The sequence below is a fragment of the Netta rufina genome (genome assembly GCF_964035555.1).
Source record: "Netta rufina genome assembly, chromosome: 10".
Taxonomy (NCBI): domain Eukaryota; kingdom Metazoa; phylum Chordata; class Aves; order Anseriformes; family Anatidae; genus Netta; species Netta rufina.
Genome location: NC_140133.1, coordinates 1,177,292 through 1,241,399, shown reverse-complemented (window position 1 = coordinate 1,241,399; position 64,108 = coordinate 1,177,292). Strand labels below are relative to the sequence as shown.

At 38.6% G+C, this 64,108-nt stretch overlaps 2 protein-coding genes and 1 pseudogene across 3 annotated transcripts; 1 reads left to right on the top strand and 2 right to left on the bottom strand.

The window, feature by feature from the left end:
• Nucleotides 1-4,858: 4,858 nt before the first annotated feature.
• On the bottom strand, nt 4,859-6,987 carry HESX1 (HESX homeobox 1; the record flags this gene model as incomplete). Its single annotated transcript, XM_084292511.1, has 4 exons — nt 4,859-4,957; nt 6,040-6,141; nt 6,452-6,657; nt 6,774-6,987. 4 exons carry the CDS (start codon nt 6,985-6,987, stop codon nt 4,859-4,861), a joined length of 621 nt encoding a protein of 206 aa, XP_084148637.1.
• An 11,407-nt stretch (nt 6,988-18,394) lies between these two features.
• Nucleotides 18,395-49,638, top strand: APPL1 (adaptor protein, phosphotyrosine interacting with PH domain and leucine zipper 1). Its single transcript, XM_084292840.1, has 22 exons — nt 18,395-18,525; nt 22,836-22,934; nt 24,894-24,953; nt 26,216-26,287; nt 27,127-27,214; nt 28,636-28,677; nt 29,171-29,229; nt 29,702-29,848; nt 31,187-31,269; nt 31,373-31,531; nt 32,845-33,033; nt 33,351-33,393; nt 35,835-35,891; nt 36,803-36,894; nt 37,440-37,622; nt 39,855-39,904; nt 40,279-40,453; nt 40,565-40,601; nt 42,027-42,173; nt 42,408-42,458; nt 43,580-43,669; nt 44,314-49,638. The coding sequence occupies exons 1-22, from the start codon at nt 18,472-18,474 to the stop codon at nt 44,461-44,463; spliced, it is 2,127 nt and encodes a 708-aa protein (XP_084148966.1). The 5' UTR covers nt 18,395-18,471; the 3' UTR covers nt 44,464-49,638.
• A 926-nt stretch (nt 49,639-50,564) lies between these two features.
• Nucleotides 50,565-60,403, bottom strand: LOC311213057 (dynein axonemal heavy chain 12-like; annotated as a pseudogene). The gene is made up of 3 exons: nt 58,306-60,403; nt 51,641-51,781; nt 50,565-50,764 (listed from the first exon to the last, which is right to left on the bottom strand). The product of its transcript is annotated as a dynein axonemal heavy chain 12-like (transcript).
• Between the last annotated feature and the right edge of the window lie 3,705 nt (nt 60,404-64,108).

Sequence of the window (64,108 nt, the reverse complement as noted above, 5' to 3'; positions counted from 1 at the left end):
TCAAGCATCGCTCATTTGAGGGAAGTAGAGAGTAATTTCTTTCCTCTGCACTTCCACATAGCCTTTATTTGTTTTGTTTGTTTTCCTCCCTTTTTTCCCTTTCCCCTCTCCTTTTTTTTTTTTTTTCCCTTTAGTTAAATTGTTTAGTTAACAATAATAATAATTAAGGAAAGATTATTATTTCCCCCTTAGTTAAATTATCCTTATCTCAACCCATGAATTGTTCTTCACTTTACTTCTTCCCCTCCTCATCTAAGGAGGGGGAGTGAGAGAGCGGTTGTGGTGTTTAGCTGCCTAGCATGGTAAAACCACCACAACTGCCAAGCAGCACTTCACCGTGCAAGGGGTACCGCACACCTGAGTTTACCAGATTCACTGGTGTACTGCCAAGCAGCACTTCCCTGTGCAAGGGCTTACCGTACACCAAATTTCCCGAGACTCTTCCTTTCTCTCCCTTATCTCACATTTTGTCGGTCTCCGGCTACGCCCCTCACGGAGCTACAGAACCGCAGATCAGGACTGCACACTCACTTTGTACAGAAGTACATCTCAATCACACATCACACAGAGTCTCACCCGACCCCCAAGGCAATGCTTAGTATTTCTTACCTTGGTCTGTGCACAGAGTTACCGGATCAGTTCTTAAACCGGAGTGCCTACCTTCTTCCTTTAGCCACTACTTCACGGATCCTGCCTCTTTAATCAGTCTTGGGCCCTCTGTCAGCTCTCCACAGATCCACCACCATCGATGCCCAGGACCACTGAAATCAGCGGGGCATGCCTTCCTGCTGCTGCAGCAGTGGGGCTCCCTGGTAGGTGACCGGATCCCGGACAAGCCTCCAAATTGTGAGAAACACTCCATAGCCAATAACTTAGGCTCAGGCAAGGATCTCAGTGAAGTAGTAATTTATTCTCGATTGCAATCGCAGGCACCCCACAAGCAGGAGAGTGCGCCTACTAGTTCCAAAACACAGTTTATATACCTTTTGATGACAGGACCCTCTCCTGTTTCCCCACTGAGTGGGTAATCCAGGTTCACAATCTATCTGATGCTTCACAGACAATGCATGGCCTTCAGTTGCCAGCCTGTTAAATTTCAAATTTCTTTTGACTGTTTGAAGTGGTAATGTTTCTTCACTTACCTGACTTGACACCATGATTTTCACCTAATTGTTCTAAGGAGTCTGGTTGTCTGCATTGTACAAGGTCACCTGCTAAATTTTCTTATCACTGCAAGCATATCTCAGTACCAGATTCCTTACTTTAAAACAATGTAACTCTGCAAAAACAACATTTTTATTCCCACAGAATGAGCACTGGAGCCCACGCAAGGCAACACAGATGGGAGAAAAGGAGGCTGTGGCTTCACAAATATGAAGGTCAGAATAGGAACCAAGATGACTGATACTTTTCTGATCACAGTTCTGAAAGGTAGGTAAACAGAAACACTGCAAGACAAAGTATGCAGAACTGGGATGGGATGAGATTTCAGTATGCACAGTGATTTCTTCTGACAGTTCCACCCGTTATTCTTAGTTGCCTAGGCACAGCCAGTCCAAGTAGCAGTATTACATGCACTACTAAGGCAGCCCAGAAAGCTTCATGTTATCAGGAGTTACAAGCTTAGAAAATCCTATGAAGTACAGACTAATATTTTAAGATGGAAAAGAAATTCAAATGTATTTGAGAAAGTCATTGCCACAATTTAAACCCAAACTTGTCAAAATAGGCATAAATGTGAAGTTAAAGGTTCTCTTTTAACTATTTACTTTGGGATTAATGATCTAAGCCAAGATTAATTACATAATGCAATCATGTTATTCAACTTTGTGCCCCTCACAGGACTATGCACAACTCTCAGTACCTTCCTTACACAAACCATCCTTCTAGTAACATTTGCTAATTGAAAGCTTGAAAGCTGGACACCAGAGCTGGTGTTATTATTTTACTCCTTCTCTTAAATTGTTTGTCTGACTTCCGACACCTGAGACAAGTTCCATTATAAAAGACATTAGGTGTATTTAGGTATTTGCTAGATAATAGAGTAAGGTTCTTAGGCATCAATCTGGACAGATTATTCTAATCTGTTGTTGTTGGAAACCTTGTTTCCAGCAGTAAAGTTAACAATAGTTTCAAATTACCAGCACTAAAGTTAAGCTATGGGTAATATGTTTTGAGGTGTGAAGAAAAACAAAATAGGAACTCATGCATTCATGATATTGTCTTTACCTCAAATAAGATCTGTATCTGAATTGAGCTTTCCTTTCTCTAAAACTATTCCTAATGGATTTGGCTCCATTTAAATTGCTTTATTTGTGATTGTATCCTGCATTCAAAAATATTTATGAGAACAACAGAAATTCACTTAACAATATTTATTGTAATTGTCACTTCCTAAATCTAACAAAGCATCAATAATTAATATTTCAATGTTGGGTAAAAAGCTTGGTGCTTCCACATTAAAATAAGCTTTCCAGAAGCAAAGTCAAGCAATTCAAGATTTTAGGACTTCTACAAAAATGAAGGCAATAAACCCATGAAGTTACAGACACAAAATGGCAAATACCTGTAATGTAGCTCTAAAATAATGCAGCTTTTAAATAATACTTTTAAGGAAATATAGAATTGGATTTTATTGAAAGTCTTACATCTCAACCTATCATCTAAAATATTGACTAAGGACTGATGTTGGATCATCCTTTCCTTTTGCTTTTTCTATGAAACTACATAAGATTAAGTTTTTAACATCAGTCCTTTTCTTAAGCTTACCTCTTATTCTGTAGGACAGCATTTTCTACAGGGAACAACAATTTGCTTTTCATTCATGAAATGAGATGTATGATGTATCTGGTAAAATCCTAAACCAACTGTACTTTGCAATAACTTGCAAACATTCAGCAAAGCTACATTAAGGCATCCATTATTACAACTGAAATGTAAAATACAGATTTCTAAGAACGTAAGCTAAAAGAAAAGCAGAGCACACATCAGAAAGAATCAAGAATGGTCTGGAAGTAGTAAAGACAGGTCTAAAATTTTAACCCTACCTCTAGAGATTATAGTGCATTGAAAGTAACATGCCAGAAGAAAAAAAAAAAAAAAAAAAAAGTAATTCTGTTGTCATTTTATTCTTATTAAACATGAAAGTACTACTAGCCTAACTGCATTCAGACAACTATGACAGTAGAAGGATTTATACAATTTCTTCTGCACCTCCTCCCTCCCTTTTCTTCTCCCCCCCCCCCCCCCCCACTATTTACATTTAACCTGTATTAACAATGACAAACTGACTTTCATTTCCTCATAAGTGACTCCAAAGAAACCAAACGTCAGAGGCCTGGTGGTGAGCGCATGTAGATTGAAGACAGGCTCAAGTTCTTCCTCCAGTGAATATCAAAGTACTTCCTTGAAAAAACTGTTTCCTCATGAAATTTGGAAATCAACAGCAGAATGTATTATAGCTCAGTGGCTAGGCATTCCTTCAAGGCAGGAGAGTCAAACATCTAAACTTAGAATGAGATACAAAGAGGATTTCAAAGTCATAAGCATTCTTCACATAATTTCTGCTCCCTACTTTTCAGAGGTTTGCTCTTTTTGTTTTTCAATCTTGCATATTAAAAACCTTTTCTTTGCGGCAGATAAAATGATTCAGCTCATTTTTTTTCACTATTGGAAATATAGTTTTGGTTCAAAATAAAAATTATTTTTCATGTCAGCCAAGTGGGAAAACCCAATTAATGAAATCTTATGCCTAAATTCTTTAAGATTCACCAGTTGTTGTGGGTTGAAATTTTAATTAAAGTCAGTGCTTCTACTGACCATCTGCCATCATTTTGTGTTAAGAAAATGAGTTTATGCACATACAGCTGGACCCATGTACAATGTGCCTCTAGTAAGTAATGTGGACCAGTTTCACTGAAGGACACCAGCACTTCAAGCATGTGGTGCTTTAAGCTCTGCTGTACAAGCAACAGCATAGACCTGTACTTACCTCTGGCCATGATGTAGAAAAACAGAGTTTATTTAAATAGTTTAAGGCCATCCTTATGCATACTGACTTCTGGCTGAAAATCAAGTATGAGGATAATTAATTTTCATAGAGTGTCTGATAAAAAAAATATTCAACAACCTAAAATTAATGGCAATGATCTGGATAGCTGATCTGGTCCCAACTGATTTGATCCTATGAAATGCTGCATTCTGTCACTACAAGATAATGATGGCAACTCTGGAACTGCAACGCTCACACTGAAAACGAAGGAGATAGCTGAGTTGAAGCATTAAACAAGCAAATATAAATGAATTGAAATATATAAAAGAATATTAAAATTTTAAGCTTTTTTTCAGTGAAACAATGGTTCAAACTGAAAACAGTCAGCTGAATGCTAGTCCTTCCATCTTCATGGAGAACTTTTTTTTATTTTAGAAAATACGTTCTTTTTATAGCTATTTAAATTCTATTGCAATGCACAATTTCATATATCAAGCACTTTTTTTTGCATATTGAGTATTTTACACTTCAAAATTATGTAGCTTTAGGTCTCTATCAGTTAAGCCTGCAGTAATTCACACAAGCTGAAAATCTTGTGCAACCCAGAGTTTGTGTTTTTTAACTGTAAAAAAATATATACACTTTTCTGAAAGTATTTATTAAAATATATAGAAAAATTGACTTTCTCCACAAAAAGTAAGTTATAATAATACTTCGAGTATTTACAGTTTGACTGAAAATCATTGTAACATTTCAAATCTAGTGATAAAATCATATAATTAGTATATCATTACTTAGTACAAATTATGACAATAACTAGTAATTCTTCATGTTCTATTGTAGTAGTATAGTGGCAAACCATCCTTTCTACTCTAGCAGGCTGGAAGTGAAAGTATTTTTCACCATTAGAAACTGTGATTCTCGGTGTGATCTCTTCAGCTTTGCACGACGGTTCTGAAACCAGATCTAAAATTGAAACAAAAGTCATGGTTTTCAGAAATACAGCACTGTAACCAGAGCAAGCTTTGAAATTTAAAAATATTCACACAACTCTACAGTATTTTGTGAAATGACAGTAGTTTGGAAGCTTAATAAAAAGTTAAAATCTGAAGACAGTGACCAGCACTAATTAAGACTAAGAAAATAATGCCCTCAGTTTTGCTGGAAAATGAGAACCAGCTTCACTAATACAAAAATTAGTATCAACTTCAGTGACACTGAATGGAAGTTCCTGAGCAGCTGCAATTCACATACAAGTCTGAAAGTGTAACTTCTTCAACTGCTTAATTAATAGCAGCACCAAACTCCCCATCAAGCCCAATAAGAACTCAAATCAAAACCATAATAAATATCAAGGCGAGGCCTGAATTCTAATTTTTATGGTATGCTTATCACATTTGATTAGCTGGAAATGAATAATTAAAACCCTGAGTAGATTTTGCTTTTGGCCAGATACATGGCATAGGCTCAAATGCTGGTTTAACACAGTTGTACTCTCCTGACACTCAAAATGCTAATCTACTAATTCATTCCAAGAAATTACTTCAATAGTTGTTTCAAATTTGTTTTTTAAGTATGTTGACATGCATAATTTTAAAACCAGGGAGCAGGTGATCAAGTTCCACAAACAACTAGAGATTAACAAAGCAGAAATCACAGAAATATTAGTGATAAATGTCTCATTGATGCTATGGAAAAAGGGTTGGGGTTGCAGAATGAATTCAATGGCTGTCATTTCTCAAATCACTCAATGCATACTGTTATGTATAAATGCACACTGTTTTAAATTGATATTAAAATTATTGTTACTACCATCATCTGTCTATTTATATCACCAGACAGTATACACGTATCACAAAACAGTACACATATTATATATGTCACCAGACAGTATACATGGATGGAAATTTTTTTCTGAAAGAAAACAATTTAATTTAATTTAAATAATTAATAATTAAATAATAATATAAACATTATAATAAATAATTAAATAATTAAACAATTTAATTTAATTTAAATAATTAACTTTAAAGAAACAATTTAATTACCTGGATCCTGTCTTCATCTAAGTCTAATTTGCGAGCTAGTTCTTCTCTAATATCAATGCCGGGGTAGGAGTTCATTTTAAAAACATTTTCCAAGACTTCAATCTGAGGAGATTAAAATAAACTTTTTGAGTAATCATCGCTATTGTTACCGGAGTTAAAATAAATAAATAAATAGAAACAGCTTAACTTGTTTAATAGAAGACTTCCAAGCAATGCTTGGACAATTCTGCTTTCATGAACAAACATCAACCAGATGAAGCTAGTAACATTATTGTGAATTTACACTAGTTCTTAATTACACTTCTATATGGAGAGATACACAATACCAAATTAGTCAGCTGTTTTAGGTTTCTACCAACAATTTACTAAACTGCATTGTTAGTCCTTTATTAAATAGTAAGAAAATCCCTACCTGGTTTCTACTGAAAGCGGTTCTTGGTCTTCTACCCCTGTACCAGCTCAATTCTCGTTTGAAAGATAGCCTTTCAGTGACTGAAAAATATTTTTCACATTTCAAAACTTTTTCCTCTTGCATTGGATCACTGTTAGCATGAAATAATGAATTTTCATAGGAAACAACAGGGATTTGCAGATGGGAATTACTGTCATCACCTAAAACTAGAAAAAGCAAGCAAACGAACTTCTATTTACTGGTTTTCAGTAGAAACATGACAATATATACTTTTTTAAAAGAGTAAAAGCTTGAGAAGTTAGAAAACAGACTGCTGGCTTACCCAAGTTGGTGCATGCATCCATCCATGGTCTGTGAGGTTTCACTGCAGGAATGCCATCTTTCTTCTGCTCCAATCCCAAAATACTTTCAATGGAAAAGGAACACTGTGTGGTTTTATTTTCTACAAAACTAGATGCTTTCTGAAGATTCTGAGACGCTGATGTATTAGCAGCACACAGCGATGTACTTGCCATGATTTCACCTTCAGCTAGCATAGCACGTATACTGTACTTGCATTTCTCCCAAAGTCCTCCTTATAGCTAACAAGGGGGTTGGATTTGCAACGTCATTAATTAAAATCTTTTATTAGAAAGTTTTAGCATGTCAATGAAAACTCTCCCACCAAGAAGCACGAGGAGTTAATTGTTTATTTGTTTGCAAGTAATTAGCAACTAATGGTGACACTAGGGGGGGCACCAAGAGGGACAAAAAGCGTTATCTCTCCTAACCAGAACATCAACTTAACTTCCTCAAAAGAAGCTATGCACAAATATAGTACTTCTCCTTTATTTGAAATCATTAATGTATAAAATCATTTTTTTTTTAACTTTATACTCTAATGGACTCCACTTACCTAAACATAGCAGCTCGATAGGAAACCAGTGAAGTAATAAGTAATCTCATTTAAGTGAATTTCCTTCCAAGGAAATTTAAAAATAATCTCTTAATGCTATTAGGATAATCCCAATGAAAATGCCTCTGTTTTTTCATATGCATATGTAATGGTTAACATGGTCAATAAAACAACAATAGATTTTGGCATAAGGCACTGTGCAGTGGGTTGGCAATGTTGTCAAATCTCAGTGTAATTGCCTTCCAAGTGCCTGGATTAGTTAGAAGGAACAGTTGCACCAACTATTTTAAATAATTAATGCATTCATTTTTCTTATTAAAATAATTTTGTTGCAGCTTTTTTGAAAAATACCATATGTGAAATTTCCTGATCACACTTTAAAACATGTGAACAAAGCTTGAAGTAATACAAACCGCACGCTCAAATTTACTGGTCTCAAAATACCCTTCTAGTGCTAGGTATTCCTCCTTTCCTGTAAGTGGGTTTATAACCAATAGAAATTTATTTTACAGAGCATGCATTTAAAAAGGCCCAAACTCATGAGTAATAGAGAGAAAGGAAGTAAAGCTTTTGTTTTGAAGTTCAAAGTTTAAAAAGAGTATTATGATTTCACTTATTATAAAGTATCAGATATAACATCTTTATATTTAAACTCATCTGTAAGCCCCAAAGCAATTGCATATGGTCACAACCACCTTTTCATTCAGGGTAACCTCTTTACAAATGCTTCCTTTTCTTATTTTAGATAAAGCTATTTGATAAATGCAAGCATTATTTTAATTTCAGAACACAAATTTTACCAATCTTAAATAAAACTTTGGAAAACATGACTTAGGACTATGCACTTTCAGAGGAAAAATCTGTCCCTTTTTTCCTTGTTTCACCATTTTCTCATAAGAGTTTATTCTGTGTGATCAGTCACATTCTTATGACTAACAATTAACATTATGCAAATAAACAGCATCTCCACTTCGATTGTCTGTACATTTGTAAACCGTCCAAGCTCAACCTTTAGGAATGACAGAAGCTGGAAAACAGCCAGGGAAATAGCACGCTATGGAAATGACGGCGCAGTATTGAGGAAGATTCTAGTAAGAGCTATGCAATGATACAGAATTTTATATCAAAACAATGTTGAGCTGAAGAATGTTGACTAAGTGCTGTGCAATGAAACCGTTGTCAAACCAAACTGAAAAAGTGGCAAATCAAGAAGTGATCTTACCAAGAAACCTTATCAACATATACACGTATTTTGAAGTGGCATCAGAATAAATGCAGTGACCACCTGCTAGCTAAGTCCTAAGCAGCATTTAACAGCCTCAGCAAACACAACGTATAGATGCAGAAGAAAAGGCACAAAAATCAGTATAAGAAACAGCTGTTCATTGGCCACTGACATACCTTGTGATGATATCAATGTAGAGGAAGAGTAACAAGTCCCATGGGACTGCATAGGGCACATCAGTAAGGCTCCCTTTACACATGATCAGCACTCCCATCAACTTATTGAGCAAAGAGCAAACTCTGATGGTTTGTCTGCTAAGAAAGCTGGCTTAGAAGTCCAATTAAAGATCTATGACAGAATGTCAAAATTTAGAATTCCGAAAACATACTGACAGTTCTTTAAGTAGATGTCCCGTACTTGAACTCATATGCAGACTTGGGGCAAAAAGAATACGTAGTTTGTGTTAATCAGATGGGTAAGGCAGTGTTGTGTCTAAAGAAATGCTTACCTGATAAAATTTTCCCTCAGATTCTCCTTAACACTTGAACGTTCCTTTCTTAAGGAAACCCAGTGTCAATTTTCAGAAAGCTGCAGAGCAGATAAAATACCTTTTCCTAACTGGAAGAGTCAAGAGCGCCTTGGCACTTTCATGCGTTATGAACCTTTTCTGGTTTTCCGCAAGAGCCTCTAACATATTTGGTAGCCTCTGTAAAAGTCTCTTCTGACCAGAAAGTTCCATTATTTCACAGTGGAATATTTGGTGAACTAGAGGTCAGTGGGAAGTGACGGCCTTACAGCCCTTTATGTTTCAGTATAGTTTGTCCCAACAAGGCAACCTATGATCTTAGCTAAGCAACAGGTCTCCTTTTCTTGACTGCAGACACTTGAGTATTCAAACTGCACATCAGGCCCAGACGTTACTGAAGAGATAAAGCAAAGCCTCTTGCACACCAGTGATCGGTAGATGAATCTTCTGCCTCTACAGGTTCTACATTCTACATGGAATATCAGCTTTACAAGTAAAAAAGGGAAAAAAAAAAAAAAAAAAAAAGGGAAAAAAAAAAAAAAAAGAAAACATTACATCTCCACCTCCTTCATTTGGAGCTGCTTACCAATTTATCCGTCCTGAAGAGGTTTCATGTACGATCACTAATAGACAGTCTCTAGAATTCAGAAACTAATGTGGACTTTAATAATACAAGAAACCTCCTAATGAATATAAACAGCTGGTTTCCAAATACAGACCACTATTTGTTTTTTAAGTGCAAAAAACCACCACCAACAAAACACAGCACAAGCACTGATACAAAAACATTTCAGAAAATATTTATTTCACCTGAACAAATAGGAATGAAATTAACCTGGGCCACACAATTAATACTCAGATTACCACATCCATCAAGTCCTAAACTGGTAACTACCTTCCTAAGTGATCTCTTCAGGAAACTACCAAGAACTATCAATAAAGACAGGCATAGGTGTTGATAAGAGAAATATTTATGAGGCACGTATCTCCACAAAATTAACCATTAAGTTAATTGACTAGGTTAATTGACATTTTGGTTTCTCCGAGACTGTCAAGGATTAAGAAAACCTTTACAGCTAGTTTGCTTGCAGTTGAACGCTCTCATTTTTTAATGACGTTTATTTATTTAAGGACTTGTCAAGGAAAAGAGATCCTAGTAGCACTCAAAAAGAACGTTCATAAAATAAGCCAAAAAACATGTAATGCATTTGCTCAGAAGTCAGAAACTGACCAAATACTGCCATCTGGTGTTCGTGCTCGCCCAGCTGCTAGTTTCCTCTATAATGTTATGCAAATAGGAAACTTACTACTAAAATAATCATACTAATTTGCTCGATGTTGAATTGAATCAGACCTGGAGACTGCAGTGCAGTAACTGAAACATATCGACACTATTTTTAAACTGAATGCATGGCTGCAACTGCATACAAGAACTGGAAGTATCAATTCAGATGTTCACAGCTTGCTCATACAATGCTTTCTAACTTCTGAGGTATTCACTAAAATTGAAACACCATGAATCTAAGAGACCTTTATAATATTAATGCCACTCCATATCACTGTTTATAAAGATTTCATTTGAAAAGAGAAATTATTCTATAGATAACAAGTCTGTATTACACCAAAATTACATATACAGAGATAAATCTACTGAAAGTCTGGCTGAAGGTCTAACATTCAATTGTTGCTACATTTCTTTGAAGAGAATCTTGTTCAGTTGTAGAAGAAAGCTATTTGTCATTAATATAAAAATAAAAAGCCAACAAACCATTCCATAAGAAATATGGGTAAAATGTTTTCCTAGGGGAAAGCTTGCAATGTTTTAGATTCAAGTAAAGGAGAATTTGATAGTAAAGAACCTGATCTGATTTCTAGGAATTCACACTGAAAGTATAAATAGAGCTTGAGCCTTCACTCAAACTTCATCTCATTATCCCAGCCTATTGGAAATGAGCAATACTTCTTTTGCAACCCATGTGAACTTACCTATGGAGTTTTAGCTAAATACCTTTGCAGGAGCAACGAGAGCAATGTGACAAACACATTGAACATCCTGGGTAATGAATAACAGGATAAATCCTTAAACATGCAGAAACAACTCTCTTACAGCATCACATACCAGAAGGAGCAAACTCATATAGAATCATAGAATATCCTGAGTTGGAAGGGACCCATAAGGATCATCAAGTCCAACTCCTGGCACCACACAGGTCTGCCCAAAAGTTTAGACCATGTGACTAAGTGCACAGTCCAATTGCTTTTTAAATTCAGACAGGCTTGGTGCAGTGACTATGTCCCTGGGGAGCCTGTTCCAATGTGCAACCACTCTTTTGGTGAAGAATCTCTTCCTGATGTCCAGCCTAAACTTCCCTGCCTCTCCATTCCCCCTCGCAAGGAAGTTGTAGACAGTGATGAGGTCCCCCCTCAGCCTCCAGGCTGAACAGACCCAGTGCCCTCAGCCGCTTCTCATATGTCTTCCCCTCTAGGCCCTTCACCAACTTCATTGCCCTCCTCTGGACACTTTCCAACAGTTTAACGTCCTTGTACTGTGGTGCCCAGAGCTGCACACAGTACTCCAGGTGAGGCTGCACCAGTGCAGAGCAGAGCGGGACAATCACCTCCCTCGACCAACTAGCGATGCTGTGCTTGATGCACCCTAGGATACGGTTGGCCCTCCTGGCTGCCAGGGCACACTGCTGGCTCATATTCAACTTGCTGTCAACCACAACCCCCAGATCCCTCTCCAGCGTCTCATCGCCCAGTCTGTACATATAGCCAGGGTTGCCCCGTCCCAGGTGCAGGACCTGGCACTTGCCTTTGTTAAACTTCATGCGGTTGGTGATCGCCCAGCTCTCCAATCTGTCCAGATCTCTCTGCAAGGCCTTTCCACCCTCATCTGAGTCCACAACTCCTCCAACTGTGGTGTCATTAGCAAATTTGCTCAGAACTCCTTCTAGTCCTACATCCAAATCATTTATAAAGACATTGAAGAGGACTGGCCCTAAGATGGAGCCTTGAGGGACCCCACTAGTGACTGTCCGCCAGCCATATGTGGCCCCATTAACCACAACCCTCTGAGCCCTGCCCATCAGCCAATTGCTCACCCATCGTATGATGTTTTTGTTAAGTTGTATGCTGGACATTTTGTCCAGTAGGATCCTATGGGAAACTGTGTCAAAAGCCTTGCTGAAGTCCAAAAAGATCGTATCAGCTGGTTTCCCCTGGTCAACTAGACAGGTGATCTTATCATAAAAGGAAACCAAATTTGTTAGGCAGGACCTACCCCTCATGAACCCATGTTGGCTGGGACCAATGACTGCATTGTCCCCAGGTGCGCTTCAGTAACTTCAAGAATCATCTTCTCCATAATTTTACCAGGCACTGACGTGAGACTGACAGCCCTGTAATTGCTAGGGTCTTCTTTCTTGCCCTTCTTGAAAATTGGGACAACATTTGCCAGCTTCCCGTCTACTGGGACCTCTCCAGATTCCCAAGATCATTGAAAAATAATTGAGAGAGGTCCTGCAATGATGTCAGCCAGCTCTTTAAGCACCCTGGGGTGAATCCCATCCGGACCCATGGACTTGTATGGATCCATGTGGAGCAGCAAATCCCGCACACGTTCAGGGTCGGTTGGGAGTTTATCATTCCCACCATCATGGTCCTCCAGCTCAGGGCACCCTGGGTCCTGAAGCCCATCATCAGCATTGAAGACAGAGGTGAAGAAGCCATTAAATATCTCTGCTTTGCCTATGTCATTGTCTGTGAGGAGACCTTCCCCGTCACATAACAGACCTATGTTTTCTTTGGTTCGCCTTTTTCTGTTCACATATCTAAAAAAAACTTTTTTATTGTCTCTCACAGACATGGCCAGCTTCAACTCTAGTTGGGCTTTGGCCCCTATAAATATGAACAGCATCCCTGTATTACTTCCTCGTCTCCTGACCCTCCTTCCAGCAGCTGTACTCTTTCTTTTTCCGTCTAAGCTCCAGTAGAAGATTCCTGGTCAGCCAGGCTGGACTTCTGCCCCACCTGCCTGACTTTTGACTGATATTTTGGAATCGCCTGATCTTGTGCTTTTAGGAGGCAGTGCTTAAAGATTGACCAGCACTGATGGACGCCAATGCCTTCAAAAGCAGCTTCCCAGGGGACCTCATTGACTAGCTCCGTGAGCAGCCTGAAATCTGCTTTCCCCATATCCAGGGCTGAAGTTTTGGTGGCAGTTTTCCTTCTGTCACCATAAATTCTCAACTCAACCACTTCATGGTGACTATGACAGAGACGACTGCCAATTGCCACGTCTCCCACAAGACCGTCTTTGTTTTCCAGCAACAGATCAAGGAAGGCACCTTTCCTAGTTGGTTCCCTTAGCACCTTTGCCAAGAAGTTATCATCTAGGTGCTTTATGAACCTCCCGGACTTGCTCGTGTCAGCCACGTCGTGATCCCAGCTGACGTCTGGCAAGTTGAAATCTCCCATGACAAGGGGAGTTGACCTCGAGGCATCTCTTAGTTCTGCAAAGTATAATTCATCAGTGTTGTCGTCCTGGCCAGGTGGTCTGTAATAGATTCCCACAACAACATCCCCTTTATTTGTTCGCCCCTTAATCCTTATCCAGAGGCACTCAACTTTGCCATCCCCAACTTAAAGTTCCATGCAGTCCAGCCCATGCTTCACATACATTGCCACCCTGCCACCTCGCCTACCCTGCCTGTCCCTCCTGAAGAGCCTGTAACCATCTATTGCAGCACACCAGCCACAGGACTCATCCCACCAGGTTTAGCTTATGCCGATGATGTCGTAGCTGTGGGACTGGGCCAAGACTTCTAGCTCATCCATTTTATTCCTCATACTGCATGCTTTTGTATAGAAGCACTTCAAATGTGCTTCCCTACACATAGCACCTTCCATATCATCCCTTCCAGATTTTGTACCCCCTATTCTTTGCCCAGGGATAGCAAAGTTCACCTGTTGAGTGAAGACCTGAAGCCTCAGAGAACTCTGTTTATACCAGCTGAAACAACCACACCAGGAGTTCTTGGTGACATTGTCCTGAAGTTGCAAGGCTTACTGTTGGCTCCTGTTGTTGTTGTCACACACCCATTGCTACTCCACTGGCAGGTCACCTTTCACAATAGCCTATCAGCTTCTTGAAAAGGTGCGAGCAGCACATATAATCTTTCTTGACTACTTATCACACACAGAAAATTGCCTTTCATATCACCTTTCCCACAGCTCCTTTACCCAACTCCACCAGTATTTCAGCACCTTAGACATCTTGCTACATAGAGCTTCCTTACAAACATGTTTTGAACATAAATTTCAGAGAATATATTCAAAGCCAACTTCAAAATTCTGAAGGTTTTATTTATTTATAGGCAAGAATACCATAAAACCGTTAATTTTTTATTTTTTTTTTCTCCCTCAAAACACAACTAAAGGCAGTTAGCTATTATTTGCTAAAGTGAAAGCTAATTTGATCTAGAAATATTAAATGAACACTGATAAATTCAAGGTAAATCCAAGGGTAGCAAAAGTCTATAGAAATTGTGTTAAGCAGTGTTTAACATACAGAAAAATCCTAACTTATCCAGACAGCTACTTTCACTCTCCAGTAAATCTAAAACATTCTCTCTGTTCTGGTTTCATACCTGAAATCCTCTAAAGAGCTGTTGGCTGCTCTTCTCCCTGTTTACATTATGCGAAGTATTAGTCCCCACACTTTTAGGGCCTCATAGTAAGCATTTTGTACAAAAAATAAAAAATAATAACATAAAAAGTCTACAATGCTGAGAAAAGCATAGTACCAAAATATGCGTAGTAGTGGGTTCAGAGGGTTTCTTCAATTCATTACTATCCAACCTCATCTGCTGTAGCCAAATTTGTATTCTAAATAAAACTTTCAAATTCCTTTCAACATTTGTAAAAATGTACACAAGGTATAAGACTAGTAAGACATTACTAATATACAGAATGTTTCAATGCAAGAGATCTATTAAAAAAAAAAAACAAGCTAGTAGTTAAAAGAAGCCCTGATACACAATAGAATTATTTTTAAAAAGTTCCCTCTTGCTACCACAATGAATTGAATCATTAAACTGAATCATTAAGATCAACAGAAACTAGCATTTTCATGCTAAAAACCAGCTGAGACACCAAAGCACATTTCTACATATTAAAGATGTTTGATACTGTTTTGTTTTTAGTTCTACAAAACATTTAGTTTTCTAAGAGGTGTTCTTCTCATTTCATAGAATCACAGAATTGTCTAGGTTGGAAGAGACCTCAAGATCATTGAGTCCAACCTCTGACCTACCACTAACCAGTCCTCCACTAAACCATATCGCTAAGTTCAACATCTAAACGTCTTTTAAAGACCTCCAGGGATGGGGACTCAACCACTTCCCTGGGCAGCCCATTCCAATGCCTATCAACCCTCTCAGTAAAGAAGTTTTTCCTAATATCCAACCTAAAACACCCATGGCGCAACTTTAGCCCATTCGCCTCATGCTGTCACCAGGCACGTGGGAGAATAGTCCAACCCCCACCTCGCTACAGCCTCCTTTAATGTACTTAGAGAGAGCAATAAGGTCACCCCTGAGCCTCCTCTTCTCCAGGCTGAACAAACCCAGCTCCCTCAGCCGCTCTTCATAGGACTTGTTCTCACTAGCTTCGTTGCCCTTCTCTGGACTCGCTCGAGCACCTCAATGTCTTTCTTGTAGCGAGGGGCCCAAAACTGAACACAGTACTCAAGATGAGGCCTCACCAGGGCTGAGTACAGGGGGACAATCACTTCCCTAGACCTGCTGAACACACTGCTTCTTATACAAGCCAGGATGCTGTTGGCCTTCTTGGCCACCTGAGCACACTGCTGGCTCATATTCAGCTGACTATCCGCCAGTACTCCCAGGTCCTTCTCTGCCAGGCAGAACCACTTCCAACCACTCAGCTCCCAGCCTGTAGCTCTGCTTGGGGTTATTGCACCCCAGGTGCAGGGCCCGGCACTTGGCCTTGTTGAACTTCATGCAGTTGACCTCAGCCCATCGGTCCAGCCTATCCAGATTCTCCTGCAGAGCCTCCCTACCCTTGAGCAGATCGAAACATGCACCTACCTTGGTGTCATCTGCCAACTTACTGAGGGTGCACTCGATCCCCTCATCCAGGTCATCGATAAAGATCTTAAAGAGGACTGGCCCCAGTACTGAGCCCTGGTGAACACCACTAGTGACCGGCCTCCAGTTGGATTTTACTCCATTCACCACAACTCTTTGGGCCCGGCTATCCAGACAGTTTTTAACCCAACGAAGTGTAGGCCAGTCCAAGCCATGAGCAGCCAGTTTCTTGAGGAGAATGCTGTGGGAAACGGTGTCAAAAGCCTTGCTGAAGTCAAGGTAGACCATATCCACAGCCTTTCCCTCATCCACCCAGCGCGTCACTTTGTCATAGAAGGAGATCAGGTTCATCAAGCAGGACCTGCCTTTCATAAACTCATGCTGACTGGGCCTGATTGCTTGCTTGCCCTGCAAGTGCTGTGTTATGACACTCAAGATAATCTGCTCCATGAGTTTCCCTGGCACTGAGGTCAAACTGACAGGCCTATAGTTCCCTGGGTCTGCCCTCCGGCCCTTCTTGTAGATGGGCATTACGTTTGCTAACCACCAGTCAACTGGGACCTCCCCTGATAGCCAGGACTTCCGATAAATGATGGAAAGTGCCTGGCCAGCTCCTCTGCCAGTTCTCTCAGTACCCTTGGGTGGATCCCATCTGGCCCCATCAAGTTGCGAACACCCGAATGCTGTAGCAGGTCGCCAACCATTTCCCCATGGATAGCGAGGGTCACATTCCGCTCCCCATCCCCTTCCATCAGTTTAGGGTACTGGTTATCCAGAGTTCTACTGGTTTTGCTGCTATAGACTGAGGCGAAGAAGGCATTAAGCACCTCCGCCTTTTCCTCATCTTTTGTAACTAAGTTCCCCCCCGCATCCAGTAAAGGATGGAGATTCTCCTTAGTCCTCCATTTTGCGTTGATGTATTTGTAAAAATATTTTTTTTTGTCTTTAATGGCAGTAGCCAGATTGAGCTCCAGATGAGCTTTGGCCTTTCTAATTTTGTCCCTGCACTGCCTCACAACATTCTTATAGTCCTCCCGAGTGGCCTGCCCTCCTTTCAAAAGATTATAAACCCTCTTTTTTCTCCTCAACTCAAGCCACAATTCTCTGTTCAGCCAGGCCGGTGTTCTTCCACACCAGCTTGTCTTTGGGCACGTGGGGACAGACCGCTCCTGTGCCATTAAGATTTCCTTCTTGAAGAGTGCCCAGCCTTCCTGGACTCCTCTGCCCCTCAGAACTGCCTCCCAGGGGACTCTGCCAACCAGTGTCCTGAACAGTTCAAAGTTGGCCCTCCAGAAGTCCAATACAGCGGTTTTACTGGTCACGTTCCTGGCTTCTGCCCAAGGCAGCTCCCAACCACCACATCTCCCACCAGTCCTCCTCTGTTTGTGAACAGCAGGTCTAGAGGAGCACATCCCCTGGTAGGCTCACTAACCAGCTGCGTCAGGAAGCTATGTTCCACACTCTGCAGAAACCTCCTAGACTGCTTTCTCTGGGCTGTGTTGTGCTTCCAGGATATATCTGGGAACTTGAAGTCCCCCATGAGAACAAGTGCTGACGATTTCGCAACTTTTGTCAGCTGCCTGTAGAACTCCTCATCAGTCTCCTCATCCTGGTTCGGCGGTATATAACAGACCCCCACCAGGATGCTTGCCTTGTTCTTGTTAGCCTTCCCACTGATACTAACCCATAGGGACTCAACCTTATCATTCCCAGCCTCAAGTTCCATGACATCAAAACTCTCTGATATAGAGAGCCACACCACCATCCCTTCTGTGCTACCTGTGCACTCAAAGGCCACAGCAGCCGCCGCTGCCCTGACAGGGACACAAGGTGCCGACCCCTCAACACACCCTTTTTCTCTGAGGGGACTACAGCGGTGAGAGTAAAGCCCAGTGGGCCTGGGGGACACATGGTTTAAGGCACGGAACACTTAAAAAATAATTAAAAAAAGGAAATCTCTTGGATTTTTCTCAGCACCTTCACTCGACGACCGCGGGCAATAGCCCCCTCAGTGCGAGGCGGGAACAGCTCCAGTCCCCCCCGTCGGGGCACCTCCCATCAGGCAGCCATAGTGGCAGACAGACGGAGCCGCTGACCAATAGAGAAGGGTGGGACTGGCAGCAGAGCCAATAGGTAGGTCGGACGGGTGGGCGGGACATCCGGCGCGGCGAGGTGACGGCGGGGGGAGGGGCGCAGTCCAGCGGGCCGCCTGAGGGCAGCGGGAGTAGCAGCGGCGCCGTTCAGTCCCCGTCAACCCCCGTCATGCCCGGCATCGACAAGCTGCCCATCGAGGAAGCGCTGGAGGACAGCCCCCAGGTAGGAGTGGCGGGACGCGGCCCGCTGAAGGCCCACCTGTGGGCTCCAGGCCTAGCGCCGCTGTCACCTGTCCCCCTCCACCTCAGCGCCCTCCTCAGGGCTCCCCTCAGAGCCCCCTGGCCCTGAGGGGGGGCTCTCCGAGGGAGCTCTGGAGGGGGGGTTGCCTTCGCAGACGCCGTCTTGGCTTCTCAAAAGGGTTTTTAGTATCTTAGTCTGGCACAAAAAATGCGAAAGTTTTAATAGATGCGCGTAACATTGGATTATTGGGTGAGGTTATTGTGGTGTTCGTTAACGATGTGATTGGGTGGGGAGCGCGTGGTGCTGGGGTGCCTGTGGTCTGTCTGTTACCTGCACCTCCGCGCCTGCTGCCTGCCCTTGGCAGCGGTGCTGTGCAGTATATCGCCAGCTCCTTCGTGCTCCCGTGAAGCAGGAAATGCTTTCTTCAGTTGCGCTGTTTTCCTTTACTGGTAGCAACAACAGCAGGTACTTGGTACCGTCACTTTTCTTAGGTGTGGATAAGTAAAGGTTACAATATATTTATATATATATTTTTTTCTGAATTAGATCTTTGTTTCACCGCATTGTTTATGTTGATGAGCAAGACTTACTGTACTGTAAAAGTATATGCATTGGTAGTTTCGGTCCCTCAACCACAGAAGGAGAAGCTTTCACTTGGTTAATATGGAATGTTAATCCCTAAAATGACAATTATTTTAGCAAATCTACATTAAGTGGAGGAACACCCTAGAAAAGGTGCCAGAAGAAGGCCATGGAGGAAGTATATCATCACTTTCCAAAGAACAGTGCCACATATAGCTCTAGTAGCAGATGTTGGATGAGATCTGTTCTGTAGTATGGTTGCTGGCCCAGAGACTAAACCTGATGTATGCTTGCAAACAGGAAAAAAATATGGAAGTACTATAATGATGGTAATTGAACGTAATTGTCCGTTGAAGGCCTGTTCTCAGTATATAGAAATCAGAACTATTCATATTTATAGGAAATGTCTAATATAAAATAAACTTGGGGTGCCTGACAAGTGAGATGTCGAGTTTTTTTCAAGTACCGAAGACTGAAATGTCATTTGGGAAGCTCAGGCTAAAGCTGCATGTTGGAACATAATCGTCAATTCTACAATCTTTCATTTGAAGCTGTTTGTAAGGAATACAGATTAGCAAAGCCTAATTAGACAATCTTTACTTACTAATATACTTAAGCTATTAGATTTGCCTGTATCTTCTCCTATTTGAGCTACAAATTTTTCTGTCTTCCAGCCAACCTGATATTTCAGGTGAATTCTGGTAATCACCCCTTAGAAGAATGTAACTGTGGCTTATAGTTTTCTATTACATCAGTTTGTTTCTTTTATCTTGTAATCAGTGCAATGAAAATGACAACAAACATTGCTTGAAGAAAGACAAAACCATGCTCTCTTTAAGAGTTGCTATGGCTTTCTGATTTATGTGTTCATATTTTGTTGTAATATTAAATCAATCAATCTAGATAGTTTTTCAGTGCTGTTCTGTGGTCTGGGATTTTGCACCTTTAGACTGGTTTGAAATGCTAGCTTCAGTTATATAAGCTTCAAATCAAACTTATTCTGCATCTAAGGGCAAGAAAGATTTTTCTAAAATGGCAAAAAACGTTGATTTCTTCTTGTTACAGGACAAAAAACTAGCCACACCAGTTCTAGTCATAAACCAAATAATATTTTACATTGTCTTCTGCCAAGCAATGCAGCACAATTTCAATATGAACTTAGTGCATATATTATACACATACTCAGTGTATGTATATATTTATTTAGAGAGAATTTCTGCTCTCTTACTCGCATTCCCAAACCATTGCACAATAAAAAGGCCAAGAGACTTCACAGTACAGGCTGTATCTCCTGTCACTTAGAATACAATATGTACATGTATGACTTCTGACTAGTGGTTTCTTAGTGCTGTTTATTACTGGTAGCTTCTAGTGTACCTGCTCATATATATGGGATGAAAGCATCTTAAAGAACATGCTGAATTCCATTTTTTTTTTTTTTTTTTTTTTTTTTTTTACTAGAAACATGAGTAAACAATTCCTCCTTGTTTTTTTTAAGGAGTATCTGTCAGTGTTTTCAGTTTCAGATTATTTTCTTTCCATCAGTGTGGTAACATTCTCAGTTTGAAGTCTACCTCAACAAGTGATACTTTTACAATGTTCTGCAGTGTTCTGTATTAAAGAATAAACATAATCCAGACACCTAACCTGATAACCCTTTCAAATTGCAAAGTCAGATTTGTTTATGTTCAGGTTTAAAGGTTATGAGTATATAATTCAGTGGTTATGGTACTATGTAATTTTTTCCTTTTGCATTCTTTTGTGTCTGTTCCCTTTAATGGAAGAGTCACACTTGTGTCATTAGAATGACACATTATGTTGCCACACCTGCAACATCTGAGTTCTCTGCCTCTTCCTCCTCCACCCACCCCTGACATTTCTTTTTCTAGTTGTTTTATAAACCAAAACCATCATTAAAGCCATTTACTGTGTTGGTGATGCTGTTTGCTTTTTTTTCCCCTTAGGTATCCTGTAGGCATTATATGGTATGATCATATTTGTGAGACAACCACTCATCTGGACTTTCATGCTCAAATAACATACTTTATACATATTTAGTATGCATAGCTCGGTTATCATTAAAAGCAGAAATTAAGAAAAGTAGTTGAAAGAGACCTCCTTGCTTCAAGGGAAGATGGAGTGTATTCTAAGTCATTTCAAGACAAGTATTCAAGTTAGAAAGAACTTTTAATAATAAAAACACCCCATTTCATATGCAGTGTGATCCAGTGCTTTCCGCTAATCTCAGAGGTTTTCCTGATGTCCTGTGCCAGTCTTTCATTCTTTCCCCAGGTGCTCTCCATCCCTTCCTCTTTAAAGAAAGTTATTGAGTCTAAGGAAGACTAAGAAAGAGAATTTACAATTTCAAGTGTTTAAAAATTATAGTTTGTGAGGAAAAAAAAACAGTTATATACTCACATTTCTCTTCATTTTCTGTCAGGACGTTAATTTTAGTATGAACCTAAAAATGAAGCAGTCTTTTTGCTAAGATATTACTACAGTTAAAGGGTTTATTTTGTGTTTTCTGCAAGTGATACCCAAGCATCCCAAACTATATTTTAGTGTAGTATTATGTAATTTTTTCTTAGGAAAAGCAAATACAGCCTCTGCAGAGTTATAAGCGCATTCTCTGCTCTTCCCCTTTTGGTGTTTTGTCTTGGCAGAAGCAAGCTATTCGATACCCTCCTGGTGAGGAGTAATAGTACTTCTGAGTGCAAAAAGGATGCAAAAGCACTGAGTAAGCATCTCATTTAAAGTTAAGCATGAATTACACTTGAGCAGCCTGATTGCCTTTTCATCTAGTCAGTCATTTAATCACCTGGGAGAGCAGCGCATGCTTTGACCTAACGAAGGGTTTCATACGGTCTCTAGTAACTCCTGGCCAAAGTGGGCAGGTACAGGCTGCAGCTGCCTGGAAAAACCTGCTGACCAGTTAGACTTAAAGGTTGGTGGTCAGTGTTTTGAAGTCTAATAGGTGGACAGTGATAAAGAGATGGTGCTGCCTGCACCATTGGGGAGTGATCAACAGGATGCGCAGTCATCAGCCTTGTGGGTGCCCCCAGCTAAGGCACAGGCTGACTGAGGAGCTGGGGGAACTGGACAAAATGGGCAGATATTTTCATTGTGGAGTGGTGAAGGGGAGGAAACATAAATCGCAAGAAGAAGATGTAGATCCTATGAGCTGTTTTCTTGTTTGGTTTGTTTGCTTTGGTTGTTTTCAGTTTCTCAGCCTTTTGGCCATGGAAATCACTGTTATAGCAGAGGTGAATTGTATGTCCAAGCACAGCCAGCAGCTGTCTTTGTGCCGGATGGATAGCACCAGAAAGCCATGGCTCTCCTCCTTGCAGAAGAAATGTGTGTACCTGGCATGCTGTTTAATTCCAGTCATCTTTACCATTTTGCTTAGGAGTGTACCATAGTGGGTCCAGTGGTTGCGCGCAGTTCCAACGTTTTTATGCTTATCCATTCCTGTTGGTCCTTTCTGAAAATGTACTTGTTTTAACCTGGAGAGAGGCTGATGGTACTGGTGAGATGGAGCTTGGATAACTTTTTAAGAAACCTTTTTTTAAAAACTTGTAGCATTTTTGTAAACAATGTTTGGGGCTTTATAAACTTTTCAGTAATGAAACCTGAAACAAAGCTACTTAACTTTGGAATTCAGTTACATTTAAATACTTCTTTGCTAATTTGCCATGTTAATGTTTCTGCAGACGCGTTCTCTACTGGGTGTATTTGAAGAAGATGCTGCTGCAATTTCCAATTACATCAATCAGTTATTTCAAGCGATGCACAGAGTATATGATGCACAGGTAGTGTTACAGAAATTCCTGAATGCATATACAGTTTTTGAATGACATTTCATGTCTCTTGCTTTTTTAAAAATAAGTAATATATATATTTTTTAAAAACTATATGGAAATGAAATTAAATAATTGTTTTTCTGTATGCTAGGGGATAGTGAAAACTAAATTCTGACCATCACCTGGAATTTCTTTTGCAGTAGAACTTCTTATGACAAGTAAAAAGATTTTCACAGAATCACAGTATTGTAGGGGTTGGAAGGGACCTTGAAAGACCACCAGGTCCAACACCCCTGCCAAAACAGGTTCCTTAGAGCAGGCTGCCCATCCAGACAGGCCTTGAATATCTCCAGAGAAGGGGACTCCACAACCTCCCTGGGCAGCCTGTTCCACTGCTCTGTCACCCTCATTGTGAAGAAGTTCTTTCACATGTTGGTGCGGAACTCCTGTGTTCCATCTTGTGGCCATTTCCCCTTGTCCTGTCCCCACAAACCACTGAAAAGAGGTTGGCCAAATCCCTCTGTCTCCCACACTTCAGGTATTTATAAACATTAATAAGATTCCCTCTCAGTCTTCTTTTCTTCAGGCTGAACAGACCCAGGTCTCTCAGCCTTTCCTCATAGGGAAGATTCTACAGGCCCCATCTCATCTTTGAGGCCCTCCGCTGGACTCTTTCCAGGAGATCCCTGTATTTTTTGTGCCGGGGAGCCCAGAACTGGACACAGTACTCCAGGTGAGGCCTGACCAGGGCAGAGTAGAGCGGGAGGATCACCTCCCTTGACCTTCTGGCCGCATTCTTTTTAATGCGTGCCAGGATCCCATTGGCCCTCTTGGCCACCAGGGCATACTGCTGGCTCATGGTCAACCTGTTGTCCACCTGGACCCCCAGGTCTTTCTCCTCAGAGCTCCTCTCCAGCAGGTTGTCCCCCAGCCTGTACTGATGCGAACCGTTGTTCCTTCCTAGGTGCAGTACTCTATGCTTGCTCTTATTAAACCTCATTTGGTTTCTTCCTGCCCATCTCTCCAGCCTGTCCAAGTCTCGCTGAATGGCAGCACAGCCTTCTGGTGTGTCAGCCACTCTTCCCAGTTTTTTCCCATTTTCTCATCTTCTACTTTTTTTACTGTATTTCCCAGGCGTTTCTAAAAAAATCTCCATTGTGGTCTTACAGTGCATAATAGTGTGTACCAAGTGGGACATTCTTTTTTACCCACAACATATTCATATGTTTTCACTCATCATTACTAACTGTGCTTTTACACCAAAGGCAGAATTTATTTTGTGTGTTTTTCTGAATAATTACGCTTATGGTTGTATTTTTAATTTGTGTATACTTGGACTGTTTAATTTTTTTTGCTAATTTGTTGGTCTTGCTTTTCCTATTTTTATCTTCCTGTTGTTTTTACTTTAATGACTGGTGTGTTTATTGTAGGTTTCCTGCTATGTAATTTTATTTTACTGCCTTTCTATTTGCTTTTAATTTCTGTACTTTCTCCTGTTCATCTGCATTGTGAAAGATGAAGCTCTTCCATACCATTAAGCTGCTAATTAGTTCCTCTGCATGTGTACAAGTCAAAGCCATTTGTAGCCAGGTAGTACTGAGGTTCATTCTAATATTTTCTTTCCTTCACAGATAACAATTCTTTTAATTTACAGTAACAAGGCCAGCTAATTTGAATCAAAAGCAAATATGTACTGCATAGCACCAAAAATTCAGATATCACTGTGCGTAGTGCAAGCTGGAAACTTGGTATTTGTTAATACTGATTACTTGTAACTCTCTGTAATGTTAAAGAAATGGAAGGGCAGGATTCTTAGGTTTTCTGAAAATCTGCAATCAGGTTTCCTTCTTTGAAGTTCCATGTCTGTAGTAGTATCCTTTCCAAATATGTGATTTAAAAATATATATATTAATTTAAATCAATAAGTAACAAGCTTTTTTTTTTTTTTTTTTTTTTTTTCTGAATTAGAATGAATTAAGTGCAGCAACTCATCTGACTTCAAAGCTTCTGAAGGAATATGAGAAACAGGTATAGTGTAAATCACCGTTCTCTTTGCAAGGTCAGGACTATGTTTTTGTAGGTTTTTTTGTTTGTTTGTTTGTTTTTTTTATCTCCCAGAGCACAATACAGAATGTAATTAGGTTTGATCCAGATGAAATGAAATGTTACAGTTAGATGATTCTTTTAGGAAAGATCTGATCCACCATGTTCATACCAGTTCTTCTGATAAAAATACATCTGTCTTCCATTCTGTGTAAAAAATGGTGTGCATAAATGGTCTGTTGGAGAGAAACTGGTCTTATTGCTACTATTTTCTAGAATTAAGTTCCCCTTACCATGATGAATATTAGTAAGTTATAGAAGATTTTACTTTTGGATCAATGTGTTGGGGGTTGCTCAGAGTAATGTTGTATTAGAATAGAATAGAATAGTTCAGTTGGAAGGGATCTATAAAGATCATTAAGTTCACTGCCTTATCATTTCAGGGCTGACCAAATGTTAAAGCGTGTTAATGAGGGCATTATCCAAATGCCTCTTGAACAGTGACAGGCTTGGGGCATCCACCTCTTTAGGAACCATGATCCAGTGTTTGACCACCCTCATGCTAAAATATTTTTCCTAATATCCAGTCTGAGTCTTCCCTGTAATGCAGCTTTGTGCCGTTACCCTGCAATCGGTTCCCAAGGAGCAGAAACTGGCACCTCCCTCTCTGCTTCCTCTCCTCAGGAAGCTGCAGAGAGCAAAGAGGCCACCTCAGAGCCTTCTTTTCTCCAGACAATGCAACCTAAGTGTCCTCAGACTCTCCTTGCAGGACAGGCTTTCCAGTCCTTTTACCAGCACCTTGGTGCTGATAAAAAATATTGATAACAATGTTCAACAGGACCAGCCCTAGAACTGAGCCTGGGGAATACTCCTAGTGACAATAAATCACCCCTGTGACATAACTCATAGACATCAGGTTAGCATTGTTCCCTGAATGTTAGAGATAATTTGGAAAACAGATTCAAAAAAAAGGACTATTTTTAATTAACTTCTGAAGTATTCTCGTATCACAAGACAGTTTAAAAAAAAAAAAAGCTTCACAAAATAGTCTCGCAATGTATTTCAACCGTATAATATTTTAAAATATAAATTTAAAATAAATTTTAATAAATATAAATATAATAAAATAAATTTAAAATAAAATATTTTAAAATTTTAAAATAATACCTAGTACAATAGAAATAATTGTTACGGTTATGTGAATGGCAGAAAACACTGCAACCAGCATGCCTTTTTTTTTTTTATAGCATTTTCCGCTAGGGGGAGATGATGAAGTTATGACTTCCACTTTACAGCAATTTTCAAAAGTGATTGATGAGGCAAGTACTTGTATTTATTTAATTTTAATTTACTATGCTAATGTTTGTTATGTATGTGCTTTGACTTGCTTAATCACTCTAGTCTTCTTTAAGATAGAAGGTACAGAAAAGCCCTTCACTTGACAATAAGATAATGCTTAATTTTTATATTGCAACATAGTTTGCTGAATTAATTCTTTATGTTCAGGTTATGTAACTTTAAACATAAGGATACATTGTTGAGAATGAATGTAGCTTAACTTACTGTAGATGCAGCCAAAAAATATTACAAAATGACCATTAGAAACTGCATTCCATGAGGGTATTTGCATTCCCTCATTTCAGATGCCTAACTGACAGAGGAGCCACTTGCTGTCTGTATTAGGGACAGAGACTAAGTGACTGACTCTTCTGAAAGACAACTTAGCATCATTAAGATCTGAATTGGGATTTTTCTCATGATCCCTCTCCTCAGTTTAAACACTGCCCTTTGGAAGGAAGGAAACATCTGTTCTTCCTCTGTAACCTGAGAAAGACAGGCTGTGATGTAGTTGGAGAACTATAGGAATAAATTGACTAGTCTTCAGAAGGTATGAGGCTGTCTTCTGACATGATCCAGTAATTTGGAATATAGTCGGGGCAGGTAGGGACAAATACTAAATGTTGAATGCTGAAGGTCTTCTATAAAAAACTGGTGATGAGATCAGGAACCTAGAATACAATTGCTGGGAAAATGAGTTTGCAAAATTACATTCAAGTTGTACTTGTCATCCCTAAATGAAACCTATCTTGTTTTCTTGTTTTTCTTTAGTCTTAGCACTATTTTCCTAAAATTTCCCTCTTTCTTTTGTCTTTTACAGCTAAGCTCTTGCCATGCAGTACTTTCAACTCAACTTGCAGATGCAATGATGTTTCCTATTACTCAGTTTAAAGAAAGAGATCTAAAAGGTATTGTTGTCAAACAAACAACACTTTTATCAATGGCAGCAATAATGAAATTACAGCATTCCATCTCTATAGCTCTTATGTCACTCAATAGAGCTGAAAAATAAGTTGCATATCCTCAGAAGAATGCATCTCCCTTTTTTTTTTTGTAAATTGTTTCTACTCATCACAGTGTTACAGTAGTTAAACACTACTGCTGCTGTTACCGCAAAAATACTAGTTGTTATAGAAGCATTTATCTATTCAAGATAAAAGTTTTGCAGTTGCTGTAAACATTAGGAAAGAATAATTTTCAGATATGTTCAGGAAATATTAATACCATGACATCAATATAATGTCTGGACTGAATTCCAAAAGCCAAAGTTGTGATACATATTTTATTATTAAGGTTTACTAAGGTAGTTCTTCAGCCCTGCTGGTAACAAAGATGTTGTCTTATGTGCAAGCATAAGATGCTTTCAACTGTTTATTTTTGTAACAGATGTATCTTAATCTGCTTGGTCTAAAATAATAGACCTGAGCATGATAGATTTTACTCAAGGTGCTAAATTGAATAGACTTGTGTGTCAAAGAGGTTTCAAATATAAGCTGAAGTTAAAAACAAAATAACTTAAAACCCTAATGATGAACTTCTCAAGGCTAATATTACTGCTCAGAGCTTGGGACGGTCTGTTAGTATTTTCTGAAGAAGCATCCCCAAGGCAATAATTCCAAATGAAATTTTCCCAGTGGCATTTTTTTTTTTAAATACCAGCAAACATAGTGTTTAATGATACAATACTTCTTTACATAATTAATAGACACTTTCTGTAAAGCTCTTCCATGTTTTTTTTTTTCCTTTGTCTTTGATTTACCATGAAGTTGAATATAGCTCTTTCCTTGCTTGTGTTGTGATGTGACACAAAAGCATGATCATAATCAGAGCAAGTAGTGCTAAGTATTGTACTGATTTCTGTTTCCTGAATAAGCAAGACAAAAAGCATCTAGGGCATCGCTCATTTTAGGTAGGAAGAATCACACGTGTGGGAGGAATCACATTATGTTTGGGCCTTGTTTGGGCCTTTCCCTTTTCCTTCCCTTTCTTTTGTGTTTCCACTTATCCAGCGAAGACCAGAGCTCTGACCAGAACTGCAAGTGATGCATTTGGACTAATGATCTTTGTCAAAGTTTTTGGGAAAGAAGTTTCTCCTTACCTTGTTAGAAAATAGTGTCATTTTTGGCAAGTCAGATACCGGCATAAACAATACTCGGGCCCTAAGTAGGAACAGACTTATCTGGCTGCGTAATGCCTGTGCTGATAGCTCAGTATGGTGCAAGCTATCAGCTACAACTACTCAGTAATGTAACATTGCCTGAGAAGTCTTTATGTATATAAATGTTATGTTTATAATAACTTAGTTGAACTGTGATATTTTGTTTTGTAGAGATATTAACTCTAAAAGAAGTTTTCCAAATTGCAAGCAATGGTAAGTGTAAAATACTCAATGTTACATGTGTTAAAATATGAGTGTTATCGTAGATAATGTACTCAGAAAATCAGTGAAGATATTTGTATAGGCATCCAGGTGTCCTTGGATCACTTGTAAATCTCTGCTCTATATACCAAAGTGTTAAGGCAAATAGACATTATTTCTTACAATACTTTTGATGTATATATTGTTATTAAATAGTTCAGGATTATGCAACAAAAAACAATTTAAAGAATAAGGTGTTAGCTCACTTTTTAAAATCAGGATTTAAAATAGAATAATTTTAAAACATCTTACCTCCCTAAAATGAGTTTAATAGTTTTCCATGTAGTAAATATGAAGAGGCAAGAGCAATTCTTAAAGGTTTTAATATGGCAGAACTCTGCATTTGGCTTGTATTACAATACAAAGTGATATAAAAGGTTTTATGCTCTATTTCATAAGTGATTAATTTACCAAAATGACTATAAATTCTCTCTTCATTGCTTAGACCATGATGCTGCCATTACCCGATACAGTCGGTTGTCAAAAAGAAGGGAAAATGAAAAGGTGTGTAAAACAAAATACAAAATAAAAATATAAGTATTTTTTAGAGATGAGAAATAATTTGTCTAATATATGTAGTTATGATGGAAGATAATGTACAGCAGATTGCACTTGAAGTTTGACAGTTGACATTCTATCACTCCATTTTGTTTAAGAACACAAGAACAGCTTTCCTGAATGGACGCCTGTCTTGTAACACTGAAAAAACTAGAGAATGAAAGTTGTGATACTATATTTGTTATTTTGTAAAGAAAGAACTACTCTTTCTGGGGAGAAAATAATAGTGTTATTTTTCATGCATCTGTAAATTAGAGAAAGGGAGTTGTAATGCAAAAGATGCAAATGCTGATGATAGAGGGTAGAACGGTACTGTGGTGGTTTTTGTGTGCTGGTTATAAAGCTGTTGACAAGGCATGTGATGAATGCTGAAGCTTAAACATTGTTTTTCCCCCCTCTCCTGTCTGTATCTCTTTAGATCAAGGCTGAAGTTACAGAAGATGTATATACTTCCAGGAAAAAACAGCATCAGACTATGATGCATTATTTCTGTGCATTAAATACTCTTCAGTACAAAAAGAAAATTGCTATGCTAGAACCCTTGCTAGGATACATGCAAGCTCAGGTAATTTCAGATTCTGTAAGCTGTAAACCTCAAAGGTGTAAAAGTACTTAATAGGGGTTGATCTACTGAAATTCACTGCAAGACTTCTTTTGCAATTCAGGGAAGCAAACCCCATCCTCATCCCTCTAGCTTGTCATGTCCGTTGCTGTGAATATCATTATTAGCCCTATTCTTTTTCTGCTCAATATATGAATTTTTTTGAATTGCATCATGACATGCTCTCACTCCTGTTGGAGAATCTTTTGGGAAAGTCTTGGTGCCAAATATAAAGACCTAGTTCTAATCCAAAACCTGCGTGGCTGAATTTAATGTATTGCCTAAATCTTAGTTGCTGGTACTATTTTTTTTTTCCTCTCAGGATCACTAACAGGAATAGCTGATTAAAACTTTGATGCATGTAGGTCTCCGTGGAAGTGTACCTTCTTAGAAAGTAGCATGGAGCCAGTTAAGCTCTCTTTCCTGTGGCAGTTATTCTGAAATAAGATAATCACCAAAACCACATCACTACCATTTCTAATCAAGGGTGTGAAAACTGTAATGCTTATAGTCATTCTGTCTTGATTTTGTTTAATACAACTGAACTCATGAAGGATTTATTTCAGGATGAGTGAAATAGAAAATCACCTATGGAGTAAGCTTTTTGGAGAGACTTCAGCTGTATTTTCAGAAGTATGTTGTCAGTATCTTTTGTAAAAGAGGAGGAAAAAAAGCAAACTTTCTAGCATCTGTCACTGCCAGATTGTAGGAATTAACTCTTATGAAGTGTCTAATAGCTTTCCAAGTCCAAGAAGAACTCTTGTCTCTCTGGCAAATGTTGGAGCTTGCACATAAGAACTAAGTTCTAATTGTTTTATGTAATAAAGTCGATATTGCAACCTGTTGCTCGGGTGCTGGTTTTGTTTAATCAGAGAATGGGAGTGGTAGGGCCACCTCCAATGGTTCCCTGTTCCAAGATTTCTTATGGCTAAATCCAATTTAGATGTGGCAGTTCCAATATGGAATAAATTGTTGAAAGATGCATGATGTCAGTTCCCCTAGGAAGGGTCCACTGTTAGTGGGTGGCACCCTGGCAAGTTTCTACATTCACATATTTCTGTATTTCATACAGGTGGCTTTGTGTGCATCCTCTCAACAAAATTAGATTCCTGTGCAGTGCCAACATCAACCTTCACTTGCAGACAAAAATATCTATTCTGCTCCTTTTGTTGAGACTTAGGTGGGAATGTGGGACAAAACCTAATTTCTCTGAGAAGATTGAACCTTCTATGGTTTCATTTGTTAACTTTTTATTTAGTTTTATACATGACTAAATTCTCCTTTTTCCTCTTTTTTTTTAAGATAAGTTTTTTTAAAATGGGTTCAGAAAATCTTACTGAGCAGTTGGAAGAATTTTTGACAAATATTGGCACAAGCGTACAAAAGTAAGTTGTTTTTGTTAAATTTTGAACTGCTATCAATACAATTATTGTTCTGTTTCCATTTCTTAATATATTATCTTTGTTAGTAACATACTACTTACTTTAGTGTTCGCAGGGAAATGGAGTGTGAAATAGAAAACATGCAACAAACTATAGAGGACTTGGAAGTAGCTAGTGATCCACTGTATTTGCCTGATCCTGATCCTACGAAATTTCCTGTTCATAGAAATCTAACACGGAAAGCTGGCTATCTCAATGCAAGAAAGTAAGACTAGTTTCTTAAAACTTAGAAAATACTTAATTTGGGGAAAGGAGACCTAGAAATGCATGATTATATTGTTTTGAAATTAGTTATGTTTATCTTTAGGTACTCAGTTCAGTAAGTCACATTGGAGCTATTCTTTCTTTAGAATCTTTACTTATTTAGTATTAATTTCTATGTTACACTGACAGTGTCATTCAGGGGCAAAGCACATGATTTTAGTCTTCTTTTGTCTGAACTTTCACATCAAAAAAGAAAAGTTAAAATTCATGAGAATGTAATTTTTACTGGATTGTAATTGGAAGCCAGCAAGATTGCAGCTGTCAGTATTGTTGTATAAGTATCCAGTGAAGCTTTAGGATTCAAGTTACTAATAAAATACAAGCTTGAGATATACAGGGCAAAACACTCTGTTAGCCTAAATATGCTTTGAGCATTCTTCACAATTTCATGAGGTGAAATTTCATGTTGTCCACTGGAAGGAGCTGTTCAACAATTTTAGTCATTGAAATTAAGCAGCTGAATTTTGGGTTTGTTAAAAATAGGTTGTAACACTAAGATTGTTTCCATAATTTATGTAGTAAACTTCAAATAAGCAGATTTTTTCAAAAGTCAGGTTAATTTTGCAACTACAGGTAGAGTAAAATACTCATTGAATGAGGCATGAATTTCTGCAGCAGAACAATTGCAGCAATTAATATTGAAGAAAGGAGTATCTGACCAAAAAGGAAGGCTAAACCACAAGCGTTACTGCATTTTGGTTTTGGGTTCCTTTGCTTGCTTCTGGGAAAAAAAAAATAAAATAAAAATCATGCTGTAAGCAAAATTTTGGGAATATTACTGAATGATACAAAACACTTGGAAAACTGAGATATTATACATTACATGTCTTTTCTAGTGCTTAACACAAAGTTCTCCAAGACTTAGTCTTTTTAACTATGTAAGGCAGCGTAGAGTTCTGTAGGTCTTAGAAATTATGTTGATAATTCATATTAGTGGAATATGAATATTTCATTAAGCAACACTGTAAAAACTGATAATGAAAATTAAAGAATTTATGACTTTTTATTCTAAGTTTCATATAATCTAAGAAAGCAAATATTTATGTATACTTTGCTCAGCAGTGTATACAGAATAAAAAAAAAGCAACTGATGGAAAGAGAATAATTTTGTTGTAAAGTTAACCTAAAACATGAGGAATATTTTCTCTTAAATGCCCAGATGGCTTGCTCATGACATTTTTATTTTATTTTCTAATTTCTACAGATCAGCTGAACTCCTAACCTAATAAGTAATGATTTTTTTTTGTGTTTTAGTAAGACAGGGCTGGTATCTTCCATTTGGGAGAGACAGTTTTACTTCACTCAAGGTGGAAATTTGATGAGCCAAGCAAGAGGTGATGTAGCTGGAGGACTTGTCATGGATATAGACAATTGCTCAGTAATGGCTGTGGACTGTGAAGACAGACGTTACTGTTTTCAGATAACATCTTTTGATGGTAAAAAGTAAGTATTCTTACATTACTCTTATCTATCTGCTAAGTAATAGTGTACTCAAAATTGCTATAGCTGTGTGAATGTGGTAGAAAATACATAAAAAGATTTGACTACATTATGTGAGTGCTTATTACGTGGGCACAGAATTTTGTTCATTTTCACTTGAATTGAAAACATAAGACTTTTTACCCATTAAATGTACGTAGCATCTTCAGACTTTATTAATTTGTTGTGCAATGTATGAACATGAAAATGGGGTTCCCTGTCTAAATGGAATTAAGGCATTATAAGTAGACAGAACTTTATTTTTCATTCTCCTCTTTCAGGTCTTCAATCTTACAGGCAGAGAGTAAGAAAGATTATGAAGAGGTAAGCTTACTGGAGGTTCACATGGAGTCCAGTGATTTTCTGTAGCACAGAAGGGAATACATTAGTAAGAATAATTGGAGTGCACGTTCTGTATGGTTTAGGTAATAAATAGTGAACTTGCGATCCATAGTAATAATACATTTCAGGAAGTCTGACAAAATACTACTGTGTTTAAATACTGGAAGAAAAAAATAATCCTGTTCTGATTGTGGCCAATTTATTTTCAGTATTATGGAATACTAATAAAAACAAAAAAGTCCACAGCAAAACAGATATTAGTAATGGAAGCTTGGCAATTGGTGCTTCTTCCCTTTTGTGTTTTCCTATGCTTCTTTGATTGTACCTGCTTTTCAGGAATGGAAAATAAAGGAGATTTTAGGTTATGACACAGGTAATGATACAGGCAGCTGAAAAGTGAGGAGAAAATGTTTTGTGGCCCCCGATGCATGATCAGGGAAATATACTTAATGAACTATAGTTGAATCAAGAAATGGGGCATGATTTGCTTTTGGGGTGCTTTCAAGACTGCTTGTGAATACAGAATAAGAAAATACAGAAAATACAGTACTTTCAGCCTCAATTCACATTCCTCTGAGATCGTTAATGGTACATTGATGTAAGCCTTTAATGCTATTTCTAAGATTTTTAACTGGGCTATGTCAGGTTGGCCCTGTTTCGTTTTTCTCTTGAAGTTCGTGGTGGTTTTACCATGCTAGGCAGCTAAACACCACAACCGCTCTCTCACTCCTCCTCCTTAGATGAGAAGGGGAAGAAGTAAAGTAAAGAACAACTCATGGGTTGAGATAAGGATAATTTAATTAAAGGGGAAATAATAATCATAATTATTAAGGAAAGATTATTATTAACTAAACAATTTAACTAGAGGGGGGAAAAAAGGGAAAGGGGGAAAAGGGAAAAACAAACAGATAAAAAAAAAAAAAAACAAAACACACACAAATAAAGGCTATGTGGAAGTGCAGAGGAAAGAAGTTACTCTCTACTTCCCTCAAATGAGCGATGCTTGACCACGTATTTGAAGCAGGGCCTCAACGCACGTAGCTGATGTTCAGGAGGAGGACCGACATTTTCCCAACGAGAGCCCACCCCTCCCCTCTTCTTCCTGTTTCCACCTTTTATTGCTGAGTGTGACATCATATGGTATGGAATATCCCTTTGGTTGGTTTAGGTCAGCTGCCCTGGTGATGTTTCTTTTCTCACTTTTTTTGCCCACTCCCTAGGAGGGTTAGAGAGAGTCCTGATGCTGTGCCAGCACTGCTCAGCAGCAGACACAACACTGGTGTGATACCAGTGCTGTTCTAGCTACAAATGCAGAGCACAGCACTGTATGGGCTGCTGCAGGGAAAGTTAACATCCCAGCCAGACCCAGTACAAAGTTGTATAGTCTAACTATGAAACATTTACCTTCAGAAGGCCCACTAGTAGAAGGGAGCTTGTAGTCAACCTCAGTAGCTCAGAATTGTGATTTCCTGAGCTGCAGCTGCTGTGCTTTTAGATAGCTCAGGCGACAAGCCTAAAAACAAGCCGCTCAGGTTCAGTGGAACAGTGTTGCTAGCATGCATATATATATAATTCAGTTGAAAATTTGGAGTTATAATCCAGAAATTGAAAAGCAAGAAGCCAGGAGCAAAGGGTGTTTTTCATAGTACAGTGAGAAAAGAGGTTTTAGCTTAGAGGTGCAAGAGATGGGCAAATCCCACAGAACGCAGATGGAATTTTTATAATGTTTGGAGGAAACAATGTAAAGTGCAGTCAGTAAATAATAGAGTTCAGAGAATACACAGATGCAGAATTACACAGAAAGTTAGGGATTAGAAGGGACCTTGAAAGATCACCTAGTCCAATCCCCCTGCTGGAGTAGGAACAATACAATATTTTTTTAAATTACATTCCATAGAATCATGATTTAAGCTTGTTTTTGTTTTGATCTTCAGTGTGACTGAAACAAGTGTTTAAGTAAAGTCTGATATTGTAAGGTGCAGAATGCAGATAGCAGTGAATTCAATAGCAAACTGAGTGTGAAGAAAATACTGGTTTGGCTTCCTGAATCACACAGAATCACAGAATTTCTAGGTTGGAAGAGACCTCAAGATCATCGAGTCCAACCTCACAGCTAACAGTCCCCACTAAACCATATCCCTAAGCTCTACATCTAAACGTCTTTTAAAGACTTCCAGGGATGGTGACTCCACCACTTCCCTGGGCAGCCTCTTCCAATGTCTAACAACCCTTTTGGTAAAGAAGTTCTTCCTAACATCTAACCTAAAACTCCCCTGGCGCAACTTTAGCCCATTCAAAAAAACTACAAGGGAAGTAGAAAAGGTGCTGAAACTAGTCAACTCAGGTATTTAATCAAGTTCCTTGAAAAAGTTATGAAAAAATTAACTTTTTCTCTCTTTTTTTCTTTTCCCTCTCTTTTTCAGTGGATATGCACAATAAACAACATATCTAAACAGATATATCTAAGCGAAAACCCTGAGGTAACTTCACTAAAATTGATAATATCAGTAATGTCTTCAGATACAGATGTACAGAAAATTAAAAAGGGATCAACTGGACCTAATCGGGTAGCATGGGATTAAGCTGAGTACTTCCTATATGTTTAATCTGAAGTTTATCATTGTATGGGTTGATAGTGCTTCATGAATTAATGAAAACATACATTCTGTTGTTTCATTCATCTAAATGCTTATGCAGCAAGCATTAAAATGATGTGGCTTTTATGTTTGGTATAACATTTTGACAGCTGCAAGACCTTTTAGCTGTATTGTGTATATGATATTTTGTTGCCAATTAATGTTGCAAATATCTGGACAGATATAGATATTTTCCCTCTCTAAAATCCTCTTTACCCAGTGATTTCTTCAACTGGCTTTACCTATGAAGTGAAGCCATCAATATTAAATACTGATGATTCAGAATTGGAATCATCAATGGAAGATTAAAGTGGAATTCTTCAACTGTACAAGGTCCATGATTTGCTGAAATGACATTATTATGTAGTGCTTACTTGATAGTCATTCATGTCTTCATTTTTCAGAAACCTATGAATGTTCCCTAATTTCAAGTGCAGACTTTTGAATCTCCATGTTTTGTTCATTAGTAGTTGAAGACAATGTGTCTTAAGTCAGATTTTTATTTTTCTGCATGGCTACGTTTGCTTATTTTGTCAGACTTGCCATTGCAATTTTACTGTTGGCATATGCTAACATATGCAGTATTATAGAGCAAGTGCAATAGCAGGAAATGTTACAAGTTAAAGAAAATACTGCAACTATGTTACTGAAAGGGGACAGTTTATAACTTCTGTCAATTCCATGTAAAACTAAAATCTGAAAATGTACTTTGAGGGCAATGTTTTCAGTTATTTTTTTCCATCTCTCTATTACAGGAAATTGCTGCACGTATAAATCAGTCAGCTTTAGAAGCTGTTACTCCATCCCCTTCCTTCCAGCAGAGGCATGAGAGCATACGTCCACTTGTGTAAGTTGCTGAACTATGGGTCATTTGAAGAACACTTACATAAAAAGAATCTTGTATAAAGCTCGGGGGGGGGGGAGAATACAAAAATGTCAGAACTAATGCTTTGATAGGCTAGAGGAACATGTCCTGAATTCATCTTTTTATCATTGTTTGGCATCCAATAATGTTACAAATGATCCAGACTTCCAGCTGACCATAGACAGTTCTGTTACTTATATCACATATGGCTTGTTTGTTCTATGTATTCATGAGATTTTTCTTAATGTGTATAACTCCTGGAAGCAGACCTCAGCTTGTAGTATATTTCGTATGTGATTATATATTGATATTAAGACCATCTGATAGCATTATTAATGCAAGTAGTAATTATACATTATTCAGATTTGTTTGGAAGGTAGACTCCATTGTATTTACTTTATCCTAATCTTGTTCAGTTTCTTAGGTTTTGTTTTTGGAATATTGTATTCATCCTCCATATAGTTGAATTTATTATCAACCAACCTGAAATTAACACATCTTCGTGTTCATTTTTTGTATTGTTTCAGACAATCTCGTCCTACTGCAGCTCGTACTAGCAGCACAGGGTCGGTGGGATCTGAATCAGCAACTTTATCTGCACTTTCCTTGGATTCACTTGTTGCCCCTGACACTCCTATACAATTTGACATAATATCTCCAGTTAGTGAAGATCTGCCTGGTCAAGCAAAATCTTCAGGGCAGGCAGGCAGGTAGGAAATCTAGAAAGGAGGAAAAAATAAAGTCCCCAAATAAATATTAATTAAAAAATATAGATATTATATGTTTAGGCAGCAGCTCCAACACACACATTGCCTCTGTCCCTACTCTCTTTCTTGTCAAAAAATTTACAGTGACCAGCAAAGCAAGACAAATATTTTTTGGTTAAATTCAGTTGTAAAATGTGGCTTATTTACATAGAGCAAGTGCAATAGAATAGAATAGATTCAGAATGTTATTTTCTCTTTTGCAGCAGCTATTCTTACTGTAACAGCTAATGATCTATTTATTGATTTATTTTAATCATTTGGTTTCACAAAGTATTTTCCTTTCCTATTGCTTGCTTACCCAGCAGCTTGGGTTATTTCCTCTTGGAAACTCAAGAGAAATTTGGTAGCCCTGCTTCCAGGTGATGATGGCATACGATGACACTCTTCTTAACCTGAAAGGTGAGTGAAAATGATCTAGGCTTCTAGAGTAATCTGATATATAGACAAGTTAAAATTGTCTAAGAGCTCATCCCAAAACATAAAACCCCTTTTTCCTGTTTTTATTATTATTTTTAAACCTTTCAATTCAAAAATAATAATAAAACACTGTAAATCTGCACTGCATTTCTGGAACTGTACGTACAGAATTCAGATATTGAGAAAACTTTTGCAGATTCAGCTGCTCTTGTAGAAAAAGCAAAATGGCTGAAAACTAATTGATGTGACTCTAGTCACAATAATGTGTGTTGTATTCTCCTGCCCTCTAGAAAAATAACTTTCAGTAGTACTACAGATGAGAGTTAAAATTATACACATTTTAATATTTTTTGACGTTGTTGTTGTTGTTTGGTATTACAGGCTAACTAAACCCCTAGGAGCATACTGATTAAAATCAATCTTGAACTATATTTCAGGAATTGGAAAGCTTAATACTTGAGCTAAATTCAAGTCATCAGTTATTCTAAAAAACCACCATATTTTTCATAGCAAAAATTATTCAGAGTTGTGCTCAGTATTTTCAATTAACCATACATGATCAGTAAAGAATAGTGTGTTGCCATCTGTACCAAACACTTCAACTTTAGAGCTATTAATTTTTTTAAATTTTTAAAAGATTTTCCTGACTTTCTGATACTGCTGACATGTATTTAATCTTTTTTTTTTTTTGTGAGATCCTGTGAGATTTTGCATTACTATTCCCATCTAGTCTTAAATGTCCAGAAGAATTTAAGTGATAAAAGATGCTAATAGAAATAATTTGTCTGTAGTATATTTACGCAGGCCAGCATTCAATGGGAGGATTCTTGATTGAGTCCATGTTATTTAAGCATTATAGTGATGCAGTCTTGACTTCAGAGTTCAATCTAGAACCATTTTATTAAACTGGACATCTCTTAAGATTTCCGACATGTAGCTGGATTCACTTATTTTTTCTCTTAGTTCTGAAATTTGCTTTTAGAATGTTAACTGTTGAGAGGTGATAGCTTCATTACCCCCCTATTAAAACCTAATTTGAGGTTTACAAAACCTTGACAAGAGTTTTTCAGCTGCCAGTTAGCCAAGGAGAAAGGGTTTAGAAGATTTAATTAATTTCCCATTCCCTGTATTCTATTCAGCATTGCTTTACTGTTATTGAAAATGTAGACTTGGAAGCCTAGAATATTTTCACTTGTTGTTGTTACTGGTAGTACTTCTGTCTTTGAGAGGCAGAAACAGCCACATTTCTCTTGACCCTCCAAGAGTAAAAACCCAGTGATGTTTTCAGGAAGCTGCATTTGAAATAAAACCAGTGACTTTTTTCAGTAAATAATTCAACAACTTGAGATAGTGGTAAGAGATGCAGTGCTCCTACGGAATAATGAAAGTAGTAGCTTTTGGCTGTAATTCCTGAATTCTGTATTTCATTGCCTAAAACTGTACCTTTTCAAATAACAAAGCTTTGACTTGGGCTTAATTTGAGTATAAGAAATACCGTGTGAGTCAAACTCTCTGTGGTAGCAATATGACAGAATGCTTGGTACTCTGCCCGTGATTTGAGCCCTCGAATATAGCAATTTATGTCTTTCTTCCAATTAAATTGCTTGCTCTTATTATTTATAACACGTTATTCCTCCAGATCATAAATTGTGAAATCATTACACCTTGATCTTATTTGATGCAACGTGAGACTACAGCATTATTCATTAGTGGTTCTTGTAATCTGACTCCTGGTTTAATGTTTTCATATTTTAATAGACGTGCAAATCCTTTTGGTGAATCTGGAGGCTCAAAATCTGAAACAGAAGGTAAAAATAAAAAACAAACTTTAAATACAAAGTGAATAATAGAATTTACGAATTAATTTTTTATTTTCACCTGGACCTTCTTATTTAACACCATTTTTAGAGTGCTTAGTTATATTACATTAGCAATGTATTATTAGACGAGTTAAATCAGACTGCCTGAAAGTCCTGTTTTGTTTTTTTAATCATTGTACCGCATCTTTTGTATTCATGAAATGAAATGAAAAGATGTGTGACTTGCTGTTTAGTAATTGTACCTGTAATTTGTAGATACAAGCAAACTCTTCTCAAGTTATTGGAAGCCTGGAGTTTTCCTGACTGCAGGAATGGAAGACCCAAAGTGGAGATCACTTACTCAGTACTTTTGTTTCTCTTAGATTCAATTCTTCATCAGTTGTTTATTGTAAGATTTCTTGGCTCTATGGCTGTGAAGTCTGATGAAAGTCCAGACGTTGTTTATGAAACAATGCGTCAAATATTAGCAGCTCGGGCTATCCATAACATTTTCCGGATGACAGAATCACATTTATTAGTCACTTGTGACTATTTAAAGTAAGTTTGCTTCTGACTTCTACTGATGCTTATTTATAGTGTAATCTTCATTCACTTTGTGAATGAAAGTAAAATCTACTTTCTGATTTGTTCTTAAAAACAATTTTTTAGGTTAATCGATCCACAGACACAAGTTACAAGACTACGAGTAAGTAACTTTACATTTTGAGATAAATATCTGACAAAATATTTCTATTACTTTTAAAATGATATCATGAAATGTTAGCAAAAATCACTGACACCATGAAATTTCTACAAAAATTTCCATGAAAATTGGGAGACAGATGCAAACATCTAAACATAAACAGAAAAACACTAGAAAATAAGGTTTAAGGGGAATGATCTTTTTTGAATGATCAAAAAAATGTTTTGAAACATTTTTTCCCATGATTTTATAGGGTAAAATCTTAGGAAAATAATAATATTTTATTTTAATAATGTGTCTGTTTAGAAATATTAATGTATGTGTTAGAGAAGTATTATTAACGTTAGAGTTAAATATGTTCAGAAGTCCAATAGGTTTGGGTTGGTGTTTGTTTTTTTGTGTTGTTTTTAATCCATAATTATGTTTAGTGTTGTATGTTTTTGATTTTTTTTTTTGCAATAAATATACATGAAAAAACAGGTGGAATTCTTCATAGCAGATGAAATGTGGCAAACTTCATTCTTCAGTATTAGCAATCTTTATTTTTTGTATTTTGAAGCTCTTGCTCCCCTCTCTGCCCTTTGTTTCTGCACAGTTTCAGGTCTGTCATTTAACTTCTTTGGGTCTTCTTTTAAAGATGCTCAACTTGTCAGGGACTCTAAATTGTCGTATCCGTAAAAGGAAATCCTAAGCATATGAAACCCACAGCTTAAAATATTAGTTTTTTTTTTCCCTTTTTTTTTCTTTACCTTTGTGACACCAAGTTCAAAACTGCCCCAAAGCTGGAAGCTATTAAAGGTGAGATAAACCAACAGGTCGAATGTCTAGTATTCTAAGTGTGTGCAGTTAAGGTTAGGAAGAACTCTCATCCTGTCAGTTTATAACACTTCTAATAGGGACCTTCAGAATTTAAAAACTGATCCTTTGTCAAGTTTTTAAAGCATATATTTGAAATGCCTAGTCTGAATTCTTTTAGGAATTAAGAATGCAAAGTATTTTTATTGTAATAAAATAGTAAGGCTATATGGATTTTTTTTTGCTTGTTTTCTTGCTTACATAGTTCAGGTAAGCTGAACTATTTGCAGTTAAAGTTTTAGAGAAATGCACCAAATACTGAAAGCTTAGTCAAAAATGCAATATGTATGTGTATCTGTTTTTAAAAAATAAATAAAATGCTTATTTGCATTTAGAAAGATGACTGAATCTCATGGCAAATGAGACTCCTCTATCTTCTGAATCATTTAATCTTCCCCTTCCAAATTCCTTTTTTTTTTTTGTGTTTGGCAGTTGCATGTCCAGTCAGATTGTAACTTTTGCTGGTGTGGTTGCATATTTTTGATAACAAAGTAATGTGCAGTACAGTGAAACTTCGTATAGAAAATATCTGAAACTGGTTTTAATATCTCCATACTTGTTCCTTTCTGGCAGTTTCCTTTGCCCAACGTAGTCTTGTACACTACGCACCAGGAGAATAAGCGCCTCTTTGGATTTGTGCTGAAAACTTCAGGAGGGAGAGTTGACAACCGCCAAACTTCCATCTGCTATATATTTGAATCAAATAACGAAGGGGAAAAGGTATTGGTGATAGTTATGTTTGTATCGGTTTGGAACCTGACATGGATTCAAATATGTTAGATCCAATCCATTCAAGCTGGCTAAGTATTTTGTGTATGTACTGAAACAGAGTTAACCTGATAGTACCGCAAAATATTTTAATATTCTGTCATATCTGATATGACAATATGGTGTATTTTCAAAGGCATTTGTATTAGATCTTTACAGATTATTTCAAATCTGATCTGTATTTAGATTTGTGACTCCGTTGGACTGGCAAAACAGATAGCTCTTCATGCAGAACTGGTAAGCATCTTCTTTTAGGGGAAGGTACCCTCAAGAAGGGAATGGAGACTGTATATGTAGTATGTGTAACAGAATATATAAGTGCCGGGTCCTCCACCTGGGGTGCAATAACCCAAGCAGAGCTACAGGCTGGGAGATGAGTGGTTGGAGAGCTGCCAGGCAGAGAAGGACTGGGAGTGATGGTTGATAGTCGGCTGAATATGAGCCAGCAGTGTGCTCAGGTGGCCAAGAAGGCCAACAGCATCCTGGCTTGCATAAGAAACAGTGTGACCAGCAGAGCTAGGGAGGTGATCGTCCCCCTGTGCGGCCTCACCAGAGCTGAACACCTCGAGTACTGTGTTCAGTTTTGGGCCCCTCGCTACAAGAAGGACATGGAGGTGCTTGAGCAGGTCCAGAGGGGGGCGACGAAGCTGGTGAGGGGCCTGGAGAACAAGTCCTACGAGGAGCGGCTGAGGGAGCTGGGCTTGTTCAGCCTGGAGAAAAAGAGGCTCAGGGGTGACCTTATTACTCTCTACAGATACCTTAAAGGAGGCTGTAGCGAGGTGGGGGTTGATCTATTCTCCCACGTGCCTGGTGACAGGACGAGGGGGAATGAGCTTAAGTTGAGCCAGGGGAGTTTTAGGTTGGATGTTAGGAAGAACTTCTTTACCGAAAGGGTTGTTAGACATTGGAACAGGCTGCCTAGGGAAGTGGTGGAGTCACCATCCCTGGAAGTCTTTAAAAACGTTTAGATGTAGAGCTTAGGGATATGGTTTAGTGGGGACTGTTAGCGTTAGGTCAGAGGTTGGACTCGATGATCTTGAGGTCTCTTCCAACCTACAAATTCTGTGTGATTCTGTGTGATACTCTGCAAGATGCTTATAGATGCAGTGAATGCTGCTGTGGAGTACTCTAAGGGATTTGTTTTATAGAACTTAAACCCGAGATAAAAAGACTTTGAGCCATGTTTACATTAGAACAATATTCAAGATGATTTCTTAATACCTTTACCAAGCATACCTGTCCATTAAGAGAAGACTAATTAAGTGTTTAACAGTTTTGAACAAACTCATATAAATCAGTACTGTATCAAACATGTCAGACTGTTGTTCATTACTTTTGTTTACATTTTTACACTTCAGGATCGAAAAGCATCAGAAAAGGCAAAAGAAATAGAGAGAGTCAGAGAGAAACAACAAAAAGAATTAAGTAAACAAAAACAAATCGAAAAGGTATGTTATTTCTTAAAATTTCTTTTTGTTTTTTTTTTCCTACTTGCTATCTTTATTTTGTATTTTTTTACTTCCAGCTACAGTCTCACAGTTTTTAGTACAAATTCCCAGAACATTGTGGAATAAAGTTAATTTTTGAAAGTATTTCCTGTGCAGATTTTGTCTAATTTCACGGTCATGTTTAAAAAGCTATTCTGAGGAGAACACAGAACACCTTTATAGGTGCACTCAGGAGCAGTGCTTGAAGGAACAACTATCACAGGCCCAAAATAAAAACACTGTTGTCACATGCATGAACTGCCCCCTATGTGGCAAGTAACCGTCTGCCATGTACAGAGATGGTTCATTTGCTATATAGTAAGGAAGGGTCTGCAGGCCGTAGGCCAAGCTCCTTGTTCTAACCTGCTTTTTCTTATGGGTTGCTGGTACAGATGTATTCTAATAATTCCAGCTACTGAAGCCAAAATAGTTTGGTTTCCTACTCGTTCTTTTAACCCCTTCTCTACAAAAAGTTGTCCATTGATAATGTTAAAAGACAATTTACAAATCAGAATGATGGTGTCCTGTTTCCACTTCAGACTTAAAATGAGTATTGTTTTGCTGACTTTTTTTTCCCCCTTTGTTCCCCCCTCTTCTTAAATTAGGACTTAGAGGAGCAAAGCCGATTGATAGCTGCTTCCAGCAGATCAAACCCAAGTAGTGGAGAAGGACACTTTGTAGTCCTTAGCAGTAGCCAGTCAGAAGACAGGGATTTAGGAGAAGATGGAAAGAAGAAGAAAGCATCTGAAACCTAAGGTTGCCTACTTAATTAAAATTGGAATCATGGATGTAAGTTCTACAAGAAGTGAAATGTAAGTGGAGGGTCTGTTGTATTGTATAAAGGTAAAAAACTATATGATGTGTAGACCCGTATATGCCTTGATTTTTCTTTCTCAATTAAGTGATTTCCACTTTCATGTCAGTATAATTTCTCTTTTGTATGCCAGATAAAGCATGGTGATGCTACCGTGTTTATTACAAAATTGTTTTCTCAAAAATTCTCTGCAGTATGGAAAAACTCTTACATTTTTTCCCTTTTACCTGCCTGTGTAATTGACTGCTTTTGAATCGAGACTTAAAACTGACTATTCTTAAACAGTATGGTGAAATTTATTCTTTACACAAGTATGCAGAACACCTTGCTGGAAACAAAAGTGGATGCCTAAATAAGGCAGTGCTAAGCTTTACATAACTTGTTGCACAGAACTGTCCTTAGAAAGAAACATCCCTATTAACATCAGTGAGATGTGCAATAGTTCTAGACAGGAAGATCATATTTTTTTGTTACGTATTGCACATCTTGATTTTTTTTTTTTTTTTTTTTTGTGAATGCTGGAAGGCTTCTTTGAACAGGAAAGAAAAAAATACTTTGTCAGACCTATATAAAAACTGAAAAGATGCAGTTGCACTACACTGCGTGAGGAATGTATAAAACATTCCTTATCAAACAGTAAGAATAATGTATATATTCTTGTAGCAGAAGTGCCATGTTCTTGTTTTTCCCCACTGCATGAGATAAGAATCTGTGAGCCTTTGAGTTCACTTTTTTTATTAAAAAACAAACAAACAAACAAAAAAAACATGCTTAGAGTTGCAGGAACATCTTGAATTTTATCATTTGAAAAATCTTCTGAATCTATAAATGCCTTGCTACCAGTACACTACGTTTACTGAAAATGAGTTAAGGCTTTTAAAGACTTTTTATGGAGCTGTATTTTGCAAACAGAAGTAAAAGACTATGCTTGTCTACATCCTAGAATCAAATCCCATAACATGTTTTTCAAAGTAATGCCTGTTTATACCTTGTAAGCCTGAACTCCATGGTTCATACCCTGTGTAACATTTATTTTGTATAATACTAAATGTGCATTCATCTTTTGATCCAGAAGAGAAAACTTGTTTGAAGTAAAAAGAAATATTTATTTTTGCACTAATTACTGTAAGTACTAAACTCCAATGATACAGTTCTCTCTCTAATAGGGGCCTGAAAGTAATAGGAAATGTAGAAAGAAAATACTTATATTCCAAGTTGTATTATAAGTTATGACTGTTTTACAATTTATTGCAGAGTGTTTCTGGTGTTCAGAAATGGAAGCAATTTTCAGAATATTTCCCATCAGCTGGTGATGGCCCAGTCCTTTAGAGCTAGAGTTGGTTGGCACTGATTAAGTAAGGGAGGAAGCTCAGGACCTCTCTGCTAAGCATCTGTAGATGCACAGAGGGAATGCTATCCTTAACTCTCCTCACAGGAGTAGTGGCTAACAACGGTAATCTCCTCCTGTTCTTTCTGCTGGAGATGAAAAGTTCTATGCAGAAACTTAACTGCATCTGGATCCTGTAGCAGGAGAGAGAAGGGAGCAGTGCCTGCTGCAGGAATAAGTCTGCTTTGCTGGGGCTGCTACTGCAGCAGAAACTAGAGTAGCTTGCGTGATGCCACAGGCCCCATAGCACATAGAAGAGACTGAGCAGCTGTGGAAGTAGTCACAATATTCCTACCTTAAAAGAGGAGGTGGTGTGGGAGACTGAGCAATGAAGAGACTTAAGGCACTCTTCCTGAGGTAGTTAGCAGCTCCGGTTCCAGAATGTTTCATCCCCACTGTAGCCAGTTGCGGAAGTAACTGCTTTTGGTGTTGCCCAGTCACGCCCAATAGCATCAGCCTGTGGCCAGATTTGGCCAGCACACTGTCACGTGGACCATACAAAACTGAGGCTTTTTTGTTAAAAAAAATAAATAATAATAATAATAATAAAAAAAACACAAAATTGAAATGGCATTTTTACTTTGTTTGTAGTCTTGTATTGTCATCTCATTTGTAAGATACTGTTTTTATTCATTCAAAAAAAAGTACAGAAAGGCAGCAGATGCATCTTTTCTTTTTTCTCCTTTTTGTGCCTAAATACAGGCTTACAGATAAACTGGCTGCCATGCAACTATTTCTGGAAATTGATCTAGTTTGTGTTTCTTTCTCTTATGGTCTTTTTTTTTTTTTTTTTTTTCACTATTTCTGCTTTCTATCAATCAAATACATGTATCATGCCAGCACAGCTCAAGGTTATTGCGTCTTCCTTAAGTACATGCTGAAGATGAAGTAAGTATGAAACACCTCAGGAAGAATGTGGTTAGTGGTATCCAGTTCCTAGAATCTAGTCACCAAACTGTCAGAGTAAGATTAGCTGCAATAGCCACCGCTCCACTGGGAAGACAGATAATAGATTAGCAAGCTCACCAGAAAGCACTGCTGACATAGAATTAATATATTTTTTCTTGACTCCTACCATTAATGTTTTAGACTTAAGTATGTAACTATGAGGAGGAAGATGGGACATGAAATAACTGTTAAGGAATTTGTCAGATTTAACTATTTATGATTGGAATTACTTCAGTTTTAGCTCAGGCTTTCCCATCTATTGCGACTAAATCTAGTTTTCTAAAACAGTTTAGGAGTGAATTGCGTTTCACTTGCAGTGGATGATTCTTCTCTCGTAACCACTGAAAATTAATGAGGGGAACAGTGCTTAACAAAAACGATGAGATATAACATGAATGAAATCAAGGTTTTTTGCTTGTTCAGAAGACTTTTGCTGGTATAAAATGAGTAAAAAGATAGAAATAGAAAATCCAGGAGAGTGACACAAACTGCAGGAGCAAATGGCAAGTCAGGAAACATCAGGACATGAAAGTAGAACAGAACTAATTTATTGAAAAATGTTTTTGTTAATTAAAAATATGAAATGCTTAATACTTACTTTGAGAGTACAATTTTAACATAAACACCTCAAGTTCTCCTGGAAGCTACTGGGGTAGAATTTCAAAACCTATTATTGTAATTAAATTACCTATTGGTTTTTGTTCCCATAATTTATTTCTCCTGATTAATATTTCCTGTTACTTTTTAATTAGGGACTGATCTTCCAGGCACTTTCAGCCGAAGCTGTAGTTTGCTTCATGTGAACCTTGTATTATTTCAGAAACTATTTTTTCAAGTACACAGTCTTAAAAGGATGTTGCATAGGTCAGCAGTGTTTTTTTAGGACTAAGTTACGTTGCTAATTCCAGCCTAACAGTTACTGACTTTTTTTCCATTGGGTAAGGGATATTAAGTTTATTACACTATGTAGACCATGCAGGTCTTGCTGTCAGTTGTTTCAAGCTACATAAGTTCTTTATGTATATAATGTCATGAATATCAAAACATAAAAGAAGCATGGGCAAACTATGGAAATGCATTTTATTGCATTACAGATAATACCTAGCACTCCTTTTATGGCCAGGAATATATTTCTTGAAGTCTAAACCAGAGGACAAGTTAACAGTCATATGCAACTTAGCCACACAGAACTGGTAACAAGTGTGTTGTATAAACTAACGTGGATTTGACAGTCTGTTATTTCCTTAATCTTTTTAGGTTTTAAACTATATCAAGACAACTTAAGATATTAACAGTCAAGTAATGTTTAAGAGTTCAGAAATATTTCCCTTCTACAATCCAGTCAAATTTCATCTTCATATGGATGTGAACCCACAGCTAAAAAACCTAACACTGCAAAACCATTTATAAAGATGTAATTGGTGTACATTGATATACAGAAACAAAACTGACTGTGCATATCTTCAAGGTGAATTCTGATGAATTACAGTTGCACAGAATGTAGGAGAAGCCACTGGAGAAAGTTTTGTTATATAGTCTCTTATTATTTCAGAATTCACAGAGAATGAAAATCTTCCTCTGATTACTGAGTTTAATTGAGATAACATCTAGTCTAAGAACAAGAGCTGATATTTTATATTATTTCCTTTGCTCTATTTTAGAAAACTTCTTGCAAGTCTATCAGTCTCCGAGGCTTTTTTTTTTTTTTCACCCAGGCAGTAAGTTGTGTTTTTTTTTTTTTTTCTGTCCTGCCACAGTGGTATCTAAGTTATTATGACATGAGTAAGTTGTTGTGTCATTATGAATGCACTTGTATCCCTAATGAAGTCCATGTTGCAAGCCAACAATTTTGTACAATATTTCAGGTCATTTTTATAATACAGTGGAGTGGTCAAATTCTTACAATGACATTCTGGATGGGTCCTGTTCTAGTGAAATGTGATTTTTGCAACGTTTGAGACTTACACGCTTTTTCCCTGAATAGCTGTATTAAAACCTCCACTAGTATACTTAATTCAGCTTTGATTGTTGTCTTAATCTTGGAAGCATGAATAGTAAATTATGTATTATGCCAGAGCTTCAGTCAGCATTTTGTAGGTTAAATAAAAGCTTAAGTATGTATAGTAACTTCCAGGGGGGAATTTGTACTGATGCGAAAGCTGCCTGCTTATTTCATAATACTGATTTTGAGGAAGCACCATTATTGGTGACAGGATGCATTCCCTCCCACTGAACGAAGTTTTAACGTGCAGTTGAATCCCTCTGTTGTCAAACGATATCTCAATTCCCTTAAGTTTAATCATATTAGCCGGATATACTCAGAGGAAGTTGCTGTACTTGAGAATGCTGATAACTTCTGCAACAATCCAAGACTGAACATTAGAAGAAAATCCTTACTCTCTTAGCTGGCTGTTTTAGTGCACATGTTGCTCTAGTTACCTGACGATGTGTAGCACGTTATACAGAGCTGTCGTTATGGTAATGATCAGAATTCATGTGTACAGAAGCTATACCAAGAAGCTATACCAGCACAACTATTAACATGGGTACTTACATATTTTCACTGGCTTCATTAGTTTTCTTAATTACATGACAGACACAGTGTAAAAAGCAAGGGGTCATAACTACATTATGGTTAAATTTGTATTTTATAAGATTTCTAGATTTTTCTGGAGAAAAGCAGACTTTTGAATTATGTAACTTTAAGTGAATATAGATGCATGTATAACGGGAAAATCTATGCTTACCTGATAATGAAGGAATAAATAAATACTATTAATACCACATGTGTTGATCTTTTTTTTTTTTAATTACACAGACTAGTATCAGTACAGAATAAGCATGCTGTGGGTCTGTGTGTGTCATGTAAGACTTCCTTAAGACAACAGTGATGATTGGTCTCAGGCAAATGTTTCATAAGCTTAAGCTGCAACTGTTTCAAGAGTAGCTCCAAAAAAATGCAAGCATGTCTTGGGACAGCACTGTGAAAGGAAGCTAGTTCTAAAGAGAGCAATCCAATACATAGTGGATGAGACACGTCAATACCTGAGTCTGAGATGTAGAACTAACCTGTTTCAGAAGTACTGTTGCTTTGTTGAATCACTGGTGTTTCACACTAGCTGCAATAATAAGCAGGCAGCTGTAGCTGTTAATCCCAGCTTCATGCTTAGGAAGTGGGATCATCTAACTGGGTGAAAAAAATCTACTTATGCTGCTTTCTAGAACTTTGCTGTAGATCTTCATAAATAAAACCTCTACTTCATGGCAAGAGAAGGGAAGGTACAAGATATATATATAAAAAAAAATCCTTCCTGGTTTTAGTTAACTTCATGGCCTTCAACCAAACCCTGAGTTTAACCTTGCAGTTGGAGGTAGCGTTACATGTTATGACAGCCTTTAACCTAGCAGTAACGCAAGGTTTACAGCTCTACCTGTGATTTTAACAGTTCTTTAAATTTTCACACTAAGCATTTAAAGCAATATGGCCATAACTTTCAGATATTCTATATTCCACCATATTCATATAGAATGGGATCACCAATACTTACAGTTTGAGGTTGTCCCCATTTTCTTCAGAGGTAAGAGGGGAATGCTGAAACTTCATATTCCTTAATATACATATGAGATAAAAATCCCCAAAGAAGAAAAGAGATGCATAAGGTAGTCTTACCCACTTCAACATTCCCTCCAAATTATAGAGCTAATAATTAAGCGCAGCTGAGGTTGGAGGTTCCTAGGAAGTTTTTCTGTCCATAAAGATCATATTCCTTATACATGTATAGTATATAGTCTTTCAGGCAGTTTGGCAGTGGAAGGAAGGTCATGAAGACAGGACAACGGAGACACAACCAACCCATGCATTCCCATATCTTCAGATGACAAAGGTGCTTTAGAGAGCAAGGATTTGCTAGAAATAAGAAGGTGAGATTGATAAGTTATTTATTCATTTCTGTGCAATTGTTTGCCTACACTTTTCAAAAACTTTGCTCCAGATTTTGCCACGTGTTCTTTCTGTGAATTGATGGATAAAATCAGTGTGACTGTCCCTGGGTGACTGGACCTGTCACAATCTAGCATTTTTACCTCAGCCCATGCCTCTCTCAGTTATATTTACAAGCATTGTCAGCTAAAGCAACAGACTGTGCTTCTGTTATGTTAGCTAAATGAATGTTAATGCAGTGTAAGTAGTCTAAGTTGAGCAAACGTACTTTAACGTTAAATAGTTGGTCAATATTCTCTGCTAACCTGAAGAAGCTACTAAAAGTAGAATTTTGATTTACTGCTTTTTAATCTGTGTACAAATGAAAAGGACATGGAGTTAATCTAGACTGGAATTCCAATCACGCAGTTAAAGATGGTAATTTATTAGTTATTCCATCACCTTGAGATGGGGGAAGAGCTTTTCGCCCCTTAAAGAGGGGTGTTGTCTACCTTGTAATTGAATCACAGAACCACAGAATCATCTAGGTTGGAAGAGACCTCCAAGATCATCTAGTCCAACCTCTGACCTAACACTAACCAGTCATCCACTAAACCATATCACTAAGAAAGTGATATGAAGTTCCCCAGTACTCCACGTAAACTGTGTGGTCTGTCAAGACTTCTGAAAGAGACTTAATTTAAATGCTACACAGGCTGAGTTTTGTTGCAGACATACCTTATTGTCAAAACATAAATTTTGGCCTAACAAGGGTCAAGAATAGATAAAAATAACACCACCAACAAAGGTCCCCATCCCAGAACAACTTGTGTGTCATTTCACATCTAAATATCAGATACATACTTAAAATTGAATTGATGTCTGCCCAGAGTTCCTGCTTTATAGCTTCCAGCAGATGTTAGTGTGATCGATATGATCTAACATTACTCTCACCACTTTCCTAGAAAGATGCTTCAGCCATGACAAGGTTATCACTTCGCAGAACTGATGGAAACAATGTTTAATATGAAAACATTTGATACTCCTGTAAATGACTTCCCCCTCTGCAGGACAAGAACAATTATTTAACTTCAGCAGAACTCTAGGAAGAGCAAGTGTTCAGTCTGTTAGAGGAGCTTTAGAGGTTGGCACAGCTTGTATTAAGCCTCACTAGTACAATTTGAAAATGTGAGAGTCTTATTCTGTAGTAGATCCAAAAATGAACTTATACAGCTGCATATTTGGTAACTAAGTGCTTAAACAATAGTGCTACCCTTCCCTAAGAGCAATTCCAAACCCTCAGCTGGGAATTTAAACTTATGGACAGTGCTGGTGCTGGAGGAGACCTATGTCTCAGCATGCTGAAGAGGGAACCTGCCAGCCTGGTATATGCTGCACGCCCTCATCTTGAGAGCAGAGGTGCAAGCACTGATCTCTTCTCACTGGAGACCAGCAATAGGACCTGAGGAAAGAGTCAGAGGTGTGACAGGGCTGGTTTTGGCTGGGTAGCAGGAAAAGGGTGGTCAGGCACTGGAACGGGCTCCCCAGGGCATGGCCCTGAGCCTGCTGGAGTTCAAGATGCGTTTGGACAGTGCTATCAGACACATGGTCTGATTTTTTGGGTAGTGCTTTTAGGGACCCAGGAGTTGGATTTGATGATCCTTGTGGGTGCCTTCCAACTCAGGATACTCTATGATTTTATGATCATCAAGTTAAAGAAAGGTTTATTATGTCCAAATGGACTTCACAAACTGCAATACAGTAAAACTCTGATGGCTGTCTCTAGGAACCTGTTTTGGTCAATCCAGGTTTGTTAATTTTTGCTCAGTGTTTATCATGCCAGATTAAGGGGATTCCTACAACAGGCTTCCACTATTAGTGACGTGATAACAGACAACCCAGTGAGCCAGCCTTCAACTCCCTGCTTTCACAGTGTGGACAAGACTGCCCTGTGTTGCAGGAAGAACGGCCAAAAACACAACAGACACTCATATGGTCAGATCATGCTCTCTCTTTATTACCTGAATAGCCTGACTTTTATAGCAAACTTAACAGGGGCAGATAGTGTCTCACAGAAGATTATTGGTCAAAAGCACTCAGACAAACAACTGCAAGAAAACAACCCCTTTGTGATTAGCAGTTATGTAGATCCCATCCTCGAAGCCAGCTGCTGGCAGCAATATTTTTCTAAATTCCACAATTGGGCGATGTGGGAACACTGTCATGGGAACTTCTCATAGTCGTCCTGGTAGCTTGGTTTGCTCAGCTGCAGCAAGTCATGGCCTCCTTGCTGTTTCAAAAATCTCTCAACCCCCTTTTTCTTTTTGAGCAAACCAAGCCCGATGTAACAGTTTTGCAAGTAACCTTTGAACCACATTTATTACAATACAACACACAATGATGATTAACACCACAACAAACAGAATCCTTAATCCCTCTTTGATTAATCCCAGTAACCATCTATGCATTGTTTCAAACAAATCAGTAAGCCATTGATTGAAAGGATTGATATCATATTGAATCTTTCTCATATGCTCTTTCAGGAAAGTAATGGATTTGTGAATTGACTCATTATGATCAGAAAGGTTCAAACAGCACATTCCCTCAAAATCCTCACACCCATGCCCTTGAGCCAAAAGCAAGAAGTCAATAGCAGCTCAATCCTGTAAGAGCGCATGTCGCAGACTATTTTGATCTGGTAACATCTCAAGTATCTCTGTTGTGGCATGGGCTTGCTTCTTGGCCCAGCATACCAATTTTTCTAAGTTGTTAAGTGCGGCCGCAGATGCCACTCATGGCACTAAAATCGCAAATGCTGCTCTAGCTGCAACACCAAGCAATTCAACATTATCATTGCAATCCGATGTGAGCAATGCCCGTTTATGTCTGGTGATCTCACGCAACTGTGACAAGCTAGGAGAAAATACAGTAAGTTTATCTAAGTAACATGGACCACTAATAGCATTTGCAAGAATGCCTTGCCAGGCCCTATGCCCGCAAATCAGAAAAACATCAGGAAGTAAGGCCATAGCTGTACGATTGTTCCAAACGCTATACTTGTAACCCCTTGTCTCCATGCCATAAGCCCCTAAACCCTGCCTAGCAGTGTCACTGTAATCACAGGTGTTATTTGTATTTCTGTACCCATACGGCCCTTTCCAAGTTCCTGTAGCAGGATCTCGGTAATTCATTCTTATTTGTAGTAAAACATTTGGTGCTGCTATATTTATTGTTTGAAAATGAATACTCGCAGGAGGGTCTTCTCGGTCACTAGTCAAACATAAGTGATTCAAGACAAACAATGCCTTGGACAATTGCTCATCCATGTCCTTGATTTCTTTTAATTTCGCTAATTGTTCCTATAAAACCTGATGTGATCGTTCAACCATTGCTTGGCCCGTGGGAGAATATGGAATACCTGTGATATGCTTTACTCCCCACATTTTCATAAATTTTCTAACACTTTTGCTAACATACGCTGGACCATTGTCCATCTTGATCTGCTGTGGCACTCTCATAATGGCAACACACACCATCAGATGTCTACACACAAGGTGTGCTTTTTCTCCCCCCTGTGCCATTGCCCATATGAATCTTGAAAAAGTATCAATACTCACATGCACATATCTTTTAGTACCAAATTCTGGCACGTGTTACATCCATTTGCCATACCTCAAGTGCCTTAACACCCCGTGGATTAATACCCAAACCTAACCCTGGTCCATAATGACTACAGGAAGGGCACACTCTTACTATTCCTTTCACCTCTGTCCAAGTAAATCCAAGCATTCTCCAAAGACCCTTTGCATTCTGATGGAACATTTCATGCGACACTCGTGCATGTGCAAAATCACTCTCAGGCCTCTTTATGACTATACTCACGAATTTGTCTGCTTGTGAATTACCTTCTGCTAACCCAATTGAGAACTGATGACTACGTATATGGATACCACAGCAAGGTGCAGTTCTCCCCTGAATGGCATCTCGCAGCTGCAGAAATAATCTGTCCCTCTTAGTGTGCCATATCAAGGCACATCATATCTGTTCGTTTTACCACGCTGAAAACATACAGAGAGCCTGAGACGATATTAATCGGCTTATGCATCCAGCATTGACAAGCCCAAACAACTGCAGACAATGCCAATGTTTGTAATGAATCCCTTGTCTCCTCCAGAATTATGTATTTCTCCCAACTTCCGTTCTCGTACCACACACGCGCAGCTTTCCTACTTGCCGCACCTGCATCAGTGTATACAGTGCGACCCACCACTGGTCAGGACGAAAGCTGTGGTACTACCTGCCATTTATATGATCTTATAACTTGCCAGAGAGGCCCTTTTGGAGTTTGGGAATGTACCAATCCCGGGTAATCTAACACAGCTTCTTGTAGTGGTATGGATTGCTGTAAACACCATTCCAAATGATCCTGAGTCATTGGTAGACTAATATCTCCTGGTTCCTGCCCACTGATCTCAGTACTTTGAGAGCAACCCTTACGTACTAACTCTGCAATAGCTTCTGCCTGTGTTTGAACACTCGTTTTTGGCTGAATTGATAGGAAAATCCATTCCAGAACTCAAAAAGGCTGCCCTATCATTCCACCCTTGCCATCACCTGTTTCATTTATGCTATTCCTATTACCCGTGCTGTTAGTGTCAGTGGCATCCTCCTGATACCGTTTCTGTCTTTGTCATCCCTTACTCTCCCCCTTTTCTTTTTGCCACTGACCAAGCACCACAAATGGATGAGACACATGATTGCTAATTAGGAAGGAGAGTGCAACTTCTGCTATACGTCTGCAAGCAGTGCCAGCTGCAACCTTAGAAGCTATTTGTGAAAGAGCCTGCCGTTGGTCATTTGTTAGTGCAATCTGCGGCCCTGCACTCATGCCCCGCAATAAAGGTAATAATATAGCTAAGTCATTATTAGTAATCCGTACAATGTGGCAACCCCACTGCATATTATCCAGGAACATTTGTACATCTGTCAAATTATGTAACACTGTAGTTATATCACTGTTCCGTGGATGAATAGTAGAATCTGATATTTTCCATCCCAAGTATAGACACGGCTGGTTCTGCTGAACCTTCTCTGGGGCTATCTTCAACCCTTTTGCTTCCAAACTATCCTGAATAAACTTTAAATCTGAATCCTGTAAGCATTCTGGCCTACCAAACCAAATGTTACCCATATAATGGTAAGTAGTTACGTCACACCATGCTGTCCGAATTGGCTGTAATGCCCAGGCCACATATAATTGACATAATGTATGGGAATTCCTCATCCCCTGCGGAAGCACTAGCCATTCATAGAGCTTTGCCAGGGCTTGTTTGTTAATGGGGGGTACTGTAAGAGCTAATCTCTGACAGTTCTGTGCCAACACATCTAGTTGCCTGGATTGATCAGCTCTCTGTACCAACATGTCCTCTACCAGTGCAGTACTCGGCAATGTAACTAAGATGTTTTGAGTTTTTGGGTCTGCATTATCAAATGCAAGCATTTTAAACACACTGCTTTTAGACTCCGCTGTTAGATCAGGATGATCAGGAATTGCTGCCCACAACTGATCGATAAATTTAGCATATGGTTCCCCAGGGGCCTGTTCTACAGATGCGAATGGAGGTGCTTTCTTTTCCCCTGGGAGACTAAGAAGAGCCCTCAGTGTGAACTGTGCAGCTGTTTGGTGAATAATCGCAGGGAACTGCAACTGAATCTGGGTATTGAGATAAGGACCCGTCCCCATTAACATCTCTGCAGTAATCCCATACAGAGGTTCCCCTGGTTTACACAGTTGACCCGCTTCCCCCTGTGCTAACTGCAACCATTCCCTTTCAAATAATAACAATTGGGAAGGAGTTAACAATAAGTGCACCAAGTTTCGACAGTCAAGTGGACACATTAGTTCTGCCTGGAAAATCCATTGAATTATCTGTCGAGCTGCCTGGGATTGTAAACTGTAGTCCATAACCATTTTTCGAGGTTGTTGTAAAGGCTTGCAATCATGAGGCTGCCACCACCCGGTGCATTGCACAGGGTCAATAATAATAGGGCAGGCCAAGGATGTAGCATGCCAATGCCCTTCTATGATGGCATCATGTATGATGTCGGAGCACCTGTCCCTCCTTGGTGCTGATGGTGGTGTAGTGATGGACAATGAGGGAGTCAGCTCTGGTGGAGCAGACGAGAAAGGAGGCTACTCCAAATCTGTAATTTTTAAGTTCTCCAATTTCACTAGCAGTTCTTGGAACAACTCTTCCAGTGAAGGTCTATTTTCGCAAGCTGCTGCTGCACCTCTCATTGGTGAAGCATCCCAAGTGGATTTATTGCTGCCTGGCAGTGGCACAGATGCTGGCAGCACAGCTTTAACAAGATTTTCTGGCGCAGGGGGTGGGGAGGGCAGCCCCCATTCCCCATCAGCACTCTGCTCCAATAGTCCCTTAGTTATTTCTGCTGCTGATTGCTTTATTGGAGAGGTCATACCCCGAACCAGGGTGGGTGCAGGAACCGACGAAAAAGATCGTGTCAGCTGCGTTCCTGAGGTCTCAGGTTTTGTACTCAGTGTTCTGTGAGTCCCAGACAGTACTGACAAAGCTCAAAGCTTGCACCACCGCCATAGCCAGCTGCCATTCGATTTTCATACTGCACAGCACATTAATCACTGTGTGCCACGTCCCACTTAGGTCTTTATCTAGCTGTCCACTTGAAATGGCTTTATCCCATAAGCGATCTGTTACATGCCGCCACTCAGCTGGGCTTAACATTAGAGGGATTCCCTTCAGAAACCCTCCTTCTGAGCCCAGTGCACCAAGGATTTGATCTTTTTAACATTGCAAGATACACCTGTCTTAGAGAGAATACTAGAGAGAAGCTGGATAGCCGCTTCCTCCTTCGTGGTTACGTCAGACGAACTGCAGGGTTGTGATCTCCACCCCTCTGCTATGTGCCAACCCACCACACGGTGTCCGTTGTCTGCCGTTTCCACTTACGCCTCCGATCTGCCGTAGCAACTCGACTCCGGATGTCCCGCGTCTCACCGCGATACTTCACTCTTCCGCGTCCCACTGCGATTCTCTGTCTCCGCGTCTCACCGCAATTCTCCGTCTCCGCGTCTCACCGTGATATCTCTGTCTCCGTGTCTCACCACGATACCTCTGTCCGGGTCTGTGCTTGGAGTCTCTCAGCATCTCTCAGGTCTCTCAGTGTCTCTGGGTCTCAGCCTGTTCGGGTGCCATATGTTTCAAAAATCCCTCAACGGAGAGGAAATTCGGTACGTATAATTAGCACATCATTAGTTGTATTTTCACAGTTCTAAAATATTGTTCATGATAGTTTGCTGTCATAAACAAGGCCTCAGGCAACATCTGTCTAATTTTAAAACTTTGTCTGTTTTTACCTTTATGTGTAGACTGTTTTACAGTTCAAAACATTTCCTTTTCAGACAGCTCACATTCATCAGTATATCTTCACTTAGTTGTATGAAGGATACTGGCAGTAAAACACCAACATATGAAGCCACCTGATACACTTATCATTGTATTTTTGATAGCAGTAGAAGTCCATCCATCAGTCACATACTGCGAATGGGAAGCATTTCCTCGAGGGCAATCAAAGCAGCTGTGCAAGTCATAACCATAGTTTATCAGCATTCTCAACATGACTTCGTCTTTCAGAGCATACTGTAGAGCTGATGGAAAATGTGTTGTATTCTCTCTGCAGAAGTAATTGACATTAGCCCCCCAGCGGAACGGTAGATTTATTAACTCATAGTTGCCCATTCTCAAGGCTATTTGCAGTCAGTTGATGGGATCTTGGTTTGGCAAGGCTCCAGCATTCAGTAGCAGTTGTGTTGAACAGATATCCCCATTTGAAACAGCTAAGTATAATGCTGATTTCCAGCGGTCATCGTAGCCTTTGCAAATTCATTGATCCAACATAAAATTGGCATCAAACCCAGATTTGAGAAGAAACTCAAGGCACTGAGGATGTGCTCCTGCTGCTGCTGAGTGAATCAGACTTATTCCACTTTCTTTAATGGCATCAAAATTCGGAACTGGAACTAAATTCTTCAAGGCACTGGAGAAAAAAATGATTTTTTCCTTTTGTTCTGAGAAAATTAAGTTGATTTTCTGAAGACTATGAAGACTATATTTCAAGTCAGAGCGAACTTTAAAGCTGAGCATGAAATTTTAAATATAGATTTTAATAGTAAAAAACAGTCATGCATGAAATATTCATAGCCATACAAAGACTAAAATCACGGATAGAAAATTGTTTCTGGTAATTTTACTCAAAAATTTCTTATGCTGTTACAGTGACAAACACTATGAAACTAATAGAAAAATTGCCAGCATAAACCCTATCATTCTGGTTTTTAGAGATTCCATTTCCTTCTCTTCTCATTTGCTCCAAGTAGTGAACACAATGCAAATAAGTATGCTGCCATACTATGAATTGTTTCCTGTGCTGTATGCACTCCACATGGAAAAAATGTGTGCAGACCTTTTTGATGGTCAGCATGCAGTATTCCTGCACTGCTTCATTATTTCATGGATATTTTTTGCTTTACCAGACAGACTTATTCAAATGCACAGTTTAAAAATACCTGCTGTACTTTTTTTTAATTTTTTCTGAGGGAAAGAAAAAAACATGCCTGAAAGGCACACCTCTTAGCTATGCCATAACATTTTTTTTTCCCCAAATTTATTGGACCATCAACCAACAGAAGATCTATGAAGGAAATACAATTGTTGAAGAAGAAGAAAAAAAAAAAATAAAAAGAAAAGCCCAGCAAGTCAGGACAGCCACTAGTTAGAAGAAATCCAGGAGGGCTGGCTGAGTAAGGCTTGGCCTCAAACATCCTTCAGGCAATGCTGAAGAGGCTTCCACATTTTCATCATTACCTATAATTTCCTTTCAAGAATGTGAGGACAATTATTTTGGTTCAGACCAAAAATTGTTTAGCCTGTTGACTCGTATCATCTGACAGAGACCCAAGCTACTATACTTTTTTAGAGATTGCATCACGTACAACACACCAGAATTTTTCCTCTCTAGAAAACAGTCTCAGATCACACGCCCAGGCCACCACAGTGTGTTACGTATTTTCTCTGATAGCAGCTGAGATCCCTCTAATATCCAAGAAATACCTTGGAAATATCCGTTATCATAAAAAGATTGCTTGGAGAAATAGGAGTGTTAAAATCTCACTGAAGATGTAAATGAGGAAGAGGCCAATAAGGCTTTTCATACTCAGCAGTGCATCATCTTCCAGGGCTGATAGCCAGTGCAAAGCATGAGAAACATGACATCAAGTTAAGAAGGAGCCTTCCCACCTCATCTGTACTACTTCTGTGAGAGTTCTTATTCCTAAAGCACGCTGAGCAGCTGAGATGAAGAATGTGAATGTTTGCCCTTATCTGCATATCTCAGCCTACAGATTAATTTAATTGGGAAAAGCAAGAAGTTTCCAGATTTACTCATGTGAGAAGCTACCGCACAGTCCAAGGGAAATCAAGTAGCTTACTCAAAGAGTAAGGATTGCATAATGCTATATACTTCAAAAGTCTAATAATACAAATAGAGGCTTGTTACTAAGGAAGCCACTAGCTTACTTCATGCCTTCCAGAAGCTCCCCTGCCCAATGCAGAGGGAGCCACTCTGTTAGGAAGCACCTGCAGAAAAGGGCAGTGTCACTAATTTAGATAAGGGTCAGAATTCTACATGAAATCAGTGGGAATTCCACATGAAACCTAACATGTAGCGAGCAAGGGCAAAGCTCCAGAGGAAGGTAAAAGTACAAAGAGAAACAAAAGTATTAAGAGACAAAGCCAGTGCAAAGTATTTCATACACAGAAAAAAAACAAGCTGTAAAGAACTAGGATCTACTAAGGACCGTAACCCTCTTTCAATTATGGTAGCAACTGGAGAAGGATGCATTTAGCCCTTAACGCTTCTTGACTAGCCTAATCATTGGAATCTGATTTATTTATTTAAATGAGAGTGGTTCTTCCGTGCAGTAACCAGTCTGGTCTCAGCTATCAATCCACTTCCTTGCCAGCTGAATAACAGATGCTATATCAACAGAGGCAGAACTGGACTAGACTCAAAGCTCTCTACTACAACATTCATGCTTGAAAAAAGGTACTGATGTTTAGTAATTTAAGAAAATAGTCATCTAATTTCATTTTAAAAAACCCAAAGTATCAGCATCTTAGTTGAATGCTGGACATGAATTCTTAAGCATCTCATATTTAGAGAAAACCATTGTTTTCTATTTCTTATTTCCCCCCTTTTTTGTACGTACAATAAAAATGGAGCTTTCCTTGTAAAAGCAGGACCTTCTCTCCAGATGAGGACAAAATTGTAGGTAAAGAATTGAATATGAAAGAAAAAGTCACCTCCATTAGGAAGAGTTATTCCAGCTGGTTGATGAAAGGCATTCTGATATAGTTCTATTTCTCATATAAGTTGACGATTTTTGCTAATAAAAAGGTAGCACCCAAGTAAGCAATCACCATTAATTTCAGCAAAAATTTTGCTTATCAGTGCTTTAGGTTAACAGTATACTTTCCTCTATTAGATCTAGTAAGTTCTTTTGCAGGCATCAAGAGGACCTAAAGCATATGATATACAATAAACCAGCAAAATAATTACTGAATACTTGTTTTCATACTTTCTCCAGAGACATTAAAATATGTAATTAAAAAAGGGCTTGGAAAAAAGAAATCCATATATAACAAATTAATATTCTGGTGATCAAACACATGGAATATATACAGCAAGAATATAAATATGGATTTTATGCATTGCTGTAGCATATATATAGCATTGCTATATAGCATATATATAGCATTGCTATACCAATGCATATATGCAATTCAATGCAGAATATGCAACGAAATCTCTGTTTCCTGCAAATGTAACAAAGAAATAAATATGTTTCAGGAATGGATTTATAGCATCAAGTTCCACATCCAAGAGGTCTCCAGGGCAGTATTATATGCAGAGTACACTGTGATTGATAGCAGCTTCCAATGCAGGCCCCTTTATCCCCTAACATATTTCACTATCAAAGGCATAAACAATTCAGCCCCCTCCACCCAATTGCTTTTATTCCATTTCTGAAAACTCATTCCACAAATTCCTAGTGCAAGAACTGGCTTATAAAGTGTGTGCCGACTCCATGCACAAGGGAATCCTACGCAACATGTAAACCTAAATGCTGTCTTTTGAAAACTGGGCTGTGTGCAAGGAACCACAGAGCAGCCTCTGATCGCAAGTCCATTAAAAGCCATGGGAATTTTCAATCTCCTCCATCCCCAGATCATCCAATTTTCCTTGAAAGAAAGGCATTGAGAACTTGCAACTTAACAGAAAGTTGCATTGCATTACGTTCACCTATTCCTAAGGAAGAAGGTCAGCACTCCTTTGACTCTGGCTGAACCTTACTGGAGTTTCTGAGAAAAAAAAAAAAAAATCCTGTTCCCACAGAACCATTACAAATAATGGCAAGAAACAGACAACCAATGCTATGCCACTGATTTTAAAGCAAAGCCCCCATTTTTAACCAACGGTGCACATTAAGTCATTGTTACCTAGATGGGTACTTTTATTATGGTTTTAGGACTGTATTTTTTCCCCTATGAATGATGGATTTTCATTTTAAGTCATTAAATAAATCCACATTATCATTAAAAGTGTATTACAGATGGAATTCAGCAAAGACTCCCATACACGGGCCAACTCCTGTCCACATGCCAGTCCTCAGCATCCCATTACTTGCAAGGCTAAGCATAAGCCGTCTCAGATGAACCACTGGAGCAGGCAAATCCACTGCACAGTGCCTTTCAGACACATTGTACCAATTTATTCACAAGTCCAAAGCAAAATCTGTTCTAATTGCATTGAATCTACCCTACTTCCTTTGAAGACACCAGTTTTATGTCAAACCTCATTTGCTTGTTGTTTGCATTGAAATAAAGTACTAACTAGTATATCTGTTAACTAAAGAGTGGCATTAATTCCAATCAGTTCCTTTATGAGAAAGTCTGTTTCCCTTCTGCCCACGTTTGCTGCCTGCACGCTAATTCACCCTTGCTTAAACATGCAATGCTGTCACCACACATCCAAAAAATCTGGCTTTTTAAAACCATATTATGACAGGTGTAATGTGTGATTTATGCAGCTGGATTGCATCCTCCCCGAGATGGATGTGTGTACATATATGAAGTCAGTGTAAAATATGTACCTGCCTTTGTAACTACAGCGCACAAGGACTGCACACTATTTCCTGAAGTTTGAGCCATTTTGATACATTCTGCCTCCCCTGTCTTGTACAAAATGCTGTCATTTACTAAATTCACTAGAGAAACCCTATGGCCTACTGCCCTACATTACAGCATGCTAATTAATTAGATATTCTTCCACTACTGCATTCTAGATCAATGGGAAGAAAAAAAGGCTGTGTTCCATACTTCCCCTTTGTTTTTATACTTCCACACCATAGCCAATGGCTCTTGTATTGAAACCCTATGCTGAATGTAATGAGATGCAAGACTCTTCCACATCCATGGTTACTGTTTACTAACAAAACATGATGTCAGGAATTTAATTAGGTTGTTTCTAGCACAGAGATTTTAAACCATGAAATCATGATGGTGTCTAATCTTTTATTTGCTTGGATTTTATAAAAAATCCACATAAATAAATAAATAAATAAATAAATCAAACTAGACACCATTCCTTTGTCACAGAAAGCTGATCTTCTCAGGCTTTAAGAGTAATTAACACAAGCTGTTCTTTTTCCAAACCACACCACAGCAGCAACTGCCACTAGCACTGCTGTGCTTCAAGATTGTACCACTCTTTTTATTACAATCCTTACTTTCAAGGCTTTTAACTTAGCTGAAAAACAAGTCTCAGCCTCAAAATTGGCGTATGTGCTCAAGTAACACCTTTTTAACATCAAAGTTGTTATAAGATTGCCTAGAGTTGGGGCACATTAGGGTACCTGTTGTCCCTGTTCCTACAGAGCACAGAAGAACAGGTGCAGGGACCATGGAGATGTCTGATGACTCTTTGTACAGCCTGGCCTTTCCCATCTGACCACCACTTTACCTTTTTTAACAGACTAGCGACATCGACTGTAACCAACAAGCAGAAAGTTTCTCCCTTGAGAAAGTCCTAGATCAGAATACATCTTTCAAGACCACCTTTTTTTCCTCTCCATGATAGGAATTGGTTGACTTTTGCTACCCTGGAGGTGGGCAGGAAATGCTGCTCTTTACCATCAACATCACTCTCGTATCAAACTCCAGGCCACTCGCTACACCT

Bases quoted from the DNA above. Each gene is read 5' to 3' on its own strand.
- APPL1 (XM_084292840.1), top strand. From the start codon at position 18,472: ATGCCCGGCATCGACAAGCTGCCCATCGAGGAAGCGCTGGAGGACAGC. The intron at 24,954-26,215 runs GTATAGTGTAAA...TTTTTTTTATAG, and splicing joins TGAAGGAATATGAGAAACAG to CATTTTCCGCTAGGGGGAGA. The intron at 42,174-42,407 runs GTATTGGTGATA...ATCTGTATTTAG, and splicing joins CAAATAACGAAGGGGAAAAG to ATTTGTGACTCCGTTGGACT.